The 72,089-nt window shown below is 35.0% G+C and overlaps 2 protein-coding genes across 5 annotated transcripts; one reads left to right on the top strand and one right to left on the bottom strand.

Moving 5' to 3' along the window:
- The first annotated feature begins 49,480 nt into the window (after positions 1–49,480).
- LOC110103637 (probable F-box protein At2g36090) lies at positions 49,481–54,077 on the top strand. 2 transcript variants are annotated; one of them, XM_020832426.2, is made up of 2 exons: positions 49,481–49,697; positions 52,827–54,077. In XM_020832426.2, exon 2 carries the CDS (start codon positions 52,852–52,854, stop codon positions 53,980–53,982), a length of 1,131 nt encoding a protein of 376 aa, XP_020688085.1. In that variant the 5' UTR covers positions 49,481–49,697; positions 52,827–52,851; the 3' UTR covers positions 53,983–54,077. The 2 variants fall into 2 exon arrangements, with proteins under 2 accessions (XP_020688085.1, XP_028550411.1); XM_028694578.1 differs by lacking the exon at positions 49,481–49,697 and adding an exon at positions 49,779–49,828.
- Positions 54,078–54,477: 400 nt separating this feature from the next.
- LOC110103645 (amidase 1) lies at positions 54,478–66,975 on the bottom strand. 3 transcript variants are annotated; one of them, XM_020832442.2, is made up of 9 exons: positions 66,781–66,975; positions 66,385–66,537; positions 64,989–65,113; positions 62,512–62,637; positions 61,517–61,699; positions 61,263–61,410; positions 55,622–55,790; positions 55,358–55,492; positions 54,478–54,833 (listed from the first exon to the last, which is right to left on the bottom strand). In XM_020832442.2, the coding sequence occupies exons 1-9, from the start codon at positions 66,903–66,905 to the stop codon at positions 54,681–54,683; spliced, it is 1,317 nt and encodes a 438-aa protein (XP_020688101.1). In that variant the 5' UTR covers positions 66,906–66,975; the 3' UTR covers positions 54,478–54,680. The 3 variants fall into 3 exon arrangements, with proteins under 3 accessions (XP_020688101.1, XP_020688102.1, XP_028550409.1); XM_020832443.2 differs by having other exon boundaries at positions 64,989–65,129; positions 66,781–66,944; XM_028694576.1 differs by lacking the exon at positions 66,781–66,975 and having other exon boundaries at positions 64,989–65,178; positions 66,385–66,505.
- Positions 66,976–72,089: the final 5,114 nt, after the last annotated feature.

Below are 72,089 nucleotides of genomic sequence, written 5' to 3'. Positions count from 1 at the left end.
AGCCGACACGTCAAGTCGCAGTCGCTCAGTCCGTCAGCTGTCGAGTCGCCAGTTCGCCTCCTTCGAGGTTGTCGCCGCTGCAGCATCGCTGCCGCTGAAGCTGCCGTACCGCCGCCGCTGCTGCTGCGGCACCGCCAGTTCGTGTCGAGTTGTTGCTGCACCGCGAGTTCGCGTCGAGTCGCTATCGCGCCACTGCTGCACCGCCGCCGCCGCTGCCGCCTCGCCGGAAATGGAAGTAGCGACGGGAGCTCGCTATATCTTCCTCATTTTCTCGCACGCTTCAGCCAAACACGAAAAAATCCGTGTCGTGTCGGGTTGACCCGAACCCGAAGTAGGTCGGGTTCGAGTTGACCCGAACAGTGCCAGATCAGTTTCGGGTTCAACCCAAACACGACCCGTGACCCGAAATTGACACCCCTTGTTGAAATTATAAAGAATTCTAGATGAAAATATGTTAGGATATTCATCATAATATATTATTAAGATTTATTTATTAATGTACATTGCATCCCATTGAGAATGATTGCATACTGTTTAAAAAAACATTACGACATAACCGATGGATGAACACGAACGGGAGGGGATGGCTTTGGATCTTCGACAACCAAATTGTTTTACTTCCACAATGGGATTGCCGTAAGGTTATTACCAAATTATGTTCCAAGTTTCTGTTCTTTGGGAACATCAATGATAAGAAAATGCATTTCATTTCTTGGAAAACTGTCACTAAACCTAAGATTAAAGGTGGCTTGGGGATTCCATCCTTCGATTCTATGTATCACGGGGTTTTCTGTTCTTTCATTTGGCGTATGTATAACACTCAATTTCCTTTGGGCAATTGGTTCAAGTATAGATTTCTTTCTCCTTGGAAATCACCTCCTATTTCGGCTACCAAATTCTGGAAACAAGTGTGTATTACTGCAACTCAAACCATAACCAATTTTAATTTTAAGGTTGCTGATGCCTGCAATTTTTCTATGCTTTGGGACCCTTGGTTTTGTGGTGACTGCTTAGGTAACCAATTTTTTACTGCTAATCTGGTTGGCTGTGAGGTTAAGGAGTTTATTTCTAATGGGGCTTGGTCTTTGCCTGATTGGTTACCGTCTGATATTAAGCATAAAATTCTTATAATTTCTGTTGAGGAGACTTATGGTGTGCTTTGGGCTGGTATTTCTAAGCCTACTTTTAAGCTTTTTACTTCCCATTTTTATGATAATATGGAGGATGTGAATTGGTTTAAGTTCATTTGGCATAAAAAGAGTGCTTTGAGGTATGCTTGTTACTCTTGGATGGCTATTAACAGTAAGCTTAAGTGTGCTGATAAGCTTATTTTTAGGGGAATTCCAGCTTCTCCTCTGTGTGATTTCTGTAGAGGGCATAATGAGACTCATTCACATATTTTCTTTAGCTGTGACTTTTCCTTCACTGTCATCTGCTCATTGTTGCCCTTCCTCAATTGCTTCTTTTTAAGGCCCAATTTGTTTCAGGTTTATGACTTTATCAACTGCAATACCAACTTAAATGCTATTGAAAAAAATTGTTGTTTTTTGGCTATTTCTGTGGCTGTGTATCACATCTGGAGAGAAAGGAATATTAGGAGATTTACTAATACCTGGAACAGTCCTGATTACGTAAAAACTGTCATTACTACTGCTATTCATGCAAAAATCAGTAAATGGAGAACTTATGATAAGCTGGTGGAAAGGTTTAAGGAGTTTTTGGTGTAACTCCATGTTATGCCGTTTTATCTGGATTACTTATTCTACTTGGCATTGCTTCTCCCATTATATGGATATGTTAGATGATGTTTGGGAATTCCTGCTGGAATTGCATTTTGCTGGAAACTTCAGAGGTTCGGTATCCTTGTGGCTGATGAGACTGATTATCTGGTTCTGTCCCTCCACCCGTTATGACCCAACCGAGGATCCGAGGAGCCATTCCTGGACAATGATGATGTTCCCAGATCCCTTGGACGGTCTACGGGCAACCAGGGATTATTGTATCTGCAGTGCCTCAATTTTTCTCTGAGTCCAGGATTTCAAGGCTTGGGAACTTTTTGGTTTGATGTCGGTTACCAGTTTTTATATTTGTTTTGGCAATTCTAGTTTGGTTAAGCTGAATTTTTCCATTTCTTAAGCAGCTAAGCTGATAGTTGGTTTTTGTTTTTTCCTTTTTATGCAGCATTTGCTGTTAGTTTTTGATCGGCTGTAACTGGTTGGTTGTGGTTGCAGCTGATTCCTCTTTTGTATTCTTTTTCATGATATAATGTTATGGGCTTTCGCCCCTAATTTCCCAAAAAAAAAAAGAGGTGAAGAGAGATGATATGTAATGCCCCGTTATTTAAATCAAAAGAATTGCATCTTTTATTTTTAATTAATCTATCTGAGTCACTATTTCATTTTACATCAATTAAAATAGCGAAAGTATTTGTATATCATATCATCTGTCAATATGCATTACTATTCAAAATTCATATACAATAATTAGAAGTTCAATTTTTAACATCCATCTATTAAAATTCATCTGGTTACAAAAGAATAACACAAAGTACAAGAAAGTAAGCTGAACCTGCAAACCTAACTCTGGTCAATCTCACTTAGCTGGTCCTCTTTTGTGGATCTGTAATAAATCAAATCCTCATAATGAACACAGCCTAACAAGCAACCAAAACCTACCAATGCATTCAATGCAAGGTCTCAAGAATTAATATATATCCTCATAACAATCAATATAATCAGTAATCAATGATTTGAAATCAATAATTAATATCAGTACATCAATATAAATCAATATGATCAGTAAAAGAAAAGCATATCATAAAACATGGGATTTTGTCAACCTATAAGGAAATCAATAAAGTCTATAAAGCAATGTCGAGTGTTACACAGTAAAATATACGTCAATTATCTATCAATTATATTCTTGCTAAGAATTTCATCATATGTTTTTAATCAATAATATGTCATATGCATTGGTCCACCAATATGTCAAATCAATATGCTATATCAATATGTCTATCAATATTTATAAGTGCACTTATCATATGTTATGTCGTGCTATAACAAGCTTAATGTTAATTATATCAGCCTTATATCAATTATATATATATATCAATCAATTCATATACTATTATGTAAATGCAATAATTGATGTAATTATGAATAGTAAGGCATGACATCCATCTTCAATGTGGTATTTTTTTCGTTCTTCTATATGTCATTCATCAGTTTTATCGATCTCTCAATCATTCAAATAAACCTTTCAATTAATCATTTACTATAATATGTGGCTGTCAATAAATTAATGAAGACTCGTCACTCTATGTTTGTCAATGTAATTCAGTCCATCTATCACAGGTTAATATTCATGATTACACCACAAACTTTTATTTTAAGAAAAATCTCTCGGCTCATCCTCCTGTACATGGTATGCTCATTTTAAAAGCCAACTTGTATTAATTATTATGTTAACAGCCAGTCTTTTTTGCTTAAATACAAATGTCACATTTATCATATATCAGTTGTATCACTTTCTCTATTCAGTGAAAAATTATGCATGAAATGGTGAACAACTTATATACTATTCAATTTTTTTCAAAAAAATCATGATTGCTAATTTATTAGGTGAAATTCAATAATATTATAGTCAAAATGCATGTAAAATTCATGTATATCATATAGAAAATGTTACATAGTGAAAGTTCAACAAATAAGAAAAAAAATTTATATTTCTTTCAATGTTGGGAAGATTAAAATCTTAGAGCTCAAAATCATTGAAAATAAAATAAGATGTTAGGTTACCTAGAATAATTAAAAGAAATTTCATAACAAAAGCGGCTTATGAAAATGCTCCGAAACACACACACAATCTCACACACACACACACACTCTCTCTCTCTCTCTCTCTCTCTCTCTCTCTCTCTCTCTCTCTCTCTCTCTCTCTCTCCATTTCCTCTCCTTTCCTTACCTGACAAGCTGAGAAATGAGGGAGGGGGAGGAATGGTGTGGTGATGAAGTGGAGATTCATATAACAAAAAATGTTTTATGTGCCCAGTATCCCAGCATTTTGAATTTGGTGTCGCAGCGTTGCATGCCGCTTTCAGAGTTACTATAGAACAAAGAGCCTAGTGTCGTAGTGATGCTTCCCACCACCGTTGCGCTTGCAAGCTCAGCGCCGCAACTCTCCAACTTACATTTTCTATATTTTCATTTTAAAATTATTTATATAAATTTCATGTCATTACACTATATGTGTGATTTTGTATCTTAGGGATTATAATCAAGAGGGTCTTTACATATGTTCTCATAATCTCATGAAAAATTTTCTATTCAACTTATTTCATATTAATATAAGTTATTTGTTGGATTAATTCACCTAATTTTAGTCTATATTAAATAGCTGATATGTATATATTTGAATAAACTATATGTTGCTCAATATAGAAGACTTAATATTCTTCTGACAAATAACTCAATATAGAAAATCTGATTTTCGAATAATTTAAATATGATGTCTTTTGCTTAAAATGGGAATTTAACTTTCCAACAACTAAAACATTTTTTCAATTTATTTAATATATAAAATTTGATTTCCTAAAAATCTCTCACTTGAGCCACATATTAAACATGAAATAATTGTATCACAAATATTCTTAGGTATGGTCCATGTCATATATTAGTAATGGAACCTCCACAGCTTTTGCCTCAATATAGTCATGACTAAACCATGATCATCATCTTATCAATACAATTCATGATATATATCAAATACGAATGAGTAGCATGAAAATTACATGCAATGACTATTTTCAAATGGTTCTTCTTTGATCTTTAGTGTGACAATGCGAACATTTTGCATAGAAAGTATAAATAAGTTTAGAAATAGAATCATAAACTATCAAACTTTATTATGAAGAAAATAAAATAATCAATCCATTGACTAAAATAAATCACTTAGTAAAAGAAATGACTACTAAACCATGGTAATGTTAGAAATGAGACCCATATGAGCGGTATGCTCAGGAAAGATATTGGGAGTTAAGCCCTTGATTAATGGGTCTACCATCATAAATCATTTTCTTATATGTTATATTAAAATCTATCATGAACTTTCTCCTTAACAATTAGAAGTTGTATGTTAATAAACATTGGCTTTGTCAAGCTCTTGCTATTGTTTGAGTAAATCATCTACGAATTATCATTGCAGTATGGTTTCATTTGGGACAGTTTTCTTATAGTTTTCTAAAGAAAAATTTTAATGCAAAAAATGTTAGTTTAAGGATTTTTTGTACTAAAATTTTTTTTAGAAAACAGTAAGAAAACTATCGCAAATAAAGCCTAAATCTTCAATGACATGTCAAAGTCATTTATATCATTCATTCATATGAAAAAGTTTTGTAGCCATATCCTATGATTTAACGCATAAAAATAACGAATTTTGTTGCCATCGTTGAAGATGCTATGAGAGTTTGCATGGTAAAGTTCTAGGAGACAATTTTTCAGCTAACATGAACATGTAGCCTATTATAGAGGGCCTGTTATCCTGTCTTATCATAAAAATTGGAGTTAGAGAACCAGCTGACCTATAAACTATTTGATCTCTAGGAAATGACCATAATATTTCTTTTGTTCTACTTATATAACACCTCATGCATTTGGCTATCTGTAAATTCTATATTCCCGAATCACTTAAAAATCAACCTAAAACTTTTGGAGTCACTAACAATCTACCTAAAACTTTTGCTCTAAAAGTTATGTCAAGAAGAGCATAACTTGAATATACATTTGACTTCTTATTACTAATGCATAGAAATTTGTATGCATCTATTTCCTTTTAATACTAAACATATCTTCTTCAGCCATAGGTTTGTCTTATGGTTTACGAATCTACTAAGAAACTTATTGACAAAGCTCTTTTCGAGCAACCAAAGGATACCTCAAGAATGAACACTTAGTTTTTAAAATACTATTGTAAAAGTGACATCACCAAGATCTTTCATTTAAAATTTCTTCATAAAATGAATTTCTTAGTTTTGTGCAGAAAGCATATTTCACTACTAGTGAGCATAATGACATAGATATATAATACCAAAAAGAAAATTTACTCCCATTTGTTGACCTTGATTTCATCATATTCTTGGGTCAAATGGTTGACCTGTTCAAATTGATCAAGCCAGACCCCAAGACCACCTCCCTTGTGTTCATTGAGTTAAACCAGGTCTGTTAGCCTAGACTCGGGCTTTGGGTCAATCTAGTTGACCAGATCAACCTAGGTTGACCCAAATTAACCCAAATCACCTTTACTTGATTTCAAATCTCTTCCATTGCTTCCTTGGCTCAAATTCTCTCCTCCCCTGGACTCAGTGAGTCAGACCCAACCCATTGGGTCCAGACCCATGCACTGGGTTAACCTGGTTAACCAGGTCGACCCATTTAGCCTATTTAAGCCCAAATCAAATTCAATTCAATCGCAAGACTTCTTTGACTCAACCCCTCACCCCCTTTGGTCTATTTGACTAGGTTGACCAGGTCAACCCTAGCCCCTAGTCAAATTTGACCTATTTAGGTCAAATTAACCCTATTTAATGCATTGAAATCATTCCAAATGCTCCCACTCCCCCTCCAAATCACCTCCTCTCCCTCTTAATTGGCTCTAAATTAGATCCAAGTAGTTGATCATAGGGTTAGAGGTATAAATAGGAGGCTTAGGGCATCTTAGAAGGGGCCTTTGCATTATTTCTCTTCTTAAGAGCTCCCAACCTGAGAAATCTCGTATGTGAGCTCCCCAAACATCTCTCCACCTTCTTCCACTAAAATCCACCATCAAACCCTCGTCGGTGACAAGCTTTTTGGTGATCCGAGAGAAAATTCTTTCCAAGTCATTTTTCCGTCGATCGAGGGTGTTTCAAGGCTTGACATCAACTAGAAAAACATTCACAGACAATCTACAAGCTCAACGATACCAAGATCGCTTGAATCCATTCATTGTATTGAGGTAAAATTGAAACTCTAGGTTAGAACACTTAGGATTAAATAGCATTTTGATAAGCGTGTTTTGAGCTATCAAATATATCCTCCATAATTTCTGTTCATGAGTAGATCTTATGTTTAAAATTTCATGTGATTCCATCAAGTCGTTTGCGAGAACAAGACAAAAAATGTTTTTAGGGTTTTAGTTCAGTCTCGTTGAATTGCACAAGATCTCATCCATTGATTTATGGATCAACGACTATGATCATGCTCTTCTGTCCATCTGAATAGTGCATCCGACTCTGTCAAACAAGCTCATTTCCAGCTTGATCATAGCCTTCCATTCGGATTAACAGAGGATTGGATGGCTCTGGTGCATGCCTACGTGGATGAGTGAAGACGCGTTCCGCAATTTGTGATTGCGGTAATCATTGCTAGCGGCCCAATCATTATATCGCCAGGCAATGATTGTCTGCGGTTGCGGAGCCAAGCTTGCTTCGCCGCATGGCACTGTTATCAAAAAAATATGTATTTTATTTTAATATTATTTTTAAATTTCAAATTTTATTTTTTTGATTTATTTTTGTATTATTTAATTATTTTCACTATTTAATAATTATTTAAATAATTAATATACTAATTATTTTAAAAATTAAAATTTATCTTTCAATTTATTTTGAAACTTCCTTTGGTGACCAGTGGATCTCTTATAAATACAAATTAAAATGTTTTAACCAGTGGATCTTTTATATATATTAATTATTTTAAAACTACCTATTTTTGAAATCCCTTAATTTTGGAAGATTCACTTGATGAAATTTCAAACTTGGATCACTCATATGACTATCATTCATGGGGGGAGGATTAGTGAGAGATTGAGCTTCAATCACCCATTAAGGGCTAGTTTTAGACATGTGATTTAAACATGCTTTACTTTTTATTTTAGTCTTTTGTATGTGTAGCATGTACGAGCACCTAGTTTAGGCCCCACTAGATTTTAGCATTTGATGTGTTTAATTTTTCTACATTCCCTTCATTTTATCCTGATTAGTCTTTTACATGTGATTTACACCTACTTAACGTAGTGACACCATAAGGAAAATAATTAAGGGCTCATCTAGTGAAGTTAGAAAAATTATATAAGTTAGGGTAGATTCCCGATTGACATGAAACTTTTAACATTTGAACTTAGTGATATCCTAAACCTTCCAAAATTTTCTAGAAATTTTTAGAAGTCTTTTAAACCCCTTAATTAACAAACCGTAATTTAACCTGTAATTAAACCCTGATAAATTCAAAAAATTCTTATAAATTCATTTTAACTCAAAAAATTACCTGTAATACCTCAAACTCTTCAAAATTAAATGCTTAACCTCAGATCATTATAGAAAATTAATTGGATTTCAATTTGAACCTTAATTTAATTTTGATTAAAATCACTCTTTTAATTAAATTAAATAATTGAAATTATTAAAAATTCCAAATTTTTCTCAAACAATTGAGAACACCTCTTTAGGTTATTTTTTACCTTTGGAGAAGATTCCAAGCAGTTTGGAGCTTATTTGGATCAAATCTCCTAAATTGCCTCTTTATTAAATAATTTTAAAATTCATTAATTTCCCCAACTTTAAAAATTCATAACTAATTACAAAAAATTCTAAATTGGTCAAACTAAAAGGTATTCAGCTCTAAATAAAGTATATTATTTTTTAAAAATATTAGATTTTCATAAATTAACTTAAATAAAAAAAGTCAACTCTTCGGTCAATCGTTGTTTATTGAGTAGGGCTTGAAACTTCTAAAATTCATAGCATTTCCTAGAAAACTTCAAATACAACAAACTCAAAATCTAACTACTTCTTATAAGTCTTAATATTTAATTAAAATATTATATCTCCCAAACCTAGCCTATTTTTAATAGTGACCTTTTGGACCCCCTTAACCTAATTGATAGGATGGCCCCGGACATTCTAAAACCTGCTAATTTCACTTAAATTTTAAATATCACTATCCTAAGCATTAAAATTAATCCACAAACTAAATTAACTAAAATATATCCCAAATCCACTAATATTTAAATCCTAATTAAAACTTTCGCTTTTGGCCTTCAACAAACTCAAACACAAGGCAACTTGAACTAACTACTCAATATAGGAATTATCCAAAGACACACAAGCCTACTAAACACATATATATTTGCTAGGGCACCAATTTTAGCGTCAAGATTAGGGTCTGTAATTTTCCTTTTCTTCTTTCTATATGGTGATAATTCCGTATGTGGCACATGTGATTGGTTGATTTAGTTTACTCTATTGTGCTGTAATTGATCTTTATTTTATTATTATGCTTTCTATACCTTATTTATGATGAAATTTGTGTGATATATCACCCATGGGTAGGGGTTCTTTTATTACTAACATTTTCTTCTGCAGGTGGCCATATTCGTGCATCATTAATAGAGGGGGCTATAATCATTAAGCTTTAAAATTAATGACATTTTTTGCATGTGCTTCAGAAAATGCTAAAGCCCCCTCCTTAAATTAAAAGAGCATGGCCAAGTGTGATTGGAATTGTGTGTTTTATTTTTATATATAAATTGCTTGGGTTGTGCTATATTCAATTACTTGGGATGTTTTATTAAGATAATAAAGCAGGAGAGTCTATATTTTTCAATTTTCAATGTAATGTAATGTAATTTGTGAAAGTATCAAGTTTTGAGAGTCTTCAGAAGCGAAGAATTTCAAATACTTGGTATCTAAAGAGAAAAAGAAAGGTCCTTGATAGAGAATTTCTTAGTCATTTGGGTACCCTTCTAGAGAACGAACCTTATAGAGCCCGAAGGAAGACAATCTTACAAATATGATTCGATGGAAGGCAACCCATAAGAGGATGATCCACTTAAAGATGAAATGCCTTGCTTTTAAGACTTGCGTCATTCAATAGGATTAGAATCTAGGTTGTTATCAGTAGGCCCCGACCACCATTATTTTTCTACATACACTGGGTTATACTTATGCGGCACTTGTCGTGAACTTTCTCTCTTTACTTAATTTACTGGGTTGATTTATATTTATGTGTTTACTCTGTGTGCGTAATAGAAATTACATACTTTTCTATGTTTCTTTCTTACATATGCTTGGCTTGATTTTTGCTAGACTCTTTAAGGACTAAAATATTTTTCTACTCGTAATTAAAATTTAAAATTTTAGGAATTAAATAATATAGAAATTTAATGACCTAGGGAATAGCTAGAATCGTCCAGGGTCGTATGCATATTAATGCATTTTCTCTCTACTTCTATAAGACACTTCCCTGCCTGCGGGTAGAGTCCGAATAATCTGACCTATGAGGATGAGTTGCCGAACTTGGGAAAGCCTAGTCTTTTTTTAAAAATTATTTTTATAAGACTTTTTTTATATACTATGCATACTTGATTTGGACCTTTTAACTAACATACATTGCATTATAAATCAACTAAATTAAAATTTTTATTGCATTAGCTCTAGGAGCATTCACCCTACATAAGTCCAATGTAAATTAGAAAACTTTCTAGATGTCGGCCTTACTTCCAAAAAAATACCGATCTTCCTACCCATCTTTTATAAAGACCAAACAACATGGATTTTATGCGCTTAGGAGGTTAGCTGATATTCCTTTTTAGGCAAGATATAAGCCCAGATGCATTGGCTAAGACATAGGTATTAGTATTGGGTGTAGAACACTAAACCCACTCTAGATTTAAGGTTCAAGGCTTCTACATTCGGTGTCTCGTAGTATGCATCATCGGTGGGTAATTCTCTTTTTTCTTTCAGGGCTATAAATCCTACATATCCGCGTCACATAGATGACATCACCTCCATCTTTTTTCCTTTATATGTTTTGAGTGATTTGTTTCCTTTCCCAAGTCTATCCTCATTACCTTAGTCCCTCCGAATACTGAGATGAACCGTACATGTTGACTAAGCCACTTGAAGCTTTCTTCCCTTTGAGTAAGAATTTCATAGTCTCCCCTCTATGCCAATCCACATTCATGAATGAATAATGTCAAATCCTTAATCAAGAGTAATTGCAGGCTTTAGCCTGAGATGTAATTAACCACGGGGGCTTACGCTCGTGGAAAATGAAACTCCACCATTAAATAAACCCCACTCGAGCTGATGTATAGGGTGGTTTCGGGTGGGGGAAACCCGTTATTAATTCAGCTACAAATAATGATGGATTTTTTGTCGATAACTATAATGAACATGTTGTAATTGGAGTTGAAAATCCATCATAAATCTGCCATAAAATATTTGTGATAGTTTGTGTCTGATAGAAATGTTTTTCCAACTTGATTTTTTTTCTTCGGATTATATTCTGTCGCAAAGAAAATTTAGCAGTGGATTTTTCCTATTTTTCGAAGTATTCATCAGTAAAAAATAATTGACTTTCATGTAGTGCCTAAACCCTATTTCTCTCTTCTCCTTCTCCCTTCTCTTCTCTTTTCTCTCCCCTTCATTATCTTCTCTCACCCGCTAAAGAAGGAAATGGGAGAAGGGAATGTGATGGCTTAGGGATTTGAAAATTTTGTTTATATATTTATTAAAAAATAAACTTTCAAACCTAGCACTTGAACGCTCTAGGCCCAACTCGACAACTTCACCTAAATTCCAGAAAATCAATGAGCTCAATGCCACGTCGCCACCTAGCCCAGCATCGTAGTGCTCACCCAACCAAATTTTCAGGAATTAGGGGCAAAATAAATTTGTGGCTATTACAATTTCTTCATCATTGAGTCTTAGAATATGGTCCCATGAAAATAGCATTTTTGTTATGCTTAAGCCATGATTTTGAGTCTTAACCCCACTTCTTAGAAGAACTAAATACATGGAGGATTTGCAATCCATATTATCTCCAAAATGGCCATGAATGTATCCATTGTGTTGTTGAATTATTTATGAATGTAAAAAGGAGGATTACCCCTTAAGCCTAAATATGTATAATACCAAATCAAGAGCTCTCTTCAAGAGGAAATTTTAACTAATAATGTTGGGATGATGGTATGGTCTTTATTAGCATTGCCATTGATTAAATAATAACATGCACTATTTCAAAGGTACGGGATAATATTTAGCTTGCATAATCTTCACCTAATTTCATTGAACAATCGGAAAAAAAAAAAAAAAAAACTCATTGTTAACCAAAATTAAAAAAAAAAAAAAATTGTTTCATTCTTAGCACTTTGATTATTTATAAAAGTTAAAATTCAATCATTTATAATTTTTATGGATACAACTATAAAAAATAAGCTTATAGGCATGAATCTCGAGGCAATATTTGAATAGAAAACTTCTAAAAATTAGGTTCTAGATCATTCGAACTCCAATTACAACAAACTTATAGTAGAACTAAACATATCTATGAAACGAGCCCATCGACACTATAAGTGACTTGATTCAACTCCAAATTATAAGCTCAAATCAAGCACACAAAATATATTTGGAAACTCTTAGTTAATATTGTGGCTCAAATGATTTTTAATTCTAACATGCTAATAGTTAAATAGAGCACCTCAATAAGACGAATTGAATGATCCCAATATCATTCAATCGTGACATTGTTAAGGTGATTTCAAGAGCTTAGAGAACTAAAGAACTCTTTTGTCTTCTCTGGCTATCTCTACCAAGACCCCCACTCATAATCACCATTGTCATCGCCGTACTTATGTCAACATTTTATCATGTTATTATGTTTTAATTTATATATATATATATATATATATATATATATATATATATATATATATAAAGTACATATTTAATATTCAAGCGAATTAATTTTTTGGGATATTTATTTATTTATTTCTTATTCTTCTTCTTGTTGATAAGACTAGAGAGGAAGTTGAATGTAAACTTGAATTATGGAGGTCAACTTTAGAGTCTAACGATTTTTGTTTGAGTAGATCTAAGCCCAAATACATGGACTGTAACTTTAATAGTAATAGGTATGGTGAGGCAATTGTGACTTTGGGTGATCAAGTCATTAATAAGAGTACAATTTTTAGATACATCACGTCTATTGTCCAGAGTGATGGTGAAATAGGTGGGTGTTGTGTTTTAGTCCAGTTTTAGGTTAAGTTGTTTCTACGGTTTAGGTTATCATTGTAGCCTCTTTCCTCTTGAAATAGACATAAGGGTTGTGATATTGTGATCTATAGCCGCACAACCAGCGACCTTCTTCATGCTACCAAGTCGCAATCCACAATTTGGATATTATTAGTATAATTCAAGTTGGATGGTTGAAGTGGAGGAATGCATCGAGCATATTGTGTGATAAAAAGCACCCTACACCCCCCTCAAACTTAAGGAAAAGTTATATTAGATAATGGTGAGACTTGCAGTGCTTTATGGCACAGAATGTTGGCAATTAAAAAAGGGGCTTACAATTAAGTTAACTGTTGTAGCGATGATGATGCTCAAGTGAATGAGTTGATTTACTCATAGAGACAGAATACGAAACAAGCATATATGTGAAAATGTTGGATGAGCTCTAGTGGCGTTTAAAATTAGAGAGAGTCCTATTAGATGCTTTGGTCACATAGAATGTCGCCTTTTGATGACCCGATTGAGAGAGTAGATGTATTAAATTTAGCCTATCATGAAAGGGGTAGATGTAGACCTAAAAAGATTTGGTTGAAAAATATTAGAAATAATAGTTTTTATTAATTTTAAATGAGAATTTTACTCTTGATAAGAAAATAAATAAAATAGATTTTTGTGGCCAATCATACTTAGTGGGAAATTTTTTTTGATGTTGTTGATACTATTGTCAATTCATTTTGAGACTGTGGCAGCACTAAAAAAATCTTCGACGCAAATTAAAACAAATTATTATGTAACGCATTCTGATCGGTCTCAAGACGATTCGGTGACTGCACGCAATAATTTTTAATAGAGGTTGCCTGAAGTTCTGCAAGTGGGCCCACCAACTCTCACGTAGTCCACCTCATGGGCCCACTAAGACAATTCTTGCCCAATGAAATTGAAAGGCCGTACGAATTAAAGCTGCAGATATAAGTGAGAGAATGTGCGAGCGAGCAAAGCCCGGAGGGCGACATAGCTTAATGATTAGACTAAGCGTAATTAACGTTTTCTTTTGCTTTACCCGTTTACCGAAAGCAATGGAAGGCATAAAGCAAGTTTAATGAAAAGACAGTCTGCGGCCGTCTAAATCCATCTAATTAGCAGCTTTCATGTTTTAAATATGTTTTAGCTTCTCGTGATTATTACAATCCTTCTCCGTTTTTAATAGGTTTTTTTTTTATTTGGAAGGTTTTTTATTTAAATTTTATTTAATGTCTACATAAAAATATTTTATTTATGTATTTAATGTCTAAATTTATTATTTATTCGAGTATAAGACTTTTAAGTTCTTTATTATGTATTGAGATAATTTTAAAGCATATTTGAGAATTTTCATGACTATTCTAATAAAAATTTTGATTACGATATTTTCACCTACTTTTCTTTTTAACTCGCTACATTATCATTTTTTGTGATGGTTGGTCACTCATGTTCAATATCTCAAAATCCTAGGTGATAGAAAATTTATGGAAGATGGAGCGGATCTTGTCAAAAGGGCATCGATGAGATCGATAGCATTTGAAGGTCAACCAACGACGTCGAAGAAGATATGAGAATGTCACAATGATATTTTACGAGGGAGGGATGTGATCTCACTGTATAAGCTATCAGCAAGATCAACAGAGTGTACAATAAGCACTTTGATGGAAGTTGATGAGGTAAGGAAGGTTATATTGTTAATATCGTTTAAATCGACAAGTACTTTATAATTAAATCATAAATTTTGAGGGGTAAATATACAAATAAAGTCTTCTCTATGCTATACATTGTAAATTAATATCATATATATCAATCATTTATCAAAAATATAATTAAATTTTTTTATTAAGAGCATATTTACTCTTGCTGGAGCCAACACTAGCCTCATTTTTTGAGTGGAGCCCAGTTTGGCCTTGTGGGTTTTTTAGTTTAGCAGAATTTTAAAAAAAAATCTTTTATTTATGTAAAATAATTATTGCGTCCTGGAGTATTCACGACGGTAGAGAAATATAAAGTTTAGCGTCTTAGAGTTGTACGAAGATCCAACACACAATCAGATAAGAGAGAGAGTGTAGCGTTCATAAGAGACACTAGAGTTTTTACGTGGAAACCCCTGAAAAGGGGGAAAAACCACAGGGTCATGCCCAGTTTGAATGAATCTACTAGTATTTGCAGTTGATTACAAATTAGGCCCTTTTTAGGGAGAATGCCTTGGCTTAATGTCACAAATGTATATTATATAGAGTGAATTACATGGTGAGAGTTATAATAATCAACATAGACATGTTTGTTTGGTTGGAAGGACCATAATTGATAGGATAGAGGTCGGAAAGTTCGTAGTAGGCAGGAGACCGGGTTAGAAAGACCATTGTCTGGCGATGTAGGTCGGAAGGACCGTAGTATGCAGAAAACCGAGGTCAAAAAATTGTTGCCCTGGCGATGTAGGTTAGAAGGATCGTAGTAGGCGACGAAGATTGGAATGACCATAGTCGGCAGGAGATAAGGGTCCCAAAGATCATAGTTGGCCGGAGATCGGAGTCGGAAAGACCGTTATAGTAGGGCGGTACTCTAGTAGAACTCTAGGCATCAAGTGGTGGCCCGACAGAAGTTCGGGCCTCAGGTGGTGGTCCATCAGAAGTTCGGGCCTCAGGTGGTGATCTGGTAGAAGTCTGGGCGTCAGGTGGCGGTATGACAGACGTTTAGGCCTCATGTGGCGGTCCGGAAGAAGTCTGGGCCTCAGGTGGTGGTCTAGCAGAACTTCAGGCCTCAAGTGGTGGTTCAGCATAGCTCAGGGCATAAAGTGGTGGTCTGATAGAAGTTCGGGCCTCAGGTGGTGGTCCGATAGAAGTTCAGGCCTCAGGTGGTGGTCCGGCGGAGCTCAGGGCATCAGGTAGTGGTCTGATAGAAGTTCGGGTCTCAGGAGGTGGTCAGGCAGAAGTTCGGGCCTCAGGAGGTGGTATGGCAGAAGTCAGGGCCTTCAGTGGTGGCCCGGCAGAACTCAGGCGATGGTCAAGGAGGAGCAAGGATGCAAGAGCGATATCCAATCACTCTCTTGCTCTCTTGCTTGGAGCCTCATCTTCAAGAGGGAGGAGGGGTCTATTTATAGATTTTCTGGAGTGACAATGCCTATAAATAAGTGGTAGATCAAGGGCATATTAGGAGTGGCTTGGATAGACGACCGATGTTGAATCCCATGATTGTGGACCATTTGATGGACATTTGTATACCTTAGTGATGTCGGAATTAAGCACGTCATGTTTGGAAACCGATTGGTAATCCAAATTGTGGTTTGAACCCTCCAACAACGCTTCAGACCCTTGATTTGGATCCATTTAGGCTCAGATTGAGTTGAATTTGGTGTTGTTGGGTTTGTATTTCCAAGACGTTCAGTTCGACTATAAGTTTGCTGAAATCGGAGTTTGGATGGTTCCAATTTTAATTTTGTAAGTTTTCAACTTGATTTTCCTCGAGATTCGTGCCCAATCAAGATAATTTTTTGAGGATTTATCAATAACGAAAAAGAATTTTATCTAAAATAATATATTTAGCTCAAAAAATTAAAAAATTTTACATTAAATAAATATCCGAAATTTGATAACAAACTACATTAGTTGATCAATTAATTTATATTTCTTATTAGTTATTTAAGAAATGATGTTTTACTGAAAAGATTACAGTACACAATTTTATATCAATAAAAATAAAAAATAAATTATATTCTTTTTATATTAAATGGAAAAATTAAAAAATAATTTTAAATATATTTTTATATATTTTAATAGGTTGATGGCGATGGCATGTACGCTAGTGTCAGTGGGGCGTGAAGACTGCAAGATGTGCACCGGAAGCCAAATCTTCTTTAGGACTTCGGCTTTAACCTTTCTCTTTAACCGAAAATTTTGAACACAAATTTTGAGAAGGCAAGGTGAAGACCTAGGAATGCATGTCGAAGGGGCTTCACACACTTTGTTTTATAAATACTATTAATTTAGTGCATCTCATATTAAATAGAAATAGAGTAGAATTGTCGGAAGAAGGCGAAAAGCTCCGCTAGGGTTTCTGGCGCATTGAGTTCCTCTTTTCGCCTCTCGTTCGGGAGGGCCTCTCCCTCTCCGATGGCCACTACCACCTCCGATTCTCCGCCACTCCCTTCTTCTTCTGTCCTTGGCCCCTCTCCTGGTGCTTTGGCTGGTAATGGAAGACCTACTTACGCTGCTCATGTCTCGGCTTCTTCCTTCAAGCCGGCTACCTTCCCGGTCTCCTTTCACTCTCCTCCTCAGAAGCTTTCCTTTAAAACGGATGATCTGGCGGAAGGCAAGAACATCTGGACTTCTGCTTTAATCGGGTACTCTCTTGGCCCTAGACCCTACTATGAGAGATTGCTCAAATCCATGCAAAGGCTTTGGACTCTAAAAGGTTCTATGACTCTCCTTTCTCTTGCTGATGGTTTTTTCTTGTTAAAATTTTCTACCGAAGAAGATGTGGAAATGGTGCTATCGGGTGGTCCATGGTTCTTGTTGGGAAAACCCTTCATTTTGCAAAGGTGGTCACCGAAGTTTAAGCCGAAACGCGATGAATCTACTCCGATCCCGATCTGGATCAAAATTGTAGATTTTCCTCTCGCGTTATGGACCCCCACTGGTATTTCTAAAATTTCTAGCTATATCGGTATTCCGATTTCGGTAGATTCTATTACTGCCAATCGCACGAGGCTTACTTTTGCTAGGGTTTGTGTCCTTATTACTAAAGATTCTGTTTTACATGATGAAATACCGATAGACATTGATGGTGAAGATCTCATTTTGAAAGTTTTATACGACTGGAAACCTGATAAATGCGAAGGGTGCGGTTCTCTGATTCACCCGTTTTCTTTATGCCCCAAAAACCCTAATCCACAACCTGTTTTACCTCCTAAACCTCCCAAACCCAGGGGTCGCAGTTCCTCCAGAGCACATTCCAACCGGCCACACCGTTCCCCTTCCTTTCAGCCCCCTACCAAGCCACCAAACATCACAGTTGTTCCGAATCCTGAGTCCACTGAGGCTGGTCAACCTCAGGTTCCTTCTGAACAACTACCTCCCAACCCTCCTAGCAACATTATTCCTACCACTGTCTCTATTCCGAACCCTCCACCTGAATCTAACCTTCATTTACCTAACCTCAATTCTCCCACAGAAGAATCTGCCTCTTCTGGTTTCCAAGCTCCTCCCAGAATCCTGCAATCTCCCAACATTACTCTCTTAAACAAATTTGCTTCTCTCCAAGCAGAGGACCAAACCCCAGCTGACTCTCTGACCACCTCCTCTGAAGCAGATTCGGCTTCTTGCTCTATCCCGGAACCTGATCTTTTGAGTTCCAAAGGAAAAGATATTATTATTCATAACACCAGGGCTTCAGCTGACAAAGGCAAGTCACCTAACAAGTCTAAACCTCCCAAAGGGAAATCGGCCAAGAAGGCCAAATCTCAATTTTCTTAATGTCTTTGCCAACTATAGCTAGTTGGAATGATAGGGGTTTTAATAGCCCAGACAAAGTAAGTTTTTGCAGATCTTTGATTAAAGATCAGGACCTTAAGATGTTATGCATTTTGGAAGCGAAAGTTGATGCTTCATCACTGGAAGATTTGTGGTTTTTGCGTTCTCATAGACTCTTTGAGAATGAAGGAAGCTGTAATAATATTTTGGATTCTACACCTGGTAGAATTTGGATCAAATGGGACATTTCTGTGTACTCTTTTCATCAACTTTACTCCTCTTCTCAACTTATACATGGAGTGATATCGGTGGGTTCTTTCTCGCCTGTATACCATTCTGTTATCTATGCTGCTAACACTATGGAGGATAGAAAAAGCCTTTGGGATAATCTTTTAGACAATATTCCTCCTTTGGATCAGCCTTGGGTGATAATGGGAGACTTTAACTGTTGTCGTTTTGAATCGGAGAAAAGAGGAGGTGCTATTTTGACCAATAGCAGACTGGGTGAGCTAAACAATATGATTTTCAGATGTGGGCTTCAAGACTTGTCTTCTACTGGTCTTTTTTATACCTGGTTCAATCAAAGGGTGGACAACCCAATTCACATTAAATTGGATAGAGTTCTGGTTAACTCTGCCTTCCTTGACTTTTTGCCGAATGCTTACTACTATGTTGGAGCCTCTCTGGGATCTGATCACAGTCCTTTAATTCTGAAATCTACTAATGAGAAACCTACTCCTGCCAGATTCAAGTTCAAAAACTATTGGGTAAACAAGGAAGGTTTTTGGGATGAGGTTCTTTCAGCTTTCTCTTCTAGATCTTCTAGAAGTCCCTTGGCTGCTTTCTGCCACAGCCTTAAAAACCTCAAGTTAGCTCTCAAAAGTAAAAATTGGGCTTCTTCCTCTCATCTCACATCTTGTTTGTTGGAGTTAAGAAGTAAACAGCATCAATGTCTTGTTGAGATTCAAAGTCAGCCTTTGGATAGGGAACTCAATAATAGCCTGAAAACTATCAATGATGATCTTGCTTCTTTGCAAGCTCAATGGAATTCCTGGATTGCACAAAGAGCTAAAGCCCTTTGGCTTACTCAAGGAGAGGATGACCTTGGTTTTCTCTATGCCAGAATCAGGAGCAGAAATAACTACAACAACATTAAAGAGATTACCACTTCTGAGGGGCACTTTACAAAATTTTGCGACATCTCTTCTGCTATTATCAAACATTTTGAGAGTTGTTTTAACTCTCCTGCTGCTCAACTGTCTTATCCTTTGAACATTCCTCCTGGAAAGTTAGTTCATTCTAGTCACATGGATATGTTGGTGGCCCCTTTGTCCTTCCTGGAAGTTAAAAATGCGGTCTTTGATGGGAATGAGAACTCTGCACCGGGTCCAGATGGTTTTACTTATGCTTTTTATAGAAAGTCTTGGCATCTTCTTGGGATTCAAGTTTTCAATGCAGTTAACAATTTCTTCACTACTTCTTCTCTGCCTCGTGGTTTGAAGGCTACGGCTATTGCTCTTATCCCGAAGTGTTCTCATGCTACCAACATTAATGACTATAGACCCATCTCCCTTTGCAATGTCCTTTACAAAATTGTAGCTAAAATCATTGCAAATAGGCTTAAAGTGGTCCTCCCTTATATCATTCATGAAAGCCAATCTGGTTTCATTTCTGAAAGATGCTCGACGGACAACATTATTCTGGCTTCTGAGATCCTTAGGGATTTTAGGGGATCTCATAAGAATTTTTGTGAAAAAATGCTAAAATTAATCTATTTAACATCTGAGATATTATTAGGCGTGGAGCTAAGACCAGGAGAACTGTTCGATTGTGTGACTCTGAATAGAAAAAATACACTTTTTATTTATCTTTATGATTTTATTGTTCACATTTATCAATTTGAATGATTATCTCTTGACTCCACACATAATAATCTCTCTTAACATCTAAATAATAGGATTTATATACATAGCACCCAAAATATGGAAATATAATAAAAATATATATCTCTTAAAAGCCCTAAATGCAGGGGTGTCAATTCAGGTCAATGGGTCGGGTTCGGGTCGAACCAGGAACTGACCCAGCACTATTCGGGTCAATTCGAACCCGGCCCGTTTTTAAAAACGGGTCTGGTTTTCGGACCCGACCCGACCCAATTCGAGTCCGGGTCAACCCGATCTGACACGAATGACCTGAAACTGACCTAAAATTGTAAGTTTTTTGGGTCAAAATCGATCAAAATGGGTCAATCTCAAGTTTCCGGGTCAAATAGGAGTTTTCGTGTCAATTTCGGGTTGCTGGGTCAACCCGAACCCGACCCGATTTTTTCCGGATCGTGTTTCGGGTCGTGTCAAAAATTGACACCCCTACCTAAATGTCATCGTTTGTGCCTACATGTTGTCAACATTCACAAGCTTTATTTCTTTCATATAATTAATGTAATTTTAGAATATTTTAATACTCAATGTATATGCAATTATTTGTCAATTAAAATGGTTTCATAACCAAGAAAAATAAATTTCATTGCAACATTGATAAAAATACGTTTAATAATATTGCATAAATTACTATTGAGCTATTATCAAAAATTTCTTCATTATGAAAATTACAAAAATTATACTAATACTAAAAATAATTTCTATTTCAATCAATTAGGCTTATTAAACCTGAAAGATCTACTTAGCTTATCCATTGAGTTAATTTGATCTACAACCAAGCTAAATACTATATTGGGCTAATTTTTCTTGTTCAATTAAACTTATTTGACCTTTAATTACACTTAAATCCCCTTTACTTAGAATGATTAACTAATTCATCTTAATCTAAGTCTTCAATTAAACTTAATTATAGGTTGAGCAAATGTGACCTTTAGTTAAACTTAATAGTTCAAAAATTATGAAAGAAATAAAATATTTAAAAAAAAAAATACATCATCACGGCAAAGTAGGTGCATGATAAACTAAGAAAGGTAAATTAGATGTTTTAAAACAATATTATAATAATTACAAATGATAGATAAAATAATGAAACCTAAATATCAAACACACCCAAGTAGATAGGGATTATAAGCATTCATTAAAAACTTCATATAATTTATTATCTCTCTCTCTCTCTCTCACACACACACATACACACACGCACAATCATTAATAATAAATTATAATATTTTTTTGTTAATATTGGGTTTGCTCTTACGCCAACTTGATCCATTATATTTGCTTATTGCACATTATCTTACTCTTTTAATATGCATATACAATATTTGACTAAATATTTTATTATAGTTTTTAAGCTTTAATTCTTATTTTTAGATGGTTACTAATGTGCTTAAGGCTAAAATTTTTTTATGTAAGGATATCTATTTAATCATCTTTTTACGCGAAAAAAATAAAATAAAACTTATATTCATGAATGCAACTATTATGATTCATGAGAAAAATAGGATTTTCATATTAAAAAAGTGAAAAACATTGTTGTTTTTAACATAATTTAAAATAATTAAATAATTTTTAACCTAGTTTTTAAGCAATGCATGATTGTAAATTTAAACTATAGAAGTATTATAATATTACTTGGACATTAGGGAAATAGCCATCCGATTTTGAGACAATTCAACAACACAATGTAAATAGTCTCTCAGCAGGTTATGGAGGGATTATCAGAAATTATTTGGGCAATATTTTGTATGCTTTTTATGGGCCTCTTAATTCCTGCTCAGTTTTAGTTGCTGAACTTAAAGCTATTATTTTTGGACTTAATTTAGGCTATGCTATAGATATTAAGGATGCTTGGCTTGAAGTGGATGCTATGTTAGTGATGCATTCTCTACAGGGAAATGGATCTAGTAATCCTGTACATTTCTATCATATTAGAGAAATTAAGCTTATTCTTGACAATTTTAATTATTCTCTAATGCATATTTAACAAAAATTTAACTGATTTCTTTGCATTTTTTGGGTTAGATCTTCCTCACATGTTAAGAGGTATGATTGTTTTGGATAAATTGGGCTTGTTGTATTTCAGGAGGTGATGTTTTTTTGGTTTGAGGTTTTTTTTGTGTTATGTTATTATTTTTTTTTTTGTGGTATTGGGGTGTTCTCGGTGGTTTTGGTCCTTACTGTTGTTCTTAGTTATAGTTACTCCAATTTTATATGTTCTCCCTATTTATGTATTAATTTTCCTTATTTTTTGGCTGGTGTTAGTAGGGTTGTACTGAGAAATGATTACATTAGAAGGGTTATTGAAATTAATCTTCACTAATGCTCAACTTTTCCATTATTGCCTTGGATCGAGATCAATATTGATATGAGGGCTTTTATGGTTTGGTGGTGTTTAGGTGCTAACCACCCTTTTAGGTTGTTATGTTTCCAATTTGGGAGGCCATTATGTAAGGCATGGGAGTGTTGTGAGGGTGCTTTTCATCTAAGTACTCTTTACCTTTATGTGGGGTTCTCTGGCATTTGGTTGTTTTTTGTTGGTATTATTATTTACCTTGCTGCCTCTTTGATTGGCCAGCTATTGTATCTGTATGAGTTCTCCCAATTTTATTCATGTTGTGTCTTAGGGTTGTTTCTGTGCTAGGTGGTCATTCCCCTACTGTGGATTTTTGTTATGTGATTGATTTTTTATGGATTGGTTTGGAGCAACAAAGTGGTATTATGCATGATTATTGTTCAGATGTTACTCTTTTGAGCTTTCTAAACCTAACCTATTCCAGCTACTAAACATCCATAGTGGATTCTTTATATATATATATATATATATATACTACTTCTATAGTACCTTTCCTTCAAGGAGTTTTTTATTCTATTGGTTGTACAGTCCAGTTATTTTCTTTGGGTTATTTGAGTTGGTTCTTTCTCTGTTTCATGGCTTGGGTTTTGGGGTTATTCTGGATTATGCATATTATATTTTTTTTTTTGCTGGCCTTGGGCTGATGAGATCACTAACAATCTTCCCTTAATTGTTCAAAGTATAATTTTATTATTTGGTTGTTATTATATAAGATGGTAGTGAGGCCTGCAATGCTTTATGGTGCCGAATGTTGGCCTTTAAAAGAGAAGCATAATACTAAGTTAAGTGTGGCAGAGATGAGGATGCTTAGGTGGATGAGTGGCTTTACCCTTAGAGATAGGATACGAAATGAGCATATACGTGAAAAGGTTGGAGTAGCTCCAGTAGAAGATAAGATTAGAGAAAGTCGCCTTAGATGGTTTGGTCACATAAAAAAGGCGGCCTTCCGATGACCCGGTTAGGAGAGTAGAGGTATTAGAATTGACTTATGTTAAGAAAGGTAGGGGTAGACCTAAAAAAAACTTGGTTAGAAAATATTAGGAATGACCTTTCTTTTTTAGATTTAAACGAGAATTTGACTTTTAATAGGACACAATGGAGAAAAAAGATTCATGTAGCCGACCCCACGTAGTGGGATAAAGGCTTGATGTTGTTGTTGTTGTTGTTGTTGTTATATCACTAAAGCAGCTTTTGGGTGTTTCTTTTGAATATGAGTTTCGGAGGTGCTAGATTAATTATCATATCTATAGTTTCAACAACTTTTACTTTTGCAGGAGGTTTTGGCTGAATTTTCTTTTGTCAACCTCCATTTTTTAGGGTTGGCTTTTGGCCTCCCATAGATTCTTCATAGGTTTTTTTTCCTGTTTTTACAATTAGTAGGAATCAATAGCTCTTAGGTTTCTTTTTTCTTTTTAATGTATCTTCTTGAAGCATAGTGAGCCATTGATCTCCATTTAGAACTTTTAATTGGCTTTTTTATATTAACACGTATGCCCCTTTGTGCGTTTTAACAAAAAAATAAAAATAAAAATCATATCCAGCATTTATAGATTGCTCTAAAATAATTCATGGCTCAAATCTATTCAATTTCAAGCTAGCTTAGTTCAAATTTTTAGAATTCATGCTAATATACTACAAATTATTATTATCATTATTATTATTAATCAAATTAATTATGAACCAATTTGATCAATTTCGCTCTCATCTCGCAAATCAAATTGGTAAAAAAAATGACACTTTAGCTCAATTTACATTCAATTCAAGCAAAAAAAAAAAATTCAATTTTGTTAGCTAAACCCTATTTCTATCTGAACATATCCAATATAGTGACCAAAGTTTTATTCTGAACTTTAAAAAAGAAAAAGAAAAAATAGTGACTAGTGAGTGACTGCTAATAAGAAGATTCCTACTAGCATTGAGGTGTCATCTCAAGCATAATTCTAAAAGAGTGAAAACTCACTACATTTTAAGAAAGTGTATTGTCATGTAACTATACATAAGAGGCCATATCAATTAAAGATTAATTAACAAATAAGGAACATTCTAATTGTATTTATTAAAATACTTAATACAATAATCATTCAAAAGCTAATACAATAACAAAATGAATCGGACAAAGCCCCACATTATTATATGAAATTATTCTATGCTGACGTCGAATTTAGTCCAGAGACAAATCAGAATGCATCACGTCGCCCCCTGCTCGGTACCCAGCTTGGTACTGCTTTGCACTGCAGCTCGGTACCGCGGCTCGGTACCAAGCTCGGTGCCGCGGCTCGGTACCAAGCTCGGTGCTGATGTGGGACATTCTAATTAGTCTTCGGATGATGATTACGTTCGACGTCAGCACAGAATAGTCTCTCCATTATTACATAGCACAACACAATTATCAACCTAAATTATAGGTTCATATGAACATATCTATGTCACATCATTATTATAGGCTCGTGCAATGGTGTGGCTCTCAGCTCTACACCCCCTCGATTATCGGAAAATATTCTTCAAACCCCACCTAATTCGATTATTACATTTATGACATTTCCTGAATGGCTTCCCCATTCTTATGAAACTTTGGATTCCAAAGACAAAAAGGTTCATATGACCAAACACAAGCAAGAGAAAGAGGAAAACAGTCAAATCACATTAATATAAACTATATATATACTTTATTAAATTATTGTTATTTATTGAATAATACAAAAATAGAAAGATAATTGTGAAACATAGTTGTTTTAAAAAAAAAAATTTAAATATATTTCATTTATATATTATTTGAGGGTGTACATGAATAGTGTTAAAGTCACCTCTGATTTGAGCTTGATCACAATTAATTAGTCAAGTTTGATCTCGAGTACAAGCTTAATTCTACGGTAATATTAATTTTATCCAAATTCAGTTATTTCTTTAAATACAAAAAAAAATTACATAAAAATATTCAAAAATTAGCTCATTTTAATCAAAAAATTATGATAAAATCGGTTTGCAAAATGGACACATGACATTCCCAAAAACCCCACTTAAACAATGAAGCGATTTCTTAAGAAATTTCAACACTACCCAAAAATTATGAAAAAAATAGGGTAATTAATGTACAACACTATAAACATTCTCGTGAAGACTTTTTGTGATTTAGACTTATAATGACTCCTTAAATAATTATTAGCTCCTCTAGGTCAATAAAAAAAATCTTAAAAAATTTAAGGCTTTCACAACGAGTTTGAGCAGGCTCACGAGCCAGCTTATTTATTATAAAAAGATAAAATGATTATGATTGAACTAAATTTTTATAATAAAATAATAAAAAATAAATTGGAAGATAAATAATAAATAATCACTTAAAATAAAGAATTTTGATATTATTTTTAAATATTTTTATGAACTTTGTACTTAAGCTCCTGTTTGCTATTATATTTTAATTGACTAATGAGCTAAGGAGTCGAGTCAGTACTGGCTCAAGCTTCGCTTTTTAGCTCATTGTGCTCAACTCACGAGTGATTTATCAAGTTAAGCTTGAGCTGGCTCACGAATCAATTTAACTCGCTTACATATCTATCCTAATCATATATTATACACAAAAAATAGATATTGGTTATAAGATTTGTAGAGCAAATTACTCAAATAATATGTTAGGGTGATTCCGCAACTATAATAACATACTAATTAAGCAACTAATTTTTTTGTAATGACAAAACTTTTATAAGAAATTAATTATAAGATTTATTATGAAGAATATTGTGCCTCAGTTCATTAATAAGGAGGTGAGTAATTAGTTCTTAAACAGGTGTAATTAATCTCTAAATAGAAGCAATTAATTATAATAATTAAAGTTGTTATTGTAGTGGATTTTACGGTTTTACCCAACTCTTTCGTTTTCAGCTGGTCTCTAAAAAGCGACGCTAAGACAAGAAGTAAAGAAAAAGGCAACCGGCGAAGACCCAAAAGAAAGTATTCCTTCATATTTTTGACTGTCTTCTTGGAGATAGTAACGTGCATGCTCCTTGACTATTGATTGCGGCCGTACTCTCTTTTGTCTAATTTTGCGTTTCAATTTTTTGAATGTGACATTAGTAAAAAAATTTACCATATTGTTAAATATTTAAAAATATATATTCTCATTCTGACCCTATATTTTTTTATATTTTTTTATTCCAAAGGTTTTTTTTTTGAACGAGGTATCCATCCGCTCTCACACCCAAAAAGGAGCTTGATGAAGTGACTAATCCTTGGCTAATATAGAAGAGACACCAATCCCAGAAACTTTCTGGTCTGCACTTGATTGCGCCGCACTTAAGAGGCGATGTCATTCGAGTTGAATCGAGCACTGATTGGGGGGTTCCCAACTGTACTCGCCCACCAAACAAGCTAAGCATATGTGGGTTTCAAAAGTTACTTGATTAGTGATATATACATATAAGAATAAAGTTTAGGCCAGTAGAAACCATTGGTGGGTGGCGAACGACGATGATGATGGTTGCAATAGAAGATGGCAAGGGCAACGACAATGGTAGAGATTTTGGAATCTATTTTTGAAATTGGTCAAATTTAATGATTTTTAAATATATTAAAATTTAATGATTTTTAAATATATTAAAATTTAACTAAAAATTAAATTTCAAATACTTTAAAAATTTTCTCTCTGACATTTTTTTACTTGAATCAAATACTAAATATTTTTTAAAACCCTTGCATTTGAATTACTTTACTCTTTTTTTTTTTTTTTTGGGAAATTAAGGGCAAAGCCCATTCCATTATAAAAGATAGTTGCATGTAAAGAAGAGAAATACAAATAGAAACTAGCAGAAAACTTGTGATGTCGAGCAGACGAGCAAAAAAAGGCTCAACGACAAAGAAGGGAAAAAGAAAAATGCCCAAAAATAGTGAGCAACCAAAAATAACAACAAAGAGAGCATCAAAAGAAAAAAAGCATTGAACAAATCAAAATGCTCAGAACTAAAATTTGCAACCCGACGCCCAGCAAATGAAAACTTCCCCGGTTGCGAATATTGTCGTCAAAACAAGAGAAATGTTGCAGAGAGTCGCCATCCTGGGGAAGGGAGTTGCAAATTGATCATCCTTGCCCCATACCAATCCCCAACCAATAGCCAAAATCAAGAGCAGAGAAACGTCAAACCAGCCCAACATCTGAGACAAAAACAGAGCAAAGCCCTCTCCGGGAAGCAAAGGAACAACCTGAATGACCCATACAACAACACCAAATCAGCAAAGGAGACCAATAACAGTAAAAGAAGTAAGGATCTGCCAAGCTCAAAAATTCCACTTCGAAGCCTTGAGATAAACCCCTTTCCTTATAATGTCACAAATAATGAATTGACTTTTTAAACTATCAGCATATTTCCTTGCATTCCTTTCTCTTGTAATAGTGTAAACCGAACACCACAGTAGCAGAAAATTCAACATATTGTGACGATCAACAGGAGCAATAAAATCCATAAGTTGATAGATATTTTGTTTCATGAGAAAGTTATTTAAGCTAGGCATGATAGTGGAAATGATAGAAAAAGAGAAGTCACACTTGAAAAAGAGGTGAGAAGGACTTTCCAAATTTGATTTGCAAAAACAACAAAAAGGATCTTCCACAATATTCCTTTTAATGAGAGTATCCGCAGTTTTTAAACCACCAACCAAAGCAAGCCAGCCAAAAATGAAAAATCTGAGAGCATAATGCTTATGCCAGACCAAAGAAAACCAAGGCACCACCTCATCTTCCTTATAAAAGCATGAAAACCTTTTCACAGTACATGGACCCCAATTAAGGCAGTCTTTGTTGTCATCAAGATTAATAGTAATGGACAGTAATTTATCTCTGATATGGTCAGGACAAGCAACAAGAAGGTTCCAACCATTATAGTCAATAATAACTCCAAGACAGGCATCAAGAGAGAATAGGTAAGTAAGAGACTCACTATCTGGGAGCTCCTGTAAAGATAAACCATAACACCTGGGATCCCAAATGCAAGGAAAGAGAACTGGACGGCAGAACATTGAAAACAACACTATTTTTAACTTTTGCAGCAGTGGAACAGATATTTTTCCACATGTTGGACGCAGCAGAAGAATATTTCTTCCAAGGAGAATAGTAATAATTAAGCATCTAATATGAAAGTAAGGAATAAGAATTGTAAATTCTAATGATCAATGAGCAGTTAGCAGCATGTCTAAGGGCCTTAAGAGCAGGAATGCCTAGTCCCCTTTGTTTTTATGTTTACAAGTTTTAGCCCAAGAGACCATATGCAATTTCTTAGCCGCAATATCACCAAAATAAATAAACTTAGTAGAGAGTTTCTCAATTTGCTTAGCACAGCAATTAGGTATAATAGATCCCCGAATCCAATATGCTATAGTGTTACAAATAGTGAATTTAAGGTATTGAAGCCTACCTGCAAAAGAAAGATTTTGCTTTCCAACCAGAAAGCTTGTTAGTAATTACATTAAGGAGGGGAGAGAAGTCAGCAAGAAGGACTCTCTTAATGGAGATAGGCAACCCCAAGTAGGTGATCATGGAGCAAAAGGAGCGAATGTTAAGATATGCATAAATATCATTGGCAAGGGGATTATTAGGGTGAAGAATAATGTTGCTTTTATGTGGGTTAACCACAAGCCTAGAGGAATTAGTAAAAGAGGCAAGGATACTCTTCAAAACTAAGCAATTATTTAAGGAGGCTTTACCAAAGATGAGGACATCATATGCATAGAAGAGATGAGAGACGTGTAATTCATTAAAATCAATAGTCTAAAAACCTCTCCCACCAGTAGAAGAATCAAGTAATTATGAAAGAGCTTCCATGCCAATATAGAATAAATACGAGCTTAAAGGACAACCCTGTCTGAGACCAGCTCCAGAGCTAAAATAACCTTCCAAACTCCCATCCATACACATGAAAAAATGCACATTCGAAATACAAAGCCCAAACCCAGCTAATAAAAATAGGAGGGAAACCGTTCTGAGCCATTCTATTAAATAAGAAGTCTCTAGACACAGAGTCGAAAGTCTTTTTAATGTCAAGTTTAGCACACATGTAATTCCCTATGGAGCACTTTTGGTTGTATCTCAACAACTTAGCCGCAAAAATAATATTATCAGTGACCACTCTTTTATAAATGAAATCAGCTTGAGATTTATTAATAATGTGAGGCATAATATATTTAAGCCGAGTAGCCAAGATTTTGGCAATGATCTTATAAAGAGTATTGCATAACGAGATAGGCCAGAAATAAAAAATAGTGGATGAGTGAGAGGACTTAGGTAGGAGAGTAATGGCAGTGGCCTTTACCCTATTAGGCATAAAACTTTTCTCAAAAAAGAATTTAACAGCTTTGAATAAAGCAAGCCCCAGTATGAGCCAACGCGATTTATAGAAATTGAAATTAAAGCCATCCGGCCCCGAAGAAGACATAGAGGAGCCTGAAAAAATGGCCTTTTTAATCTCATCAATAGAGATAGGAGAGGCGATTAATGTAGCCAGGTGAGGAGGAATAACATCACCAGTCAGAAAATTAGAGATTTCAAGATTAGGAGGCGGTGTCGGATTATAAAGATTTTGAAAATGTGTGTGATAGCAGAGCTAACATTATCATGGTTACCAAGACTTCCCTCCAAAGCAGATATAATAGAAGCCCCATTTGTATTGTACTGCTTTGTATGCTTTATTATTTTATAGATTATGCTGCTTTACTAATTTTACTACTACTATTGCAACATGTGTTTTATTATTTTTAAACATATTAATAATCATATTGACCAGTAATGTTATAAACTAAATGATTACATGCATATTATTATTGTTATTTTTTGTTCTTTGAGCTCAGTTATAGAGTTTTAGTGACATGCTTAAAATAATATTATTCCGCTATGCTGATAACAACACTGTTGCACTAGCTCAATTTTCAAAATTCATATTTGCTTGATGCAGGCTGCGCTATCCAGCACCTGCGCTCTAGTTTCTAAATTTTAGAAATTTCATATTTTCCTTTTTTTAATTAATTTTTAGATTTTCGAGTTGTTACAACGTGGAAGTTGTGATATATCATGTATGCCAATCCCCATAAAAAATAATGTGTTTTTCTTTTCTACATTCAAGTTATCAATTTGTTTTTATTTATTCATTTTTTTTTAATTGTTGATTGTAGATATATAAATTTATTTTAATATGATGTAATGGAGAAAATGAATTTATGTAGCTAACCGTTATATGAGATAAAAATTTGATGTTGATGTTAATATTAGTGTAGCGTTGATATATAAATTAAATAAAAATATTCAATAGTATAATCCTCCTCCTTTTTTTTTTTAATTTTTAACAACAAAATTAGCTGTAATTTTCCCCTCGAAGATGCATTATACATTGCATGTGATGTACCATCTCATCATTTCCTGTAACTGACTGAAATTCCTTAAACCAGTAAAATTCTAAAATCATTGCATGTGAAAATTTTTTTTTAAAAAAAATCACCACCTTAAACCAGTAAAATCACCACCGGTGTCAATAGACCCATTGTTTCGCCGGCCATACGATGAAATATTTAATGAAGGAGATCACGAGTTGGTGTCATAGAGTGCACATGAACGTAAGAGAATTAGAATTATAGAACAAATTTGTACCTTAAAGTTGGCAGCATTCAATATCATATAGCCTGTATCTTTAGGCTAACTGTTACATATCTGCTCGCGGTGATAAAAAATTAGAAGAGAAGATTAAACTAAAAATCTTATTCGATGTGATTGTATATCATATCACTTTTTTTTTCAATGTTAGTTAGGAAAATATCAGAATATTTTTGGTTATGAATAGAAATGTTTAATGTTATTTTTTTATAGATATAATAAGCTGTGATTAGTTTTGTGACCTAATCATTAGAAGCTTTCTCCTCATTAATTATGCTAATTCAAGTGCATTAATTTATGTTAATTTACTAATTAATTTGAAACGATGAAAGCTAAATCCTTCATTTAAATAACATAAGTGATGAATAATATTTTTTTTTTAAATAATTTTCAATTAAATTAGCTAAAAAAGATAAATAAATTATAGAGAAGTAGGTGTGTTAAAAATGATTTAACAGGTCAAATTTGGGTTTGAGTTTATAAATGAGTTGATTTGAACTCAATCAATCAAAAACCGACTTATTTAATCAATGGGTCAAAAAACTGAACCCGAACTTAACCTCCAACAATTTGGATGACCCAAATTCGACCTAATAACTATTCTTAATTAAAAAATGAGATATTTACATATATGCCACTTTTTTCATGTTTTTTACATATATAACATCCAAAATTTTAATATTACATTCTTATCACTCATTTAAAATTTTAATATCAAATATATCACTCTTATACTTTATTCTTACCACCTATTCCATCATATGAACTATAATATTTCATTCGATGCACCCATGGGTGGATCCCCCATGTATTGAGGGGGGGGGGGTGCAAATGCCAACCCTAAAAAAAAATTTAAATTTTAGATGATATATTTTGGAATATTTTGAATATTTTAAGTATTTTGCCCCATCTTAAAAAAAAAATTATCCTAAATTCTAATTTTATTAATCATAAGCATCTTTGTCCATCCCCATAATTTTTTTTTTACCACCCTAAAAAAAGAAGCTAAATTCGCCCATAAATGCACCCATATTTATTATATGAGTGGTAGTCATGTAATATTAAAGTTTTAAATATTAGATATGTAAATAACATGAAATAAACTGATAGATATGAAAATCCCCTAAAAGAATTTGTTTCTTATTAAATTTAGAATTACAGCTAACTGATAAAAAGTAAAAAAGAAATACCATATACTAAATAATTTAAGAAAAAAAAATTACACAACATTATCAGATTTATTAGTCAACCTAAATTTGACCCGCTAATTAAACAGATCAATAAAAATCATCCAAACTAAAGTTTTTTTATTAAATCTAAGTCAAATTTTTAGGTCAAGTCAGTTATTGACACCTAAAAATTTGATAAAAAAAATCTTAGAAATATTGATTTTCTCTCAATCCAAAAATTAAATAATTTTTAAATTATAATATAAATAAAATAAATTTAAAAAATTTATTTTGGGCAATTATAGGGATGACGCGGAGAACACAAAAGCCAAGCAAAATGCATGTGAGCACCTCCGCCCGCTCACCGAATAATGCCGACAAAGTCACCATTCAGCCACCTCCAAATACAGCCTGTGGTTTATTATTATTATTATTATTATTTATATTCTTCACACAAACTATCTATCTATCTATCTATCTATCGCTCTCTACCTTTATCTCTCTTATTTAATGAAGTCAATAATATTGGAGTGGCTGCCGGTACCTGCAGCGGCTTTGTAGTCGTTCAGCCAGTCGTGCTTCCCGAGAAGTCCTCTTGGTCAAATTATTTGACTTGTATTACTGACAAATAGTAATTGAGAAAATGTAGGTGGGTCCCGTTGCCATAGATTTATTTCTGAGAAAAATATGGCCCGACAATTTTTTTAGTAAAAAATATTACAAGTAAAATGGTATATATTTTACACAAAAAATTACATGAGTAAAAAAAAAATTTAAGTAATAGTATTGGTAAAATAAATAAATTACACAAAAAGAAAGGAAGGTTCAATTTAGACTGAATTTATGTAAGTTTGTAGTATTGGGTGACATGGCACGTTTATAGTCTGAATAGATGTTGTCCTTCACTAAGTCAGTGCGGCTCATAGCAGTTATAAATAATGCGTGGAAGAACTTTTTGACACCACGGTGCTAGAAAGGTTTGAATTTTTTTGAGACACCCAATGCTACTGTGCTGATTTTGGACGCAGTAGCTCTGACATCTATTATGTCGTGAAGCCTGCAAATAGAGAAGGTCAGCACCACCACATTGAAATCGACGCTCTGGTGTGGATCGATGCGGTGCTGCGACATTGAACTTGTCGGAACTATCCTGTATTTGTAAATTTTACTTTTTCCTTTATAATTCCTGTAGAAATACAACTAAAATAGTATATTTTCATTGTATTTAACATAACAAAAATAATACACAAATTACACTTATCAATTCCTTTAATAAAATCTCCCTCAAGGTAGAATCATTGAATCCTAGGAAGCCAGAACATGAGTATAAAGGAGTCCTAGGAAGCAAGAAGGGGTGGGAGAGTGAAAAAGAAATTGAATGAGAGCCAATAAGACTATTTATGAGACTATGAAACTCAAACTTTTCCCAAGGTTATATAGTACCATTAAATCTAAAGATACCATAGCAATGCCCACAATATTTGACATTTTGCATACTTAAGTACACAAGGAGTCGAGCGGAAAAAAAAAAATTCTCTGAAAGAAGAAAAAATATTAAAAATAAATATGTAGGAGTTATAAATTACTCGTTAATTTTTTTCTTAATTATGAGGAAAAGATGACTAACACTCATAAGGGAAACTTGAAGAAGATGAATATAGTGAAGAAGAGTTGCATTAACACTTTACTCTTAAGATATTCAAAGAAGATCAATCATCTCCTCTTGATCTGTAAATTTTTTTAGGACATTTAGGTCAATTAGACAAACTCATATATACATCACATACGTAATATTTGAATTCAAATTCTCTTAATTAATAGCTAAAACTTTCAATTAATAGATCAAGATGAAGATTAATTATTCTGTGTGGACGCTAAAAGCTGGAGACTAACCAGAGTGCGTCATATCATCACTTCGCTCGTTATAGAGCAGTACCACACCGCATCTTGGTACTGCTCGTTACAATGACTAAATATTACTAATGTGATACATTCTGATTGATCTTCAAACGATATTCTATATCTAATATTTGCATAAAATAATTTCTCCAAGTTGAGCTACATCCCGACTCAAAAATAAAATAATAATAATAATAATTTTTAGCGCAATATTATCACCATGCACTAACCATTAAAAAAAGAAAAAGATTCTTGCTGCTCTCACATTGATTAATTAGCACAAAGCTGGCGCCATAATAGCAGAGGTACACAGTAGTGAATGGCCATGAAAAACAGGACGAGAAGGTGGCAAAAACAAAAAGAGTAATACGAATGATCGATGCTGCTTACAGAGCTGTCCTACATCAACAGTTGTCAAAGATTCTTCTGCTCCTTCCTCTGTCTCCTTCTCCTCCTTTCTCTCTATTTTTTTATTTCTCACTCCAATAATCCTTTCTTCAGCAGCTGCTGCGAGTTATCAGCCAACTTTTCCAAAGGAAAAAATAAAATTATCAGCCGAGATCTGACCAGTTGTCTGCATCGTGATCACTTCCTTAAATAATTAATACGAATAATTTCATATATGTTCTTTAAATATTTTGTATCTTCATTCTTCTTAAAAATGCTAAGTGATAAATTAAAAATTTGGAAGGTTATTCGTATATTTATATATTTAATATTTATTCTATGATTGATACATAAATTTCTCATTTTTTTCCTAATATAGAAACTTAAAATATGAAGAGGTCATGTAATCTTATATATATAAACCCTAAACAAAAATAGATGATTGAAGATCAGGAAGAACTCCGGTGACGGTCGAGAGAACTCTAGCGGAGGTTGAGAAGAACTTCGACGGTGGCCGAGAAGAACTTCGACGGTGGTCAGGAAGAACTCCGGTGACGGTCGAGAGAACTCTAGCGGAGGTTGAGAAGAACTTCGACGGTGGCCGAGAAGAACTTCGACGATGGTCAAGAAGAACTCTAGTGTTGGTCGGGAAGAACTCTGGTGGTGGTCGGGAGTAACTTCGGCGGTGGTCGATAAGAACTCCGGTGTGATCAGGAAGAGCTATGGCATTTGACAACAAGAGGGCTCTCAAAATTCTTCTCTTCTTCCCTTTTTCCTCCTATGTGAATAATGAGGGACCTATTTATAATTTTTTTAAGAGTGACATAGCTTGTAAATAGTGAGAAGATCAAGGGCAAGATGGGAGTGTTCAATCAGATGACTCGTAGCGGTTCCTTTGATTATATAACATATATCGAATATTTATGTGCCCAAATGATGTCAGAATTAAGAGATCTTTGACTCATTGTATTCATCTCATCGAGCCGCTTGATTCGATTATAAGCATGTTATATTTGAAAGTCATTCAATCATCCTATTAATACTCTGAAGTTTCCAAATATGCTTTGACCCCTTGATTTGGGCTCATTTGTGCTCAGACTAGACCGAATCTGGTGTCGTAGGGTTTGTTCTTTGGAATGCTTCATTTGACTGTAAGCTTGCTAAAATCGAAGCTTGGATGATCCCGAAGGGGGAAAGGCACCGTTGTCGGCAACTCCAATTAGTTAGTGGATCGTGAAGCTTCTCCTCGAATGTAATTATGTCGTGCACTAAACAATTCGATGTCTAGGTATTACCCTTATAATTTATTTACTGATTAATAGTATTGATACGATGATTATTTTATAGATTCAATACACGTACTAGTTTACTTGTTTTCCTATGTACTGCTTTATTGGCTTATATACGGTATTATTTTTACTGTTTACAAATTTTACTACTGCTGCTTTTGAGCTTTACAAATTATGCAGAGATTCATGATCATATATTATTACTATTATGAGTTAACTACTAACATGCATATTGCTCATTTGTCAAACTTTAAGTTCAATTGTAGGATTTGATTACTTGCAGAGCACTTGAGTTCATTATATGTGATTAAATAATTTTAGGTGATGGCAAGGAAGCATAAGTGGGAGATTGATCAAGATCCTTCATGTTCAGGTCTTATTATTTTAATTATTATTTAATACTAAGTAGTGTACATGATGTTTGGAGAAATGAATACATATGTATACTTAAACATGTAAGAAGTGATGACTATCACAATATTTTTCAGTAGTCGGTAATCAATAATCAGTTATTGTTGGCTTGATAAAAATATAGTCATCACTCTTTGTCTTTCGGCACGGTAATAACTTCTTATAACTCTCAACCATTATATCACGCAAATCAGTAGAGAATAACACCCATCCATAGTATTTAAAGAAAAGCCAGCTAATCCACCATCCTGTATAAATCAATCAATCATATCCTTAAATAAAATACCCAATTTTTACACATTTCAAATCTTTAATAACTTCTATTTAACCTGGTGAAATTTGTAAATGTCATAGTCAAAATTTTCATAATAATCAGTTCTATAATATATAAAAAGTTATGCGGTAAACATTCAATAAATCTAGGAAAATAGAATAAAATTAGTTCTGTGATGAATCAAACAGTTAAAATCAAACTAGTTGAAAATAGAGATAGGATTAGAATCACCTACTTTGATCTGAATAATTTTCATAAAAATAGCAAAGCAATCCGGAGACCAAAAACCAAGATTTCTCTTTCTTTCCATGCCCTGTAATTCAAACAAAAATTTAGATTTTTTTTTTTCATTTTCAATTTTTCTTAAAGGATTCATGTCATTATTGTTCGACAAGTTTTACGCTAGCTGTCGACTACCTAACGCAACCCTCCACTTTTCTCATCCAGGACTTGGGACTTGGCAACGACAGTGTTAAATGACCTTTCTTTATTAGATTTAAACGAGAATTTGACTTTTAATAGGACACAATGGAGAAAAAAGATTCATGTAGCCGACCCCACGTAGTGGGATAAAGGCTTGATGTTGTTTGTTGTTTGTTGTTGTTGTTGTCATTTTCAATTTTTCTCAAAATTTGGATCGTTACACTTATCCCCTTTCCATATCATGCATTTTTTCACCTAGAATTTCATCCATTTGGGGCATATGAGGCGTAGAACAAGCATCTAAGGTAATTTGAAGGGGCATATGAATGTTGGTGCTTTGCAAAGCCGATCTTACTTTATTTGGATGGGCTTCATTAGGCAATTAAGGGATGCGAAGGTATTTTCCACTTGGTTTCACTGGCACAGATGATCCTGTAGAGCATTTTTTGTGATTTTCTTAGTTGATTGAGGGGTGAATCTGGGTGAGATGTGTTTGATATGTGTTTGGGTGAAGGAACTGATGGTGTATTCGGCCGTAAAGTGGATGAGGAATGTGATCAAAAGATGACGAAGGTTGGAGTGAGGCTGGTGGTGTTCACATCTTCGATGGGGGTGATGATGATGGATCTTTTTTTTTTTAATTTTACAGATTAGCAATGGTTTAAACACATGCTAAAATCACTGATAAATCCATCATACGTACAACAATACTTCTGAAATCACTGTGAAACTATTCCAGCATGCACAAATACAGCAGATTTACAGTAGTTGATAAACTGCTAGAATTTAATTAGTGTCATTTTAAACTTCTGTCGTTGCTTAAAAAATGCGTTGTTCTAGTCATAATTCTTTGTAGCGAGCTTGTTTCAAATGAAAATTTGAAAACATTCCTTTGGCAAGAAGATGCAAGAAAGATTGATAACATTATATAAAGATAAAAATTTATAATTTAAAAATCGCATGTTCATCATTAAACACATATTAACAATTTTAATAAAAACATGATATTATCAAATGATCTTTTGCAATGCATGAAGCATATGCCAATGCAAAATTTGGGGACAAAAATTGATGTATGAAGCCTTATCTCTATATTTTAAAGAATGGTTTAAGAGTATAGTTCTCATTTTCAACCTTGGTTGATTGGTCTAAGCCAAATAATTAAAGGAAGACTTGTGAGTACTGGAGAGGCTTTGGATTCACTTAGAGCTTGCTCATGCTGCAATTTCTTCAGCCCATAAATAAATAATAATTTAGAAGTAATAAAATATCATACCACTTTAATAGAATTTCTGCTGAATGTATATTCTACCAATTCCTTAATAATCTTAACCCTTGTTCTCTTAACGAGTCTTAAATTCAATTCCTTCTATTTAAAAATTGTATTTAAAATTTTGAAGGTCTTTATAAATTTTACACGAGTCCATATATAGATAATACCTCGAGATTTTTAATAAAAATATAATTGCAATTCGCTCTTAATAATTTTTTGTATGTGAATTAAATTATTCCAATATATTGGCTATCACCCTATTATGTTCCATCTAAATACACTCCAATTCTTTAAGTGAAGCATTGCTAAAGATTTAAAAAAATTTACATTCACATGGAATACTAAGGATGAATGTTGAAATCAAATATATGTTTTACTTCTAAAAATTATTTATATAATTTCTTATCCCCTCAAACTTTACACCTTTGTCAATCTAGATAATAGAACTTACATGTGAGAGAGTTTATGATGAAGTGTACAAAGAAATCATTTGAAATCTCAATCTTTAGTGAACTTAATTGAACATTCATCCCTCACAGGGCTATCAAAAGTTGACATGACCCAAAAAGCTGACCTGGACCGGAACCGAAAAAATTTGGGTTCAGGTCAAATTGTTTGTTAAACAGGTTGGGTCCGGTTTGAATTTTTGATCCGTTTGAAAAATGGGTCAGGTTCGGGTTGACCCGAAAACCCTGAAGTTGGCCTAGCTAACCCGCATGAATCGTGATGAAATCCTATGGTGGAAAACTCGACCTTGTGACCGATAACTCCACATTCTTGATGAAATCACATGAATGACTGGATTGCGCCTCCTCCGGTTGTCCAGCCTACCACAGGAGCCGCACGGTTGATGGTTGACCACTCGACCCCGCCTCCTCCGGCCTACCGTAGGACCCACACCCATAACGAATGCGAGTACACAACTTAGCATCCTAGTTAGGTCAAGCTGTTGTCCTCACCGCCTGCTCCGCCTCACCAGTCACTATCAGCCTCTCCGCCCTGCATCATCGCCAACGTTCTCCTCACCGCCTGTATTTGCCCAAATCTTACCCGTGCTACTCACGAACTCAGCAACTTTGCTGTTTAGCTAATCGAGTTCATGGGCCAAGTCGGGTTAACCCGATAACCCTCGTGGGTCGGGTCCATGTTGAAAATCCCGACCCATTTAGCTAACTGGATAGGGTTCGAGTCAACCTGTTTACAACCATGTCAACTTATGTTTGACCCGACCCCAACCTGTTGACCTAAATTGACACCCCTAATCCCTCATTTGTAAGACATGATCTCATATGCCTTAGTGCTAGTCAACTTCATTGATGATAACTTACCATCATGAGAGTGCTGTCCAACACCTCATTTGAAGTCTCAAATTGCTCTTCAACAGCATTCCATAAATGATTTGATCTCTCCAACCATTCATATAATGTCATCCTCAACTGAAGTAGCCTAATCAATGCCCTAAGCACTATAAATGAAGAGCACTCTCCTTCCACTCTTCATAGCAGTAACCACTCAAATATAGAATATTATCATTACAAAATATCATTAATTTATCAACAATAAACAAACAACTATCTCATTAAATAAATGATGAGGCACAAACCATCAAGCATGTGATAAGTTTAACATTAATGCAAGGCAAATCAAATAATAAATATACTCTATATGTCAGCAATATTTACCTGTGGATCATAAAATTAATTTGTTATTTAATGATGCAAATAATATGACAAATTATATAAATTTCATAAAGATTGAGGGCTGGTTAAAAAAAAGAAATTTTTTGCTATTTTATCTCGATTAGTTATGGAAATATTAAAATGTTCCTGCGGGTTAAAATATTAAAAATGTGCAAACAGTGTCGTCGCGTCGCCCATGCTTGATATTTCTCTTCGTTCCATTGCTCCCTACTTTGTCTCCATAGGTTCTGCTTCGGTGCCTCTTGAGGATCTGGTTAATCTCAGCGAAACCCTGTTGAGTGTTAAGACTTAAGAGAATAAAAATCATGTAATATTGCATCACGCATTTCTCTACAAGTAAAAAAAAAGTTATTAAAAAAAAAATGATGGGGTCATCCACACCCAATGGAAATACCTTAGAAATAAATGGATTGCAGTTTACTGAAAAATGAAAAACAAATTTCAGTATTTCTGAAAATTAATTTACAAGAAAAATTCATTCTCATTTGAAGCAAACCTGAGTTGCTGAATGTCCTTTTCATGAGAAAACACAGGCATCTTAGGGAGAGATTATTGGGTTCGAACATCGAACACAAGTTACCGTTCGGTACTTCAGAGTACCGAGTAATACTGAACTCGGTACTGTGAAGTACGGAGTTCGGTACTCCACAATACTGAGCAGTACTGAGTTCGGTACTGAACAATACTGAGCTCAGTACTGCTCGGTACTATGGAGTACTGAGTAGTGGGTGATGCGGCGCATATTCATTGGGCTCCGAATGTCGTCCGGTGTCCGAACCCAATAATTTTCCCATCTTCTTAGGGGTGTCAAAATGGATTTTCAGGTTGGATTAAGGTCAAATCTGGAATTGGCCCGGGGCTAAAACAGTTCAAAAATTTAGAACCCGACCTAACCCGCTACGTTACCGAATGAGCTAACCCGATCTATGAACCCGGATGCAGTAAGCTCATTACAGTGCGGAGTGCGAATTGCGAAGCGGTGTCAGTGGGATATGGGTGTGGGAGTGCAATGTGGATTGCGGAGCAGTGTGGGCAGGGTATGGGTACGAATCCTGAATTTTTCAAGTCGGGTCCAGGTCGAGTTTTGGATTGGGTCAAGTATTAACACAACTAAATTTTTTGATAAAAGTCTCATTAGAAGACAACTCATTTGTTTAATGAAAATCATTATAATAATTTTTTTTAATCCATACATTAAAATTAAAAGAAAAAATCTTTGCATTTCTTCGATATTCAGTATATGGTGTGGAAAAGTGAATTGGCTAAAAAGGGCTTCATAAGTTGGAAGCTTGAACTTGATAAGTGTCCATAATATTTGTATTTTTAATATATATCACAAATATTTTCTTAAAGCACTTAAAATTTTAGTTTTAGGCTTCCTTTAGTATTTCTTTTTTACTACTTTTTATGGTAATTTTCTAGTTCAAGAAATTTTTGTACTACAAAATTATTTTAGAAAACATTATAGGCTTCGTTTGGGACAGCTTCCTTACTATTTTTTAAAACAATTTTTTGGTATAAAAAATTTTTGAAATAAATATTTTTGTACTAAAAAATTGTATTAGAAAGCTGAAAAAAACTGTCCCAAACAAAATCTTAATCTCACACACACACACACATATATATATATATATATATATAAATAAGAAGAAAATTAAAAAAATAGTTGTGTAGATGTTCAATCAAAGTCAGATCAACATCCAAGGAAATTCCTATATAAAAGAAAATATTTGATATTCCTGATAGAGATAAGACTCAAGCATGTGTTGTTATAGTGCTCATTTGATTAATTGGATGATGGTTACCGCTATTTAAAACCAATATTATATTTTATTCTGCTCAATTATTTATATAGATATTTTGTCATATAGTGTTGAACATCAATCGTTGAGTTTCAAGTGTGTATTGGACTACGATCTTTAGATGTGCGAATCGTGCATAAGTAGCGTAGTTAGAAATTGTAGAAGACTTTATGTGAACATTTGTAGTATGGCATATATATTTAGGTTCCTTAAATAGAAATCATATCGAAATAAATGTGAATTGTCAGGTAAGACAATGGAAGCTGAAATGTTCAGTTTACTCTCACAGAATGTTTTATGATCAATGTCATTTGATTGTTTGTCATGTATTCCATCCTCTGTCATTATTCAATGACCAATCATCATTCGATAGCACATATCCGGTCAAATCAGCATCGCTCTACGTAATCTCTTCTTACTAACAGACTATTTATTTAAATATAGATATTATAACACGTTGATATTACTTTAATAATACTAAAAGAATATTCTTACATTTAAAGTTTTTTTTAAATTAAAATTGTAATTATTGCCTACGAGACCTTAATTAGTTTATTCAATACTCATTGGGTGGCTGGGTCCACCTCCTTGCATTGTGGTTCGACCTGCAAGATATTTTTACAACACCCGATGTTGTGTACTCAAGTGTCCCGAATAGCTAGGGTGTGTAGTCAATATTATGACACAACACGAAGAAACACCGACCGACGAAAAACCTGACATAGAGAAATTTCGGGTTCGATCCGACCCGTTTGAAAATATAGTCGCGTTTAAGGTTGAACCCAGCGGTTGCCTAGGTCAACCCGAGAACCCCGATTAAGAATGAATGTGCCGAAGTGCCTGCACCTGCCTCGTGCTACCTGCGCAGCTGCGCTGCGCCGACCCCAAGACTGCCCAGCACCCTGGCCGAAGGCTGGCTCGTGCCGCCGACGTAGCTGCGCTCGCGAGTCCGCCCGCGTGCCCGCACGCGCCTGCTCTGCCGCGCTCGCACACCAAAGCGCTGCCGCCTGCTCGCCTGCATTCCGCGTTCCGAGCCTGCCTACTCGACCCGAGTTCGCGGGTCCGAGCCCGCGTCCCGCCAGCCTGCTCGCCCCGCGTCCTCGCGCCCGAGCCCGCTTCCCACCAGCCTGTCGTCCCGCCTTCTTGCGCGCTCCTGAGTCCTCGCGCCCGAGTCTGCCTGCGCCCCGCGTCCCATGTCAAGTCGGGTCAACCCGACAACCCGATGGTTGGGTCTGGGTCCGAGTTTCCGCCCTTTTTGCCTACCCGGGTCGAGTTAGAGTCGACCTAATTGAACCCAGGTTAGTTCCGGGTTAGACCAGAACCCGACCCGTGGCCCGAAATTGACACCCCTGCCCGGTACTATGAACCCGAGCGCCTCAGCACTGCATAGTTTGCATGGAAAAAAAGATAGCAAACAGAGTTGCAAAACTCAAGATCTGGTAATGCGACACTGTCAGATATACTGGAGACATCGTTGAGTATCGTGACGCTCCAAATTGGCACTGTAGCACTGGGAGACTTGCTAGACAATTTTTTTTTTCTCATTTTTTTTAAAATGTGTCATCCCTTAGTGGTATGTATTATATCTCTTTGATTTTTCTTGTCTAAACATGATATAAAAGAGAAAAAAAAGTAATGAGAGAACGAGTGAGAACAGAGATCGGTATAAATTTCTCAAATTCTCATAGTGAATTTCTAGGAGTAGTATGACTCTGTGATTTTTTTTCTCGATTTCAATTTTCCTCATATTAAATTCTAATGTTCTTTATTTTCAGTTGTATTTCTATTTTTCTTATTTATTTCATTGCATGATTTATTTTCACCTCAACATAAATTTAATTACTTATGTATCTTGCATAATTTTAAAGATAAGAGAGAAAGCTAATTAAATAATCATTCATTAATATTAAAAAAATAATAATAATTTTAATATTAAACAATCATTCATTCTCATGCAATTAGGAAAAAGCTTTAACTCACGTCACATCTCAGCATCCAACGAATCTATACGAAAAAAAAAATATTTGTATTATATTTGAAGATATGACAAGAAGCATGTGAATTGCTTGGTAGTGCTCAGGTTAATTAAATAGCTGATGTTACAGTGCTTAAATTCCATTCATTATATTATTACAAATTGCATCCTTGCTCAGACTTTCATCTCCATACCTATGTTGTCCTTTGTTTGACTTTTGAAATGGTTTTACCCTACGTTATTGATAGTGCAAATCATATGGAGAAAATTATTCTATGCAAGGCTAAAAGTAGCTCTACATATGAAGACGAATCAGATACGACTATGCTAGCGGTATTGAGTCACGATATATAATAAAATAGGGTGAAGTGATGTATTTTAATTGGTCTCCGAATGACGTTCGGCGTCTGCACAAAATAATTAATCAATGATATGAACATAAGATTTTTAAAAGAATTATTGAATTTAAATAATAGTAATAATGGGAGTAGTTTTTTTTGCATACAACCATCCCAAATCGTAAATTTATATTTCAACCCTTAATTCAGATAGCATGGCCCATTGTTGGTTTGTTTTTAGTTTTTCTAAGAATTGGAATCAATGTAGTGGATGAAATTTGATGGATGTGTTGAGTTGATCTGATGAGTTTGTGTTTTATAGGAAAATTGATTATACATCAAATAATCTTCAAACTCTCATGCTTATTGTCAAATCAAACATCTTGACAAGATGAATCTAACAAGCGCAAAATCATCTAATTCTAGCATTGTCAAAGAGCTCCAAAATATTGAAAGAACAGTCTATAAACGAAGATGGGCTTGAGACTTAAGATTTCTTAGAGAGCTTGGATCTTCTCTTGAGACTTGGGAGAGCTCAGAAGCTTAAAGAATCTCGATGTTTCGCTAGAGCATCACCACTAGATCCACACAAAACCATCACCATCAGACCGTTACAAATAATTATTGTCAAACCATCACCTAACTGCCAAACAATTATCCATTTCTGCCATTGGACAACCACCCCACCATTGTCATTAGACCACCATAGCCCGACAACATTTGTCCAACCATCATCACCTCATTATAGTCCTTCAACTACATTTGCCCAACTATAATCATCCTACCACCATCGCCTAACTTGTTCATCTAACTACCATCACCCAAATTAGGTCCTCAGACCCCCATCACATGAATTCAATCATCTAACAATTCACTCATGACTATGATCCTTGAACCTCCACTATCTAACTATGTTGCTCCAGCTGCTGTCACCCAACTATGATCCTCTATCCACTATCCCCCAATTACAATCTCTAAAACATCATCACCTGATTGCTGTCTCATCGCTACCATTTCCTGACTATGATCTACCGCCCACTGTCACATTACTTATTCCTTTGATCACTGCCAACTAAATATAATCCTCATAACTTCATCACTTGACTTCAGTCTTCTACCATCATCACGTTACTATAATCCTTCAAACTTCATCGCACTGAATTCAATCCTCGAGCCACAATCACCCAACTTTGATCCTCGGACCACCATCTTCCAACTATATTTATCTAACTATTATTACCCTACTATAGTCTCATGACCACCATGTCCAGATTATAGTCCTCTCATTCCTAACCATGGTCCTCCAACCACCATCATCCTAATACAATCCTCTGATCATTATCGCTCAACTACAATCCTCAAACCAACATCACTCAACTACAATCATCAAATTATGGTTCTTAATTTAACCACTATATCGATGTTAATTGGCTTTGTCACATGTTGTTTTTAATAACGTCAACACACACTATCTCCTATAAGCTAGATACATGTAGTGACACCAACTTTGATTCTCAACATCTATATTAAAATTTATGCAGGACTTTGCAATCACCAATCTCCCGTCAAGTTCAATGCGTTTTAAATGAACCTGAATCTGTTTTGGTTGGAAATGGGGTGAATTGTGTTGGGGGAATTTTAGCTGAGGCTGTTGCGCGTGTTTTATCTCCTAACGCTTCTCCTTTTGTTCCTAATGCTGTTACCTCTGCCATGGTAGCTATCACTACTGATAAGGTTAATACCTTAGCGGATGTTGCTGTTGATAACTCGAAGGTCTTTTTGGAAACGGATATGGGTGAGGCGGTGCCTCATTTGCTTAACGTCAGTGAGGAATGTGCTCCGATTGTGAACAGGATTGTTGAGGTCCCTGTGAATTTGATTAATTCGCAATCTATGGCTAACTGTTTGGGTGATTGTTCTGGTTTGGAGATTAGGAACCAAATTAACTGGTTGGCTGGTGAATCGGATGGTGCTTCGGACTCTGAATTTTTTGATGTTCAAGTGGACTCGGACCCGGATAACGATAACGATTTCTCGGTGGTTTGTACAAAACCTATTGTTAATGCTCAAACCCGGGGAAATTTTGGGGGAGAGGCCGTCGGCGACGTTGATTCTTTATGTTATTTGTGCTTTTCATCGCTCATCGGGATTTATTTGTTTTATTGGTCGGATGCTTCGTGGATTAGATGGGCTATAAGCAATGATGTGGTCGGGGCTCGCGACCTGATCGTTTTGCTTGTGGCAACCTTTCATTGGACGGTCCGTGCGAGGCGACTGGGTCGCTGGGAGCCTCGGCCATCTCCTGAGCTTTTTTGCGCCTATAATTCTTTTTGTTGTTTTTTCCTTTGCTTCCCTATTATCAGCTGTTGTATCCGTTTGATTTTGATTGATTAATGAAATTTTGTTTTTTGAAAAAAAAATACCAATCTCCCCTCAAAGGACAACAATCAAACAAACAACAAAATATTTCTTGAAGACAAATCTAATATTGCAAAGCTCCTACAACTTTTATCACAAAAATATTTTTTATATGTTGCATGCCTACTATGTTTTATCTATACCTACCTTTAACAATCATATGGAAGGGCATCATTTATAACTCTGAACAGAGGCTAGTAGAATTATTTTAATTGGGTCAAACCATATGATTTTCCCAAAGGCTTTGAAAATCGGTTTAAATGGTTGAACTGCAAACCGGTCGGTTGGGCCATCGTGGTTCACTTCATAATTGATTTTGCAAAGAATCGGTGTTGGACAGTTCAAACCGACAATTCGACTGTCAAACCGTAATACCAGTATCGGTTCAAACCGACAATTCGACCGTCAAACCGTAAAACCAGTATCGGTTCAAACCGACAATTCGACCGTCAAACCGTAATACCAGTATTGGTTTCAGAAAAAACTACCAATTCAGATAAAATGCATTTGAGCTGTCTTGATTAAATCTAATGATGTAAATTTTTTGAAAAAATAAAACCTAACTTATATTGTATAAAAAAAAAAACCATACTATTCATTGTCGTCCTGTTCTCATGTAAGCTCCTCCAAATCTCAACTCCCGTCCCAGTCTCGTGTTATTTCATGAAGCCTACACCGAACCGAAGCCGCTCATCTCATGCTCAACTCCTCCTGTCTGACTTACTACTGTGATTTCTTCACTTCTTCTCCTAGCACTTGTCCTCGCAGAGTCGCATTCACTACTCACTAATAAAACTTAGCAATTTCTTCTCGGATAGTTTTTTTACTTAGTTGATTTTCTGATTATGAGTTTGAAAAATGGTTCTTGCAAAATGAGATTGTTTTCTTTCCATGGAAAATTGAGTTTGTCGACTTCTACGTGAGTCTTCTATTTGATGTTTTTTTAACGTTTCTTGATTTAAACTTTTGGTTTTGAGCTTTTTTATTCTGAATCTTTGGTTTTGGATTATATATGTTCATATTTTTTATTGAATTTGAGTTTGAAGACGATTCTTGTTGACAAGGGAGCAACACAATTGCATCTTCCTGTGAAGCAAGGTCAGCCATCCCGTGTAAGAATGCTGTTGGATAAAGGAACTCTTTTATATGCTTCTATCGGTGGCTACAAGTATGACTTTGATGAATTTTTGTTTACTCTTATTCTGTTATTTTTTGAGTTGATGAACTTCGAAGTATTGAAATTAGTCAAATTACTAGTCAGATTATGTTAATTTTATTGATTTTTAATAATATTATTATTTATTACATCATCTAGTTTGATCCCGGCCGAACCAATCAAACTACGAACCTCTCCTTCTGCTTTGATGTCTGGTCCGATCTTCAAAACCTTGGATTTTTCTCTTTGAGGGATTTTTCACATAAACTCTGGTGTCTGTTACAATGATGAATCTTTGTACAATACTAAAATGTTAATATATCTCTCAATTATCGAGAATACTCTGACACATAACAAAAGTACTATTCATGAAAGGCTAACCAATGTTGTCTTATTCTAATAAAGGTTTAGAGTTTTAATATTACTTATTTGAGTTTACTTTACTTAGATTCTAATGGTGATAAATACTTTAACTAAATGCTAAACCTAATTTAAACATCTTTATTTATTTATAAGTACAGTATGCATGCGCTTGAAAATCATAATGATTTTTTATTTTTTTTGGCGGTCATTGTAATATGGTCATTATGGTTTTCCAAATGCATCATTCTCAGGCCAACAATATTGGCTTATCCATACCTTGTATGTGCGTATGTTTTCATTTCGTGCAACACAACAGAGACCCTTTGATCTTAAATCAACGATTCCCCTCATATCATGTATTCATAACATGCAACTAAAAGAATCATTGGGTACACTAGGAGTGCAAACAAGTTGAGTATAGTTCGAGTCACTTCTGAATTGAGCTTGATTAATTAATTGAGTTTGAGCTCGAACTCGAGCTTTATTTTACAAATTCAAGCAAGCTCAAGAGCTAACTCATTATTATTAAAGAGAGAAAATGATTATGGTTAAATCAATTATTATAATAAACTGTTTAAAAAATGAAAAATTAAAAGAAAAATAATAACTTATCATAAGAAATTGAGATGGGTTTTTAAATAGCTTTTTACTTAAAATCTTGAATAATGCTAACATTATTAATTAAGTACATTTTCTATTAATATTTTTTTTTAAATGAGGTCGCTTGTGAGCTTACGAGTTGAGTCAGGACTGGCTCAAACTTGACTCTTTAACTCATCGAGCTTGGCTCGCGAGACATTTATCGAGCTAAGCCTGATCATGCTCTCACGAGTTGACTTGACTCACTACACACCAACAACTAAATAGTAGGTCGCCACAACCCACATGTAAAGATCATCCAAATCAATTATTATGTAAATCAAAGACTTTGGATTTATATATATATATATATATATATATATAAGAGGTTAAACATCATTATCCAAGTGGAACGTTGTAGCTGACATGATTAATGAACCACTTAGTTTTAAAAATTGAGCAATTAGTAATTAATTAACAATTAATTACCATTTATTTATTTAAATATTAGTTTTAAAAAAGAGTTAGTAGATCAAGCTCATAAGCCAAGACTTCGGCTTCACCGAGAGAGTTCATTTTTCTCTTTCCCGAGAAGTTGCGACTCACGAGTGTAGGGAACATTAATGCTAGGGTTCTTCCGAAGATTCTCGAACCAAATTCGTCTCCTTGATTCAGTTTATGGGCCTCGCGCGCTATGTTCTAGATACTTTTCCTTCCTGCCATCGGATTCGGGTATTCAGGAGAGCTCTCCGTTGTCAAAATCAAGGCTTGATGTCGACGGGGTGAGTCCATTTTTCTGTCTTCTCTGCATATTTTGAATTGCTTACAACTTGTAGATGGTGGAATTAGGTGTTGAGTGAACGGGAAAAGGGGCGTTGAGGTGGTTTGAAGAGAAGGAAGAGAGAGAATGGAAGTAAGGGAATAGAGATGAATTTCGGATGCCATGCCGGCCATTCTTTTTTTTCTTTTTTTTTTTTCTGTCCAATGGCATCTTAATGTTTCATTTCTCAAATTTCGCTTTTGCTTTTAAGGCCAATGCGTTTGATGTTGAAATCTATGTTGTAGATAAGCTAACTTCATAGAAGTATTAGATTTTTCTTTTTGCTGGTTAGGGTTGGATGGATAAAAAAAATTAGAAGTTTTGGATGATTTTGTCCCTTTTTGTAGAATTTGATCCAAATGGATGGTTTTGCTTGTTGTATACCCTACATAACGATGAAGATTTACTTCTTACTTTCAGATGTTTATAGATAGATGTTTCTATGCTTCGAAGTAAATATCTTCCCAGAATCCTACACTTATTAAAAGCATTACTTCGGGGCTGTTTGTCTGCGAGAGGGATTTAACTCAAGCAGGATTTAGTAAATTGTGTAGATTAAGATTTAATCAATCTTGACAGGATTAAAATATGAAAAACTGCTTGGCATGAAAATTGTTATGTCTTGCTAAATCCTGATAAATTATTCAGTTTTTTGTTTCAAGATTTAAGATTTGTGTGAGAGAAATTCTGGATTTGATCATTAAAGGGTTGGAACTGAATTTATAAATAGTAGAATTTAAAGTTCCAAATGTGTTAGGCAAAATTTTAAGTTAAATCTTACTTAAATCCTGCCTAAAATAGGATACCAAACAGCCCCAACTTCATGATGAATTTTAGTTTATTGCCATTTGTACGATTAGTCAGATCTCATCTCTCTATTTTAATATTAAGTGCGTTTTAATTATTTTCTATGTTTATCTTATGAACATTTAAATTTGTAAATCAATTATGTTTCATTCAATGCTAAAACCTTCTTTTATGCCATTTAAGTTTTGGGGAAGTATATGTAAGTTCACAAACTTTACATCATATTTGTAATCGTTCTATTGCATCCAACGGCACCATGACACCAAATATTGAGCACAAATAAGTTGGAAGGTGAGAGGTGGTTATGTCTCAACCTTGGTAAATTCTACTATCATACAATCTTCATATTTGATGCAACCTAAGGCTTGGATGACAAAATTGATGCAACCTAAAAACAAACTTTGCTTTAGGAATGCAAATAAAAACACACTTTCTTTTTCATTCATATAAACCTTAAATAACACAAACAAATACAACAATAAAACAATACTAACATCACTTACAACTTATAATAGAACAAGACATGACACAACTTTAAATTTACAATAGTTTACTGGTGGAATGGAAACCGTGGAGAGAAGAATAGATAGAAGTCCGAGATGAAATATAAGAATGATAGGGAGAAGAAGTTAGCTCACAAGCTAGAAAAACCCGCAGGTTTTGAATGATCACTTTCCAAAAATTCTTAAAAGTCTCTCACTCATAAAGAAAATCAGCCCCAATTTATAGGAGAAATAAGAAGGAATAGCATTTAATATATCACATAAATGTGCCCCAAAAAAAGCCACTAAAAACCACCCAAACAAACCGCATTTAAAGCCTCCTACATAGGAATCAACAAAGAGGAAACCGAGCCGCCACAACAGGGAAAATGAGAAGCCAACAACAGGACAACATCATGGGGAAAAGCAGTCAGCATAGGGAAAGTCAGCAACACTTAACGGAGACCAAACAATACTTACAACACTTAAGGAAGACCAAACAACATCAAGTATACGAGAACACAACAGAGAAAATGATTGGACAACAAGGAAATTGAGAGATAGCTGGGAAACAGAGGGGCCAACAGGGAAAATGAAGGGTCAATAGAAAAAACTGAAAGTCACTGGAGAAAGAAAGCTAGAAACACAAGTAGAAAATAAAGAAAACATAAAATGACAACTCTTAACTGCAGCAATATTGGAAATGGAAATCATTTGGGGTTACACTCCTACCAGAGGTAAATAATGAATTATTTGCTTATGGTATATTCTGATCCAGGTTGACCTTGTGAAACAACTTTAATCAGTGAACTCTTTAATAACTTAGACTCGCACAAATGAAATATTTCTTCATTTTATTCTCTTGTTCATCTGTTCCTTTAGAGCATATAATTGCAGCAGATTTGTCTTAATAGAAATATTAGTAATGCTTTGCTTCATCTCACATCTTATTTGCTTGCTAAAAATTCTGAGTTGCTTGATATTTTTCATGTTACTATGGTTCATCTTTCTTTTTTGTCATTTTACTTGGTTCATCTTCCCTTAATGCCTGGTAGAATTACCGACTCTTATGAATACTGATTTGTAGCAATTTCATCCTAGTTGTCCCCTTGTTGTTTGTCTAACTGATTGACCTATCAACATCTCTGCATTGAGTAAACAACGGGAAACCAATTTTCTCTTTCCAGTAGCAATAGCTTTTTCTCGGGTTTTCTTTGAGAGTTTCCTAATTATTACCGATGCAAGCCCTAATTTGAGAGAAATTATTCTGTGAGGACGCCATACGCCCTCCGGAGACAAACCATAATGAGCCACGTCTGTACTGCAGCTTGATACTGCTCGGTACCGCTCGGTACGACGCTCAGTATTGCTAAACTGGCTTATTATGGTTGGTCGACGTTCGCATAGAATAATTTCTCCTAATTTGAACGCAGGGCTGCAAACATAATCTAGCTTCGAGGCAATTCATTTTACAACCATTATCAAATACAATTATTTAAATTTTTTTTATAATTTTAATTATTTAATGCTAACTTCCATATGACTTACCCAGCTAATATTTGTAATCACTTTTTTCATAATTTTCTTACCTTCTCCATAATCCATTCAAGTAAAAAAGAACTGCTTCGAAGAGAGCTTCTTCTAATTGTATCAGAATCAATGATTAGGACATTTTCTAGGTAAGCTTCATTTCTTTGTCAATGAATCTAGTGTTGGTAAGTTCTCTAAATTTGATCTATGGCTCTATTTCTTTTATCCTTTATATATTTTGACTTTGGAGTCAATTGGATATATCCTTTCAGTTGATTGAAGGCACCAAACCACGGCATGGCAACTGCAGAAATAGATAGTTCAACATCACTTAGTAGTGATCTTCTGTACGATATACTTCGTCGCCTCGATGGTCCTTCTCTAGCAAAAGCCGCTTGTACTTGTGCTGACTTCAGTTCCATATCAAAAGAGGAAGTACTATGGGAAAATGCATGCCATTCTCTTTGGCCCTCAACTCATAGAGATGATGTTAGGAGTCTAATCTCCTCCATTGGTGGGTTCAGAAGATTCTATGCAGACTGCTTCCCCCTTATTGTCAGTGAGGGCATCCCTGCAGTTCAAGCTGATAGCAATCTTCCCTATCCTGATGAATGGACTGAGAATGATTACTATGGGGACAATGATGAAAATGAAAGCGTCGTGCCGTCGGATTTCATTTCCATTGTGGATGTAAGGTACAAAGAAAAAACAGTATATTCAAAAGTTCTATGGGGAATTACAGATTCTGACGGTTATAACGGTTGGTTTCATCATTGCCCGTTTCGAATCGACCTGCTCAGCTATTCGGATGGATCCGACGATGACGATAACGACGTTCTGCTCTCAGTTGATGATGGTTTGCCACCCATTACATCTGTAGAAAGAGAAAGAAAAGATGGGAAATTGTGGAGGGATCTGCATGAGGGAATTAAGCTAAGCTGGATCATTGTGAATAGCAGACTGAAACAAGCTGCAAATCTTGCAAGCTGGAGTCCCCTTGGAGGACAGAGGCATTGGCCAGCTGATAGGAACTTCCTTCTTCGATTTGGATCGATACTTCCGGCTAAGGACATTCTCCCATGTCAGGTTGCAGAATGCATTATTGTCATGAAATTTAGTATTGTGAATACAGGAAATGGAGAGGGTGGTATGGCTACAGCTCTCAGATTAACAGAGCTAAGTATGCAGCTGGAAGATATGGCTGGAGCTCATGTTAATGGGCGCAATAGTCTGCTTGTTTTAAAAGAAGCTTTGAGTTGCAGGAGGAGCAGGAACTATAGCCAAGTTTTAGAGTACTGTCACTTGTATTTGAAGGCTCAGAATGAGTTTAAAGAGGAGAAAATCAGGAATGAAAGCTGGTTCGATAGGCTCTATATAATAAGCAGCATTGCTGTAGTTGCAGCCTTTTGCTTTTGTTACATATTTTGATGAAAGAACGTTGTCAGGATATTCTGTGAGATGAATTTAAAAATTATTGTATTTATTTTGAGATTAATATTATATAATTATATTAGAGGTGTCAACACGACTTGAAAGCCCTACTCAAAAAATTTCTGTTTAGGGTCAATTTATTTGTGAAATTGGTCGGATTCAAGTTCAACAAGCTGACCCATTTCAAAAATCGGATTGGATATAGGTTGACCTGGAAACTCGATAATGACCGAACCGACACTAGCTATGCTCCTTTGGGTGTTAATTTTCATCTCCATTTTCAAAGTGTGGATTGGAATTCATTGAATTATTTATTTTTTAGTCTAATGAGTATTCAAAATTATGATTAACAAACAGTCCATATAGTGATACAATATTTTCAAAAACATAGAGGAAGATCTAACTATATTGTTTTTCACTTTGGAGACTTTACAATTAATGTATGATTCATAGCAAAATCTGCACTTATAGGACTAGATTTCATCTCAATTATAACATTAATGCTTCTCACACCCACCAAAATTTAATATGAACCGTTTGATCTACATAAAAAATTTCTTAACTAATAATGAGCATCTATGAATGCACTTCTTTTTCAAAGCAAAACATTGATGTTTATTAGCATTTTCAGAGTCATTGCAGTTTTTACATGGAATCATGCAGAATGTGTACAGTAACAACATCTACATTGTGCTTCACAAACCAGATTCCCAAGTAGCAGCAGCTCGTTCTTTGAGAGTTGGATAGAAAGACCGAACAAGATTAAGAAGGAAATAATCTGCTCCATGTCTTGCTAACAAAGAAACTGAAACCGGAAGGCCATTTTGCAGCCCAAGTGGTACAGAGATCTGAATAAAACAAAGAGGAGAATTAGTGGGAGTTTAACAGAGCCCTATATTGGATACCCATATTCACACTCACCCATGTACCCACTCATATCCAGTGGGTATGGATGAGTATGGGTACACCATGGCCTTGTGGGTGGATTTGGGTGGGTACTCAACATCTGGGGATAAATCGATTTATATTGTTAATCACCGTATATCTTATATTATTGCAATCCTCACTATATGTAGTGTGTAGCACTTAACCATGTTGCAACTACGATAAATTTTGATATGCGGCTTGAAAGTTTGCAATCAGAGCAAAGGGAAACAAGCCTCAAGGCCATCAGTTTGTGGCAGACTGCATTCAAAAAGCATGGAAAGTGGGTGGGTATAGGTGGGTACGGTATCCCGAAAGTCACCGTGGGTGGGCGAAGCCCGTCCGAGTAAAGGATGGGTACCCAACTGGGACCCCATATAGGGCTTTGGAGCTGAATATGGCTGTATTGCATTCAAATATAATAGGAAGAAAATCTTAATTTTGTTACCTGGCAGAAGCCAGACATGCTAGCAACGGCTATCAAACAGAAAGCTTGGGCACGAAAGTCTTTTAATGCTGTAACATCTAGGTTGAGCTTTGGAGGTGGCCCTGGAATGGTAGGTATTGCAAGGACTCCATAGTCCTGGAATGAAGCAGACCAATTAAACTACAATGTTGCCAGTACTTGACATTATTATCATAGAGACGATGCTATTATCAGCAAATATAAATAGTCTAGAACTTATATATATTAAGAGTAAAGACGAGTTACCCCCAAAAGATCAGTCAAGGCAGCCTTGAAATCAACCTTGAATTTCCTGCAGCTGTCTAAATTATCATCTGTTGATGTCAGGGCTTCCATTATTCTTTCTGATATTCCAGGACCTAAGCTGGGTTTCACATTATTTAACCATTCTTCATGATTAGACTTAAATTCAAACCTGCCAAAAAAATGCAACAATTCGGCATTATATTATATATTATTATTTCCTCTTCAAAATTTTATATCGTTAGGTTTTGGGAATGGCAACTTTGAAAAATATTGTCAGAGCAAAACGACAAGGAAGGAATTTTTGTTGAAGGTTTGAGGTGTAGACTCATACAAAATTACATACAAACCATGTTTTCAAAATTAGATTACATCAAGGATCAATTTTAAGCCAACATCTTACTAATTTAGTCATGGATGTTCTTACACGAAATTTATAAGAGGATGTACCCTGATGTATGCTTTTTGCTGATGATATTCTTCTTGTTGATAAGAATGGAGAGGGAGTAGAAGTAAAACTTGAATTATGGAGATCAGCCTAGAGTCTAAAGGTTGTCATTTGAGTAGATCTAAAATCAAATACATGGAGCGTAATTTTAGTAGTAATAGATCTAATGGTGAGATCGCGACATTGGGTGATCAAGCAATTAAAAATACTGCATGTTTTAGATATCTCGGATTTACTGTTCAAAGCAATGGTGAAATAGATGGGAATATCATTAGTAGAATTCAAGTTGGCTGGTTGAAGTGGAGGAATTCATCAGATCTATTATGTGCTAGAAAAGTATCCCTAAAACTTTAGAGAAAAATTTTATAAGTGGTGAGATGTTAGACATCAATATATTTTATTGGATCCTAAAATTAAACAATCAAATTGTGAAAAATGGGCTACCAACATGATAAACCAACCGACAACCATAAAAGTCTAGCAAAGAAGAAAAAATTCAGAACAGTCAATATTGGCAAAACATAAAGTTGGTCTACAAATATGTAATATGCACTAGTTTACTTTTATTCTCTTTTAGTTGAGGTAGACTGGATATATCTATTTTATTTTAAAGTTTGTGTTTAGATAGACAATGTCCATCTTGTAAACTTGGTCTATCCACGTAGTATAAATAGCCTCCTATCGTAAGCAAAAGGTTGATGAATGGAAATTTCTGGTTTCTCTTCTATTTTCTCTTAAGAGTTTACACGTAATCTAAAAGTATCAAACATTATTTGATAATCAAGAAACTTATCAAATGGTGCTCTTGTTGCACTAACTTCATTCCTTCCAACATTTCTATTCCACCGTTCTTATCTCTGCCAAGATCTTTCCCCACACCAGCCCATATTCCACGGGTTGTCAGCACCAGCAGCCACCTCTACTCTTGCCGGTCCTTCACCATTGTTCTCTTCATCGAACTGTGGTCGACGGGGTTTCAACTGCCGCCTCCCATGCAATTCAGCTATTGTTATCTCTGCTGCCAGTGTGGTTTGTTTTCTGACAGCTCCTTCCACCGCCCTATTGCTTGTAAACTTCAAGATTACTGCAAGAATCCACAAGTTCCCCTTCACTTCTTCCCACGGGATAGCCTCACTTCAACAAGCACGTTCCAGCCACAGATTTTAAATCTTCAGCCAACACCTTCCAGCAACGGTCTTACCAACCTACAGCATTTTCAACATCAAGAACAATGGTTCCAACAAGACCAGCAGGCCCTCTGACACCTCTTCGTATTGTTTTCCTTCGTCCTCTTCAAGACTGCATCAAGTACTGCTCCTTGTTATCAAGAATCACTTCTTGCTCATTTCCCACACCATAACTCATCATGAGCTGATTTAGCCAAAGATACCGAACCTGCAAACCAATCAAGAATTGCAAATTTCTGAAAAAAAAAAAAAAAATATCTCTCCAACAAACTGATGTTCAATTTGCATCCATAGACACCGCTTCACAACAAATTTCATGCCTTCATTGACTCCATTGACAAACGTCTTGATAGTTTGTGCACTGATCGCTCGCATTCTTCCTCCCATCAAGAACCGCTTTCTTCAGCCTCGGCTCCATTGGCCAAGTTCATTCTCCACAAACAAAATCATCACCTCCGAATTTTTCTTTTCTTAAATCAATGAAAATTGAACTCCCTCACTTTAATGGCTCCAAAGTAGAAGCTTGGATCTTTCAAGCCCATGAATACTTTGATTTTCATAACACACCTGAATGTCAACGTTTACGCATTGCTTCATTACATCTTGAAGGCCAAGCAACTACTTGGTACTAATGATTACAAATGAAATGACAACTGCTTTCTTAGACTGATTTTATGATATCTTTACAACAACAATTTGAGATTTCTACATACGATGATTTACATGGCAATCTTTCCAAACTAACTCACCAAATGCTATTCTTGAATACCAAATTGCCTTCGAAAATCTTACTTTTAAATTCCCTAATCTATCTGAATCCACTCTCATTAGTTATTTTATTTCCGTTCTTAAGCAAGAAATATCTTGCAAAGTTTTAATTGCAAAATCTACCTCACTTTTTGATGCCATGTACTTAGTTAGATGTCATGAATCTAAAATTCAAGGTTTCCTTTCTATTCCATTCATCTTGGCGAAAATCTTTTTCTTTCTCATTTCCACATATCATACACCTAATCTTCCACAGTCTACCATGAAACCAACATCTACACAATCACCTTCAGTTGCCCAATCTACCTTTACCTCTTCCATGCCAAACCCCATGTGGACCTCCGAAAAAGCACCACTCGTGGGGTCCGAATGCAAAGGGTACGACCGCACTATCCCGTAGGACAAAAAGATCGCAGACCTTTATACTCGACACGAACAGGTCAATGGAATGACAGATTGGATCGTGCATACGACTAACCATTGAGGATAGCGGCTCTCGCCAACGCACCCCGATGGGTAGTCATATACACGACCTTATCACAATCACGGGTTTTCCTCACCCGATACAACAGCTCGAGTGGGGTTTAGTAGATGTGGGGCCAAGTTTCCCACGGGCGCAAGCCCCCGTGGTTAATTACATCCCAGGTCGGAGCCCTAGAAAACTCTCGATTAAGGATCATACATTATCCATCCCAAAATGGGATTGACACGAGGGTATAGACTAAGAAGTCCTACTCAAAAGGGAAGGAAGGTCCGAAGGGCTGAATCAACATATGCGGTTCACATCAGCATTCGGAGGCTCTAGGGTACTAAGAGGAAACTGGAGAAAATAAAAGTCAGGCAATCGACACATACGTGAGATAAAAGATGGAGGTGGCGTCATCCTGTGACGCAGATAAGTATGATTTATGGTCCCTGAAAGGAAGAGACCTACCCACTATTTAGGCATACTACGAAACCGAGTGTAGTAGCCTCGAGTCCTAAATCTAGATTGGGTTAGTGTCCTACGCACACTAACACCTGTGTTATAACTAATGCAGTGCAAAACCTGGACTTACCCTGGCCTGAATTGGGGAGCCAGCTAACCACCTAATCGATTCAAAACCATGTAGTCTAGTCATTTATGAAAGATAGGTGGATGGTATAGTTCTTTGAAAATAGGATCAACATCTAGAGAATTTCCTAATTGGTCCTGGACTTATGTGGGGTGAATGCCCTTAACTAATACAATTAAAATTTTATTAAATTAGTTACTAATGCAATGCATGCTGGTTGAAAGGTCTAAATCAAGTATGAATTGGATTTTAAAAACAGGTTTAATATAAAATAATTTTTAGAATGAGACTAAACTTCCCCAGGTCCGACACGTCATCCTCATAGGCTAGATTATCCGGACTCTACCCGTAGGGGGGGAAGTGTCTCAAAGCAAGGAGGATGAGAGATGCATTAATATGCATGCGACCCCGGACGATTCTGGCAGTTTTTTAGATTCGTTAGATTTATATATTATTTAAACTTAAAATTTTAAATATTAGTTACGAGTAGAAAAATTTTCATAGTCCTTAGAGAGCCTAACGAAATCCAGGTGAAAATAAAGACGGCATGCAAGAAAGTAACCTAAAAAAAACAGATAATTTCTACTACGCAAACAAAGTAAACACATCAATATAAATCAACAAATCAACTAAATAGCCATAAGCAAATTTCCCTTATTATAACCCAGGATATGCAGAAAGTAAAGTGGCCGGGCACCACTGCCAACAACCCGGATTTTTAAGCCTATGACAGATAGTGCTGCAAATGAACAGTGCAGAGTCGAGTATCTAAGTGTTCATGTTTGTGTTCATTTAAAATCAGGTTGTTCAAGTTTGGTTCATGTTTGTTCGAGCTTTATTGTTAGTGTTCATGTTTGGTTCATTTAAATTAATGTGTTCATGTTCGGCTCATGTTCAGTTCATGTTCGTTCGTTTAGTGCTTATTGAGCTTTAAACAAACAAACATGAACGAGCTATAAACGAGCTCTACTTTTAGATGTTTATTAACTTAACAAACGAGCTTTATCGAGGTTCCTAACAAACGATTACATCGAGCATGTTCGTGAACATATTTAACAATTTTTTTTAACTATAAAACAAACTCATTCATGAACACATCTATAAACAAACACATTTATAATAAAAGCAAATGTCTATGTAACAAAGGCAATGATTTATAAGCAAATCACATCTTCACAGAATTTTCCTAACAACAACATTAATAAATGAAATTATTTATAAATAAATAGTCATATAAAGCTACAATTACTTAGACAACAAGTTATTTTTGTCGAGCTTATTCACGAGTTCAAAATCGAACACGAATCGAGCTTTTATTGAGCTTCTTATCAAGCTTAATGTCGAGCTTGTTCACGAACTTCAAATGATGTTATTCGTGAACATAAATGAGCCGAATGCATTAATGTTCAAGTTTGTTTATTTAAGAATCGAGTATTTAAAATATTGTTCAAGTTTGTTTGTTTAGTTAATTAAATGATCACAAACGAGCTTTAATTGAACCGAACAACGAGTAGCTCGTCGAACGTTTGGTTCGCTTGCAGCCCTAGACGCAAATGACTTTGAGTGGGATATTAGTCTTCAAGTCTTCAGTCTTCTTTGGATTTGTTCTCCTTGGACTCCTTGGATTCGTCGTGGCTTGAATATCCAAACCAAGAGACAATTCCCCCTTGGTAGGGGGTATTGCCTTTTCTCTTTGGATATCTAAAGAAGACTGAAGCTACTTCATTATATCATACAAATCTTGACTCTAAGGATCACTTATGCCAAGTTGCCCCTCAACTTCACTTGAGCATGTTCTAGCAAGTAGCCTTGATGCTTGTGTAAATAGTTTGAGTTAGTTAGTGACTTACTGAGCCTTAGAGCTGAGTGTGCATTATAAAAGAGCTTTGATCAACTCGAACTCAACAATTAGTTCATTATATTTTTGATAACCTTCATTTACTAATACTTCTAAGTTGGTCAACTAATCTTGAATTCAATACCAAACTGACTAGCCTCGATCCCGGTCAATTGTAGATCAACAAATATGTTTTAGCCCATCCTAACAATATTTTGAGTGTCCATTTAAGACAATCTTAAATATGCATCTAATAAAAATCAAATTAACAACAAACAATTATTTAATCCAATAAAATCACAAAAAATAAAAAATCAGTCAAAAATAAATTCAATCAGCATACACAAACCTCTGAAGCAAACGCAGGGCATATGACAGAGCTCCTAGTTCTGGTATTGTAGAAGCTCGACTTTCGGGGGCTGTACTTACAAAACTTTTTGAAATAGGAACCTTACTGAGTGTGTAATTTCCAAGGTTTTCATGGCTAATCACATGACCTGTTCATAATTTTTTCTTGTTTAATAAAAACTATATAGCCAAAGCAATGATCACTTCTGTAACTTGGTTAGTAAAAAACAAGGCTGTGAAATTTCATGCACTTACTTCCAAAAGTATCCTCTACAGACTGAACAAGGATATGTGAAATTTGCTCACCAAGTGATCCAAGATACTTGAAACAGTCATTGGCAATAATGAAGCGAGTTGGTTTAACATTTATTTCACCAGGCAATTGCAGTAAAGTATGGCCCACTTTGCTTATGGTCGCTGGGTCTCTTGCAAACCATCCTGTCGGTGTAGAATTGTAAAAAGAAAGTGCAAATAGCATACAAGTCTCAGCATGTTGAAGGGTAAGGTATCACATAGAAGTATCTAGTATATATCCCCAACAGTACTACATAAATTTTTATGCCGAAGAATCATTACAGTAGGTGGAAACATATTTTTCTTTTTCTTTTTTTCCTGCACCAAATACATTGATTTTCCTTTTAGTTGACACAACAAAGGACTAATGAGAGATTAAGGCTTCTTTTGAGACGACTTTAAAAAGCAATAAAAAAATCGTCGCAAACGAAGCCTAAATCTACCTCCACAAAATTGTTTGAAGTGCAACACCAACTCTTTAAATTTGAAATCAGTGTGGCATCAGATTATAGAATTTCTACTCCTACTAAAGCACATTTGAGACCAAAACGTAAAATGTCACAGTCCACCATGTAGTGATGCTTGTATAAGACAACCAAAAGCATCCCTTTTATTAACCATTTCAAGCATAGCCTCAAGTGAAGGTGACTTTCCCATAACTCATTTTGATAGATATTGCAAGTTTAACTTTTAAGGCAATAGCACCATTTCAACAACCCACTGGGAGAAGGGAAAAATAACCAAAAAAGCAACCACGCTAAGAGAGAAAAAATATCTTACACCACAAGAAATATATCTAATTGGCAACTGCAAAGTCAATGCCACACTTGCTATCCACAGCAAAAACTATAGCAAAAACAAAATGAGTCTTTTGTAATGAAATAAGGACCTTAACTGCTGAGACAACGATTAATTAACAAAGAAGAACTCTATCAAGGACAAGTTATACTTCCTACCAACAGTATCAAAGTTTTGAGCCATGGGAATGACATGGCTAGTAGAAACAACATCATGTGAAGGTCGGAAACCAAAGATCCCACAGTATGCTGCTGGTACCCTCACACTCCCAGCAGTGTCAGTACCTGTAAAAACTACATCTTGGTTAGAACACATATATATGAATAGGTCAAGCACCAAACATAAATCTAGTGAATCATTTCATTTGGGAAGAATGAACTCGCTAAGATAGCTTCGAACACAAGCATATTTTATATATATATATATATATATAGGAAAATTTTACTTTATTAAAATTTAGGAAAGTTTTAATTACACTTGGGAGGGAATTAATTAGGAAAACAAATTTAATTTGAATTCAAATCTGAGAGGGGATTATTTAGAGAAAGGGGGATGATTTGAGAGGAAATTATTGGAGCCTACTTAAGGCTAACAATAGGATGATTTCAGGATTATGTTTTGGAGTTTGTTAAATTTAGATTGATTCTTAGGTTATTTGGGCTCTAGCTGGCGGCTAGGGATTTGGGAGAGCCAGATCTTCCTCTGCAATTGAAGTTCCAATTGTATCTTGCATTTCTCTTTATAGTTCTTTCAATAAAAATTATTTTGGGGTGCTCTTCTTCCCAAATTTTCGTGTTTCATTCGCTAATTTTTGTTAAAAGTGCATCTACTTCCTATCAAATTGGTATCAGAGCTTTTTTTTTTTTGGACCTATGGCAACAACGAAAGTTGATGCCTTAGAAGAGCTTCTTAAAGGAAAAGTTAACCAACTCAAATCGGCGTTTGAGGATAGAATGACATCAATGGAGGAAAAGATTTCCAATCTAGAAGGAATGATAAGGAAACTATTGGAGCTTCACACCCAATCGACAACATCGTAGGCGAGAGCACCAATGATTGTACAGGGAAGTGGGGGAAATCCTAATATAGGGATGATGAGGGAGGAACGGGAGGTAGAAGTTTTGGGGGAAAAAGATGAGATGCCATCTTTGGAGCCACTTCCAAGAAAGGGAAGGATGAAGAAGTGGAATTTTTGGTGGAGCTAAAAATTTGGAAAAGAAGAAGATTGGGAGAAGATAGAAGCACAAGATATGGTTCAGCCACTCCAACAATATCGAGCAGCCAGTTTAGGGGTTGCCTCCTCAGCAGGAATGCGAGCAAGCAATCGTCTTGGAGGAAGGAGTCTCACATATCAATATTCGTCTGCAGCGTCATCCCCAAATCTAGAAGGATGAGATCGAGAGATTGATAAAAGAGATGCTAGAGGAAGGGGTCATTCAACCCTGTGTCAGACCATTCAGTCCAGTGCTATTAGTCAAGTGCTTCAACAACAGTTTACTTCATTCCACATTGAGGACAATGTGGCACTTTAGGAGGGGAGTATTGATGGACCAGCCCGGCCAATTTAATTAGGAGGGAATAAAAAAGTATTGATGAACCGGCCCGGCCGATTTAATTGGGAGGAAATCAGGAAGTTTCCTAATCAAAAAGGAGTTGTTTAGGAAGGTTTTTAATCAAAGGGGAATTATTGAGGAATGTTTAAATTACAATTGAGAGGGAATTATTTAGAGCAAGATATCTAATTTGAATTCAAAATTTAAGATGAAATTATTTAGGGAAAAGCAGGAGAAATTAAGGGGGAATTGTTTAGGAAAGTTTTAATTAAAATTGGGAGGGAAATAATTAGGGAAATAAATCTAATTTGAATTCAAATCTGAGAGGAGATTATTTAGGGAAAGGGGGTTGATTTGAGAGGGAATTATAGGAGCCTATTTAAGGCTAACAATAATAGGGTGATTTCAGGATTATGTTTGGAATTTGCTAAATTTAGATTGATTCTTAGACTATTTGGGCTCTAGGTGGCGACTAGTGATTTGGGAGAGTCGGATCTTCCCTCCAATTGTATCTTGCATTTCTCTTTATACTTCTTTCAATAAAAATTGTTTTGGGGTCTTCTTCTTCCCAAAATTTTTTGTTTCATTCACTGATTTTTGTGAAAAGTGCATCCACTTCTTATCATGTTCCTAGGAGATAAAGGCTTGATGTTGTTGTTGTAATGTTCATAGGAGATGTAGTAGATTCTAATTGATATTACTTGGCACTTTTTTTCAGAAGAATAATAAGCGGTGAGAACTACATAAAGGATCTCTAACTACAGATATAGTGGAATACTTGTTAGTCAAACATGATAGTTTATTTCTTTATCATTGATTCAATGAGACTTCAACATGCATACAGTTTTTACAAACATAAAGTGCATCTAAATGTGAAACCTAATTATTTTACGATTTTTGAATAAGTTGTACATATTAAAAGATTCTCACATGCATTTGATAAATATTTCTTACGTTGCAGCTTCCTTTTTGCCTTTTTTAGCGTGATTATTTTCAACAAAATTAACCGTCCATTTTTTCTTTTTATGGCTTTAAACTATTAATTCAAAGAAGAGAACTTTTTCAGGAAAACAAAAAATCACCTAGAGAGAAATCAACAAGTCCTGCGGCAACAGCAACAGCAGATCCACTAGAAGATCCTCCAGGCACTCGACCAGGAGCACATGGATTAATGGGCGTCCCATAATGCTTATTCTCTCCATTGATGCTGCATTCACATCGAACTAAAATGCGCTTGCAGAACTCCAAATACCACATATTAATAAAATTTAACTAAAAAGACAATAAAAAAATGAATACATAAATGAAGTAGAATGAATTACATATTAACTCATGTGTTATTTGAAATTGGCACATAACTATCACCCGTTACAGAAAATATAAGCATAACCATCATGTTTCGGCTGACATTCACCTATAAAAACAGACTTAGAGAGAGGTTAGCCTTTATATTTTCTTTATGTGTATAATTTTATGTCATAAGGGGCTTATGTGGCTATTTCAAATGCCTCACGAGTATTGTGTGCAATTACCATTATGAAGTAAATTGCAAAATTCAAAGTTGAAAAAGGAGGTAATCCAAATTAGAATTCATAAGCCAAATGCCAATTTCTTCTCAACTTCAGGGCCAATTGGGATCAAAATTTTAAAATATATTTGATTTAGTTGATTTCTGTTTTTAAGTTGTTTTTATTTTTTATTCTTGAAAACAAATTAAGTTATATTTAAAAAATATCCAAAATAATTTTTAGAATTTTTATTCGTTTAATAAACCTTCTGACGACAACCATTAACACCTTAGGGCATCCCGAACCTAACGTCATTCGACCGTTTGTAGCTCTGGCGAGCGTCCGCCTGAATGACAAATAAAAATGTATTTTTGCATTTTATCTTAGTTGTGAACAGTGTGACCCAATATTGACATCGCACTATTCAAAAACCCATTTTTTTAACTAAAAAATATAAATATATAATTGAAAATAAATATAAAATAAAGATGAGAAAAAATATACACAGAATATTCTTTTTTGGAGCTAATATAGAGTTCGGTTTGAGATAAATTACTGTTTGATATAACTATGAATGCATTTTAAAGTGAAAAATAGATTTTTCGGTTGGAGATGCCCTTCTTCAATATTCAATAAAAATAAAAACAAAGCTTACTTAAGATACTAGACATATTTTTATTTCATATTAAAATATAAATAAAATAAAATTAAAAATATATACATAACAAAAAATGAAAACAAAAAGTAATCTCAAGTGGCCCCGAGTAAGAAATAGATTTTTACTCAATTTCTCATCAACCTAACAAGGGAGCGAAAACAGAATTCAATTCAATTTCCATACCATTTCCATTTTCTATTGATTTCATCTTTTCAAATTCGTTTAAACCAAATAGAGCCATAGTGTTCATTATGTTCATGGAATGACAAAAGCAAATCATGTAAGAAATGAAGCGGTTCTTCAGATACTGACCTGTAGGCCATCTCATCCATAACCGTTTTACCAACACACGTAGCTCCTGCTTCGAGAAGAGCCAATACTGCTGGCGCCGTGGATGTGGCTGGCAAATGAGTCCTTGCCCAATCTGGATTGCCGAATCCAGTAACAGACCCATCGATATCAAATCTGCCGCCAAATAAATCAACATTAAAACTTGCAGACAGTATTAAAATTCAAATAAAAAGCTCTCATGAACAACTTAACGCCTAAAATTTTTTCCCAGATGGAAAAAGAGAGATAGAGAGAGAGAAATCATAGGCGTGTTACAAAATACTTTCAAAAGATCTAGTTCTAAATGCGTGATTAGGTCATGGAAGGATAAATATTGGTAATTCGTATGACAGAGTGCAGGAGCAGATGATGTCTTACATATCTTTCACAGCGAAGGTGAGGCCTTCAAGTGGAAGTGGAGGCAAAGTAGGGGAGTGAGGTGAAGGGAAAAGGTTAAATCTTTGGATGAAAGCTCCGTAATCTTCGGCCTTCGATTCCGCCATTATCCTCCTCGGGAGTTTGCTTGGCTGCCAGTTTCTTTCGAATCATCCAAAATGGTTAAGATTTCAAAACCAATAACAATATTAAAAATAAAAGAAATTTCCTTTTTTTTAACACAATAAATCTTAAAATTATTGTAAAGAAATTTTGGACAAAACAAGTTTTAATTATTAAAGTTATTTTGAAATGTTTATTATTCATATAAAAGTAATTAAAATTTATATTATGACTCCTCAAAATAAATTCAAAAATTTTGAGCCGCCAATTTTTTTAAAATATAAATATATGATAAAAATGATCATTATCTTGTTTAGATTTTCTTTTAATAATATATATGTTTATTCTATTTAGGATAAATTCGACATAAAATCATTTTGAAATTTGTTGAATTACTCATTTTGACATAAAATCATTTTGTTTAAATTATATTAAAAATTGCAGAATTATTCTATGCTACATCATCAAGACCAATCTAAGATAAATGTTTTAAAAATAAAAAAATATAAAGTTGAAACTCAACGTTTTGGACTTATGAAGCACTACAAAAAAAAAGGGTTTTCGCAGCATAATATTTCACCTTTCCCGACGGTTATAACTGCCACAATTTTATTTGCAGTGGTCGGAGAAATTTGGGATAGTTTTTTTATCACTATTTTTTTGTATTTTCAATAAATTTTTGTACTAAAAAATTATTTTAAAAAGCCATAAGAAAACTATCTCAAATGAAACCTAAGCATATTTTTTTAATATTCAATTTAGTCCATTGATATTTGATAATCTTATCTAATTTAACTAAATCTTACCATCAACTTTCTTCCTTTGGATAAAAATTATAGGAGGTATTTTGAACATTTTAGAATATAAAATTAAATCTAATATGTAATAAGATCTTATCTCCTTGATAGATTTGTTTGAAAATGCTCAGAATTATCTCTTCTCAATTTTTTAACTTTTGTAAACTCTAACATAACTAGCATTTACATTTATCATGCTCACTTATTCAACTCCATAACTTTGCTTTTTATCATGTTCATTGTATTTGAAAGAATTAGGCTCTTATTTAAGGGTGGATAAATTTATCATATAAATAAAAAAATTTTAAAAAATATATTAAATGGTAATATAATTTAAAGCAAATTCTTTTATCTTATTATGATAGATGAAGGAAATGATGATTACAAGCTTTTAAACATATTTTTTTATAATGTTTCAGTACAGTTTTATTGGGAATCAAATTAAACATATATTTCTCAATATAAAATAGTAGACAATCATTAAGCTAATCAGCGCACATTCTACTATGCAATTGATGTTTGACAATTCTCATTATAGAAAATATTCTTTGAATTATAGTAATGACAACTGTTAAAATTAATGTAAAGATAATAAACTTGTCAACTAATTAAGAGATGCACAGTATCATTCATTACCTAAATAATTTATTTTGCATTATCAGAAATATTTTTTTAGAATAAAAGTTCATTACTTGTGTGTATATCAATAATATAAGTAGAAAACTGATATTTAAAAGCCACAAACTCAACCATAGAAAAATCATTTGATATAATTTAGCAAAACAAATTACTTCTCATTTATCCTAAGCAAATAATAACTCGCTTAGGTTTAGACACGTCATACAAAGAAGCAACTTAATATTAGTTTCAAAGAGACCATTATTCAGTTTTTTAAGTTACATATCAACTATAGTATGAAATAACAGCATCATAATTGATACGTCGTCAAAAAATTAGCTTGATCGGGCACGAATCTCGAGGCAAAAGTTAGTTGGAAACTTCAAAAATTAATTTTGGGAGCACATGAACTCCGATTTCAACAAACTCACAGTCAAACTGAGCGTCTCAGCGTCTCGGAAATACGAATCCAACGACACCAAGATCAACCCAATCCGAGCCCAAATGAGTCCGAATCAAGGGCTCAAAGCGCTATTGGAAGGTTCAAACCGCAATTTGAGTTACCAAACGGTCTCCGATTTTGACGAGCTTATACTAGAATCGAACGGCTCGACGAGACGAATCCAACGAGCCCAAGATCGCTGAATTCCAACATCATTAAGGCCTCTAAATGCTCAACGAACGGTGCATGATCAAAGGATTCGATATCGCCCGTCCATTCAAAACACTCCCAATTTGCCCTTGATCTCTTGGTGTCTCATAAATGCTAGATCCTCTCTCTTATCTGATTGCGTGCCGGATTTTCGTGCAATGCTAAGACGATAAACTTTATATTTCTCTACCGCCGCGAATACTTCTGGACGCAACAATAATGATATCCAATTTGCCAAAAAAAGTAATTATTCATCTTCATAACTTAATTGTTTTTCTCCCCAAACTGTAATCAATCCTCCAATTACGTACGGCATATTTCGATGAAGAAGAACTACTCTTAGAAATATAACTCATCAGTCACTCCAAGCAAGATAAAACAAAATAAATTAATTGTAAATAAAAGAAACAAGATGTATATAATAACCTCTAAATGTTTGTTTATTTTGATTTATTTCAATATAGATGCATATTTTACATTGTTATTTCATTCAGTTTTCTTTCATTATATAAATGCATATAAGAGATCAAGCTTTTTTATTATGATCTAACAGATGCCTTTAATATTAAATTCTTTGTTGACAATGGACAAAATATAGCAGAATATTTGATATGTTAAGCTATTGCATTTAGTATTACTATTGTTGTGTCCTGGAGTATTCGCGACATTAGAGAAATAGAAAATTTAGCATCTTAGCGTTGTATGAAGATCCAGCACACAAGCAGATAAAAAAGAGAGTGTAGCGTTCATAAGAGACACTAGAGTTTTTACGTGGAAACCCCTGAAAAGGGGGAAAAACCACGGGGTCTGGCCTAGTTTGAATGAATCCACTAGTATTTGCAGTCGATTATAAATGAGATCCTTCTTAGGGAGAAGACCTTGGCTTAATGACACAAATACAAATCATATAGAGTGCATTACATGATGTGAGTTATAATAATCAACATAGACATGTTTGTTTGGTCGGGATGACCATAGTTGATAGGATATAGGTCGAAAAGATCGTAGCAGGCAGAAGACCGGGGTTAGAAAGATCATTGTCCGGCGATCTAAGTCAGAAGAACCGTAGTATGCAGGAGATTGATGTCATAAATATCATTGTAGTAGGGCGGTACTCTGGTAGAACTCTAGGCATCAAGTGTTGGCCCGATAGAAGTCCAGACCTCAGGTGATGGTCCGACAGAATGTCGGGCCTCAGGTGGTGGTCCGGCTGAAGTCCAGGCCTCAGGTGGTGGTCCGATAGAAGTCCGAGCCTCAGGCGATGGTTCGGTAGAAGTTCAGGCCTCAGGTTGTGGTCTAATAGAAGTCCGGGCCTCATGTGGTGGTCCGATAGAAGTCCGGGCCTTAGGTGGTTGTTCAGCAGAAGTTCGTGCCTCAAGTGGTGGTCCGGCAGAAATCCGGGCCTCAGGTGGTGGTCTGGTAGAAGTGAGGGCCTTAAGTGGTAGTCTGGCAGAGCAACGACATTAGGCAGTGGTCCGGCGGAGCAATAACGTTAGACGGTGGTCCAGCAAAGGTAAGGGCCTCAAGTGGTGGTCCGACGGAGCAAAGATGTCAGGCGGTGGTTTAGAGGAGGTGAGGACCTCAAGTGGTGGTCCGGTGGATCACCGACGTCAGGCGATGGTCCGGCGGAGGTGATGGCCTCAAGTGGTGGTTCGGCGGAGAAACGACATCAGGCGGTGGTCCAGCGGAGGTTAGAGCTCAAGTGGTGGTCCGGTGGAGCAACGACGTCTGTCGGTGGTCCGGCGGAAGTTCGGATGTAGTCGAGGAGGAGCGAGAAAACAAGAGCAATCTTTGATCTCTCTTTATCTCTCTCTTGTTCTCTTGCTTGGAGCCCACCCCCCTTTCCAGAGGGAGGATGGGTCTATTTATAGCTTCCTAGAGTGGCATGACCCGTAAAAAGGTGGGAGATCAAGGGCATATGGGGAGTGGCTTGGATGGACGGCCGATATTGAATCCCTTGATTGTGGATCATTTGATGGACATTTGAAGGTCTTAATGGTGTCGGCATTTGGCGATCTTGGGCTCGTGGGATTCGTCTCGTCGAGCTGCTCGATTCTACTATAAGCATGTCATGTTTGGAAACCTTTTCGTAATCCAAATTGTGCTTTGAACCCTCCAGCAGTGCTTCAAATTATTGATTTGGATCCATTTGGACTCGGATTGAGTCGATTTTGGTGTCGTTGGGTTAGTATTTCCGAGATGCTCAGTTCGATTGTAAGTTTGATGTCATCGGAGTTAGGATGGTCCCAATTTTAATTTTGGAAGTTTCCAACTTGATTTTGCCTCAAGATTCGTGCACGATCAAGATAATTTTTTTGTTGTCATATCAACTATCATGAATATTATTTTTTAAGTTTTTAAAATTACAACATTGCTTTATTATTTCTGAGGTGGTGATAGAACAGCATACTTATTTAATTTATTTTTTTATATTAAAAATTTAAGTAGGCCAAAAAAGGGAGGGGAGCATGAGACCGAAATCGGGCCACATTGGTTGGATAATAATGTCCATCAACATCAATCATCAAATATAAAACACTATAAATAACTTTAAGTTTAAATTTGGCGTTAAGTTTCGATCCCTCTTTCATGCGGAGAATGATGATTTATTTATAATTTTTTTTTAAATGAGCATTGATGTTAAATTAGATGACTTCAGATAAAATTGGGTTCGTCTCATTAAGGTGTTCAAATTAGCTTTGAATTTGTTGAAATCAAATTTCAAATTATCTTGAACGCAATTCTCAAAAATTTTATATCTAAAAATTGAATCTAAATTTGTGCTCAATCCAATGAATTTTTTTAAAACCTATAAAAGGTTAAATTTAGACTTTATTTGTGATGGCTTTTTTAGTAATTCTTAAAGCAACTTTCTAATATAAAAATTAAATTTTTTATACTAGAAAATTATTTTGAGAAACAGTAAGAAATCAGTCCCAAACGAAACCTTAATCGTGATTTGATCTAAATTCAAGTATCCCAATAAAATTTTTGGATGTGATCGAGATTAATTTTCAATCTCCTAATATGATTTTTTCATTTCCGATTGTTGTAAATCTTAGATGTTTTGGTTTCGTTTGGGACGACTTTCTTGTTGTTTATTAAAACGATTTTTAATACAA

Source organism: Dendrobium catenatum, unplaced genomic scaffold, assembly GCF_001605985.2.
Source record: "Dendrobium catenatum unplaced genomic scaffold, ASM160598v2 fragScaff_scaffold_506, whole genome shotgun sequence".
Taxonomy (NCBI): domain Eukaryota; kingdom Viridiplantae; phylum Streptophyta; class Magnoliopsida; order Asparagales; family Orchidaceae; genus Dendrobium; species Dendrobium catenatum.
This window is presented reverse-complemented; position numbering and strand designations above follow the sequence as displayed.

Excerpts from the sequence above, each read along its gene's own strand:
- LOC110103637 (XM_020832426.2), top strand. The coding sequence starts at position 52,852 with ATGGCAACTGCAGAAATAGATAGTTCAACATCACTTAGTAGTGATCTT.
- LOC110103645 (XM_020832442.2), bottom strand. The coding sequence starts at position 66,905 with ATGGCGGAATCGAAGGCCGAAGATTACGGAGCTTTCATCCAAAGATTT. Across the intron at positions 66,538-66,780 it reads ACCTTCGCTGTGAAAGATAT|ATTTGATATCGATGGGTCTG; the intron begins GTAAGACATCAT and ends ATTTGGCGGCAG. Across the intron at positions 62,638-64,988 it reads ACTTGTTGATTTCTCTCTAG|GTACTGACACTGCTGGGAGT; the intron begins GTGATTTTTTGT and ends TAGTTTTTACAG.